General features: G+C 34.3%; 2 protein-coding genes across 2 annotated transcripts in view; both read right to left on the reverse strand.

Moving 5' to 3' along the window:
• Window positions 1-27,724, reverse strand: part of LOC141338187 (arf-GAP with coiled-coil, ANK repeat and PH domain-containing protein 2-like) — a 35,986-nt gene extending 8,262 nt beyond the window's left edge. The window contains exons 1-2 of the mRNA XM_073843740.1: window positions 27,437-27,724; window positions 8,669-8,726 (exon numbers count right to left, since the gene is read on the reverse strand). Coding sequence (XP_073699841.1) covers window positions 8,669-8,726; window positions 27,437-27,489 — 111 coding nt within the window. The 5' untranslated portion in view covers window positions 27,490-27,724. The remainder of the gene's footprint in view (window positions 1-8,668; window positions 8,727-27,436) is intronic.
• Window positions 27,725-30,670: 2,946 nt separating this feature from the next.
• Window positions 30,671-56,388, reverse strand: LOC141339001 (protein phosphatase inhibitor 2-like). The gene is made up of 6 exons (XM_073844617.1): window positions 56,277-56,388; window positions 50,492-50,599; window positions 47,587-47,670; window positions 42,923-43,026; window positions 38,272-38,442; window positions 30,671-33,868 (listed from the first exon to the last, which is right to left on the reverse strand). Exons 2-6 carry the CDS (start codon window positions 50,572-50,574, stop codon window positions 33,849-33,851), a joined length of 462 nt encoding a protein of 153 aa, XP_073700718.1. The 5' UTR covers window positions 50,575-50,599; window positions 56,277-56,388; the 3' UTR covers window positions 30,671-33,848.
• Between the last annotated feature and the right edge of the window lie 4,787 nt (window positions 56,389-61,175).

Genomic DNA, 61,175 nt, shown 5'->3' on the forward strand with positions numbered 1-61,175 from the left:
ATTAGGAAAGTAAATCAATATCAGCAAATGAAGTAGGCTATATTTGTCTATCATTGTCTCTGAGAGAATGTGCACGTCAGTTACTGAAAGCGCTGTTTTTACTTTCGCTTTAACATATTGCGCAGTTTTTGCTTTGCTTGTGTGATATCCATTGGCTCACCTTCATGTATAAAAATGCAGAATAAAAAGATATATTTACAATATTTTGCGACGTTACCCCAACATAATGCTTTTTCCATCAACGTTTTTCACTCACTGAACCCTGCTGAAAAAAAACAGCTAAAACCAGTCTAGGCTGGTTGGCTGGTATTAGCTGGTTTAAGCTGGAAGTAGCTGGTCTTTTAGCTGTTGGTTTTCCAGCCTGACCAGCTAAGACCAGCCTGACCAGTCCTGGCTAGGCTGGAAAAATGGCCAAAACCCCTCTAAAACCAGCCTGCCGACCAGCTATGACCAGCTAAAACCAGCCAACCAGCCTAGACTGGTTTTAGCTGTTTTTTTTCACTCACTGAAAGCTACATCTGTCTGTGCGCAATGCGCCGATCTCTGCTCTCATCGCTGCACGGAAGATTGCACCCAACCGCTGACCCTGGTGTGCTTGATATAAATTGTGTTATTAGAAATTAGCGTTCGGCATTTATTTAATTATGTCAAAAGCTTTCACTGTCCGCATGAACGCATCTTGCGGTCCGCCCGTTGACGACCCGGGTATAGAGCATCAATCCTTGCAGTGACCGTTTTGCGTGATGGGACAGCATAGTGGAGCTCAACGTAATTCATTAAACGTTTAAAACCTTCACCTTCAACAAAACTAATAGGCAGCAAGTGTTCTGCTGTCATTTCTGCTATTAGCTGCGTCATCTTCTCTGTCTGTCTGATGGTGAAATCTCTTATGCTCGTCTGACTGCTGGTAGTGGCATTGGCGAAATCTGCTTTTTTGTGTTTTTGTGCAAGATGGTAACGCATCGAACTCGTTGTGGAAGTTTTTCAAAGTGTTGCCAGACATCGCTGGGCGCTTTAGGCCCCGATCACACCGAACGCGTCTTTTAGTTCTAAAAACTGAAGGCGCACAGCACTGCCTTTTTTTTGTTGACTTTTAAAAAAGAGCAGTGTGCTGCCGTTGTTTTATGCTGCTAGGCAACGACCAAAACAGCTGTCCTGTCAGTCAAATCAAAGGACTATCCATAGGTTCCATGTGACGTCACTGTAGTTTATCGCCGCCATTTTTGTGTCCGCGCTACCTGTTTCAGTCTATGGTCACAGCAGCCGCAACTACCAGAGGAAGATCAACAAAACTCCCAGACTGTTCACAACAAGTATACAATATGCCCGGGATATGTTGTTCAGTTAGCTGTAAAAACAGTCATCAGAAAAAAAAAACTAACAACAGTTTTATTAGATCTCAGCAGTGCTGGAAGTGGGTCGGTATGCATATAGCGTACCGGTGTCATTCACGCAGGTGCTTTCCAAAGCAGGGTTTTTTTTTTCGGCACAATAAGAGTACTGGAATAATAATTAAATATTGACTAAGATTGTGAATCAGTACATTATAACGAAAATAATGCCTTAAAATGAAAAGAAACATTTTTTTGCGATTACATCATTTTGAACCGATCAACTCGTAAGTCCAAAGATTTAGTAAACAAGAAAGCATTCAAAGAGCAAGTTCAAAACAGTGCTAATGCAGAGAATAGTGACTTACAGTACATCCAGATGCCGTAAATTATTTGTTTTCATTTGTCTTAAGAGCAAGAGTGTTTTATAGTTGAAGGTGTTTTAGATTATGCGGTGTTTAGTGAATTATGAAAATTAAATAATAAACGCTAAACTATTGTACTACATAGCGTTCGTCATTGCAACGCCTGCAGTAAAGTATATACATGTAAAAGGGTTCTCAAAAATAATCATATTTGTTTTGCTAAAACTATTTATGTACAATTACTCTAAAAATGATTTGTCATACAAAAATGGCACACAAGTTACACACAAACCATCGTCCCAAGTAAATGGTACCATTGTGAATTGTGACTGGCTGCACAAGTGGTGTAATAAACTAAATTAAACTAAAATGTTATTGCAGCCATATAGCTTGAATGAATAAAAATGCATATTTTAAATAAAGAAATCTCATGCTTTTGGTGCTTGAATTTGTGCTTCAATAATGAGATCCAGTTTTAGGAATACACAAGACGTGAAAGACGTCTTCCCTCAGGTATATTTTATGTTTTCTTGGCTTGCTGGATGTTGCGCTTATGCTCAATAATCTCATTTTTTTGCATTCGCCAAAACTAATTTGCCGACATCTAAGCGCGGACTGTGGGAATTAGTGCCGTCAGCGCGAGTCCCGTTCGCTGTGAAGTAAGTTAGTGACCAGCCGGCAGAGGATTCTTCAAGGTCTTAAAGCCTTCATCGAGCGACTACGTTCACAACAATTTACACTTTTTGTCCTAAACATACAATCAAGTCAAATACACAGTGTGGGAAGTAGTAGTAAAAAGTAATTTCTTATTTCAATTTATTATTAAATCTCATTGAGATGCGCTGTGTCTGTTGTCATATCGGACACAAACATGGCGGCGAGCATAGCGGAAGTGACGTCTTTGGTACCCATGAATAGCGCGAGCGCTCTAAAATCTTTGGTTTCTGCTGTTAAGTAAACTGTCATATTAGCAGAAACCCTACAAAATACAGCTCCGGGTTACCCACGACAGACACCAAAAGTTTCTCCTCCATTTCTTGCAGTCTCAGGACTTTTTAAGCAATGGTAAACTTTCGTCACCACAACAGAAGGCCCGCCTCTCCATTCATTCGATTGGACAATGGAAAAAACGCGAATGACGTCGGGCGTTTTTCCGCTCAGAGTTGCATTTTTTTCAACTTCAGGCGCTCAGAGCGCTTCTGCAAAAACGCGAGCCGCAGCAGGCGGCGAAAACGCAAGGCGCCCGGGGCGCATAAGCAGCGCGCAGAACGCTCACTGCCAACAGAAAACCATTCAAAAAAGTCGCCTCTGGCCCCGATCACACCAAACGCGTCTTTTAGTTCTAAAAACTCAAGGCGCACAGCACTGCCTTTTTTTTGTTGACTTTTAAAAAAGAGCAGTGTGCTGCCGTTGTTTTATGTTGCTAGGCAACGACCAAAACAGCTGTCCTGTCAGTCAAATCAAAGGATTACAGAGGGTTTCAACGGCAACAACATAAACAAACTTTACTGCGCATGCGCGCTTTTGTGGCCCAAACTTAACTTCCGGTAGACATCCAAATAGAATCAATAACAACAGCTAAGTCCTTCTAGAGTAGATTATTTTTTTAATAACAAGCGAAATATGTTGGCTGCGTAAATTAGACTGATTTATTAAAAATGCAAACTCATTCTCTGCCAGCAGGAGGTGCTTTAAGCACGAGAAACGAGGTTTCCCTGGTAATGGCTATAGACAAAGCAGCTCTTAATTTAAAAACGCTGCCTAAGGCCGCGATCACACCGAACGCGTTTTTGCAGTTGGAGGCGCCTCTTTTGAATGGTTTTCTGTTGGCAGTGAGCGTTCTACGCGCTGCTTATGCGCCCCAGGCGCCTCACGTTTTTGCAGGAGCGCTCTGAGCACCTGAAGTTGAAAAAAAAATCAACTCTGAGCGGAAAAACGCCCAACGTCATTCGCGTTCTTTTCCATTGTCCAATCGAATGAATGGAGAGGCGGGCCTTCTGTTGTGGTGACGGAATTTTACCGTTGCTTAAAAAGTCCGGAGACTGCAAGAAATAGAGGAGAAACCTTTGCTGTCTATCGTGGGTAACCCGGAGCTGTATTATTTAGGGTTTCTGCTAATATGACAGTTTACTAAACAGTAAACAGATTTTAGAGCGCTCGCGCAATAATCCTTTGATTTGACTGACAAGACAGCTGTTTTGGTCGTTGCTTAGCAACATAAAGAAACCGCAGCACACTGCTCTTTTATTAAAAGTCACCAAAAAAGGCAGTGCTGTGCGCCTCGCGTTTTTAGAACTAAAAGACGCGTTCGGTGTGATCGGGGCCTTATGCAGGATGAAATGAAAATGACATTTTCTAAAGACAGTCTTTCTTCAGAAATACAGTGATATAAAAACACCCACGCCTCGGTTTGATTTTTAAACGTGCATTACGTTTATTCAACGAAGTCTATTGGAAAATCAGTCGGTTTTTATATCGCCACAAATAAATAAATGTTTGGGAAACACATACCACAGCACAATAACCTGAGACCAACTTCATTACTCATTATTAGCTGCGTTTGTAGCCCGCGACACGAACCAGACAGATAAACAAACACAGACTGGAAGTTAACTTAGGTCCAGGCACGTGCGCCCGATGAAACCGTCTATAGCGCGAGCGCTCTAAAATCTTTGGTTTCTGCTGTTAAGTAAACTGTCATTTTAGCAGAAACCCTAAAAAATACAGCTCCGGGTTACCCACGACAGACACCAAAAGTTTCTCCTCCATTTCTTGCAGTCTCCGGACTTTTTAAGCAATGGTAAACTTTCGTCACCACAACAGAAGGCCCGCCTCTCCATTCATTCGATTGGACAATGGAAAAAACGCAAATGACGTCGGGCGTTTTTCCGCTCAGAGTTGATTTTTTTTTTTCAACTTCAGGCGCTCAGAGCACTCCTGCAAAAACGCGAGGCGCCTGGGGCGCATAAGCAGCGCGTAGAACGCTCACTGCCAACAGAAAACCATTCAAAAAAGGCGCCTCTCACAGCAAAAACGCGTTCGGTGTGATCGCGGTCTTAGAAGCCATCTTCGCTCTGTGCTCCGGTCTTGTCTCTAGACCGCAACTTCTCACAGCCATAACCAATAAAATTTCAGACTACCGCCCAAATACCAGCATAATCAGAAAGAATGAAAGTAGTTTAATTAAAAAAAAATAAATAAATGCATTTTTGGAGCCAATCGATCGTCATTTTCATGCTCGATCGTCGCTGATGGGTTAGTGATGGGAAGTTCAGATCATTTTACCGACTCGGATCTTTGAGTCTCGTTCAGCAAAATGAACAAATCTTTTTTCGAGTCATTTCGTTCATTTTACCGAAATTTGTAAAACAAAAAGTTTGGAGCGAAAAAGGTAAAAATCAATACAAAACAAATAATTTACAGTTTAATTAAGTTAATTTAGAAAAAAAAAAAAAAAAACGTTTGGAGCATTTTTCGTTCGTTAAATATAAGTTTTTGATTTTTAAAGTAACGACCAAGCGGCCGGCGGCAGACAATGAGTTGATGTTTGATCAATTTTGCCTTCTCAGATAATCACGACTTGCCTAAGATAAATATAGATGTAGGCCTAAAAGAGTTAAAGTATAAAACAACGTTCATTTCAACGTTAAAATAATATAAATGTGCGGTATTAGGCACAAATGCAAACCTTTGTGTAGAGAGCCGCTTTGCAGGACAAGTAGGCGCCAGCGCAATCACTTGCATTTTTGCAGTGGAAACAATTTAAAATATTCCGTCATTTTTGCTCATAAAGGTAAGAGTAAATAACAACAATACAGTATCACAATATCAACAAAACGTTGCAAACGGTGCCTGAATCATTGAAAACAAACATGATCCCCTTTCTGTCATCTCAATATTAGCGCTTCTCAGCAAAACTCAGCGCATACATAACTCACAGACAAGATACATAGAAAGCTTTAAATTATTACTTAACGAAATAGAACAAATCAAAAACAAAAGCTCTTTCATTATGTAGTCTGTAAAGATTAATTTCTCTCTAAAGGCGCGTCCAAAGAGGAAATGGCGATCGGCAACTTCATCCTTGCTAGACACTGACTCAGAAATCGCAAGCGTTTTAGCCTTTATTTTACATTAATTTCCAACAGGCGGTGAATATAAACGCTTTTTTATTAGTTTAATGTTGAAATTAACATTGTTTTCTACCTGAACTCTTTTAGGCCTATAGATTTATTGTAGGCAAGTCGTGACGATTTGAGAAGGCAAAACTGATCAAACACAAACTATGATCAACTTACTGTCTGCCGCTAGCTGCTTGGTCGTTACTTAAAAAAAAAAAAACTAAATCTTATATTGAACGAACAAAAACATGCTCTAAATGTTTGTCTAAATTAACTTAAAAAAAACGAAACGAAACAATCATTTTGCCATTACATGCACGATGTCTGAGTTTTGAGCTCTGCCTTGCCGTGACTGTGAGCGAGTGAGACGAGTAGCCACTCCCTCCCTACGCATCTACCAATCAGTAGCTAGTTTGTAAGCGAGCAGAGAGTGCTCTGATCATTTGACTTAAAATTTTTATGAAATTCTGAATTTTGCATGCCTTCACGTTTGGGGGGGGGGGGGGGCAGTCACAGCATTTAGGGGTGCATTGCCCCACCTTGCCCATGCCTATGTGACAGCCCCATACGCTTTACCTATGCTGCCTGAGCCGGAAACAGAATTGATTAGTTCATCTCTCCAGTCTTTGGGTTTGCGCATGCGCGACTGAACACAAAACTAAATCAAAAAACAAAAACAAAAACAAAAAAGAAAAAAATAAACAAAACAAAACATAACCAAACAAAATACAAAAATCAAGACAAAACTAAATCAAAAAACAAAAACAAAACAAAAAATAAAAGAAAAAAATTAACAAAACAAAAACAAAATACAAAAACCAAACAAAATAAAACAAAATACAAAAATCAAGACAATACTAAATCAAAAAACAAAAACAAAAAAGAAAAGAAAAAAAATTAACAAAACAAAACCAAACAAAATACAAAAACCAAACAAAATAAAACAAAACACAAAAATCAAGACAAAACTAAATCAAAAAACAAAAACAAAAACAAAAAAGAAAAGAAAAAAATAAACAAAACAAAATACAAAAATCAAGACAAAACTAAATCAAAAAACAAAACAAAAAATAAAAGAAAAAAAATTAACAAAACAAAACAAAATACAAAAACCAAACAAAATAAAACAAAACACAAAAATCAAGACAAAACTAAATCAAAAAACAAAAACAAAAAAGAAAAGAAAAAAATAAACAGAACCAAACAGAATACAAAATTCAAGACAAAACTAAATCAAAAAACAAAAACAAAACAAAAAAGAAAAGAAAAAAAATTAACAAAACAAAACCAAAAAAAATAAAACAAAACACAAAAATCAAGAAAAAACTAAATCAAAAAACAAAAACAAAAAAAGAAAAAAATAAACAAAACAAAATACAAAAATCAAGACAAAACTAAATCAAAAAACAAAAACAAAACAGAAAAAAATTAACAAAACAAAACCAAACAAAATACAAAAACCAAACAAAATAAAACAAAACACAAAAATCAAGAAAAAACTAAATCAAAAAACAAAAACAAAAAAGAAAAGAAAAAAATAAACAAAACAAAACATAACCAAACAAAATACAAAAATCAAGACAAAACTAAATCAAAAAACAAAAACAAAACAAAAAAGAAAAAAATTAACAAAACAAAACCAAACAAAATACAAAAACACAAAAATCAAGAAAAAACTAAATCAAAAAACAAAAACAAAAAAGAAAAGAAAAAAATAAACAAAACAAAACATAACCAAACAAAACACAAAAATCAAGACAAAACTAAATCAAAAAACAAAAACAAAACAAAAAAGAAAAAAATTAACAAAACAAAACCAAACAAAATACAAAAACCAAACAAAACAAAAAACACAAAAATCAAGAAAAAAACTAAATCAAAAAACAAAAACGAAAAGAAAAAAATAAACAAAACATAACCAAACAAAATACAAAAATCAAGACAAAACTAAATCAAAAAACAAAAACACAACAAAAAATAAAATAAAAAAATTAACAAAACAAAACCAAACAAAATACAAAAATCAGGACCAAAAAAACCCAAAACAGAACCAATAACAAAAAAAGAAAATAATTCTGATTGCTTTTGTTACTATAAAAGCAAAGCAACAATTACAACCATGCTTTATCAAATCTCTATAACTTTATAATCTTGTTTTTGTTCCTGTATATAATTAGTTGACGTTATAGATGTTTAAATCTACAAAACAGGATTTATTAAGTCACAGTGTCATCTGTTTCCAGGTTTGCTGACGGCTGACGTTGCAGATGCTCAATTATGACGCTGTGCACATTTACAACTGTGTGTGGATTCATAAGAAAAGCAGCAGCAGCTCCTCCTCAAGGAGGCTCTCATATCCTTCCTTAGCGGTCGAGAGGAGGAAGTGAGCGGTCTGAGTCACTCGGACAAACGGCGCTGGGTGGGTCTGCAATCTGACCCAACAATGAGGCGCTCCGTCGCTCACTCTCACAATCACAATCTCTGCTGCTGCTTTTACTGCACTCCACAGGAAACCGCTCAAATCAAACTCTGGTGTTGCTGCTTCTTTCCAAACTAGTATTGGCATTTCCAGATAGTCCTAACATATCTTCAAATGGTGCTGGATTAACATGATCATCAGGTTTTGTTCAGCTTGAACGCTGCTCAAAAATGTTATGATGCTAATAAAATGTGTAATAAAAAGCAGATGTTGTTTACTGCACTGCTTTTCAACAGCTGAACTCATTAAAGAAATTTGTATTCTTTTTTTTTCTATTTTTAAATATTTAATTCAAATAAGGAATTACACACAATATAAAAAAAAAATAATAAATAATATACATTTCTCTTATACAATATAATCCAAACGTACCTTGTCTAGTTTGGACTCGAGCTCACAGACGTCTCCCTCCACCTCTTCAATGGTCGCCCTGTTGAAGACAGAGCAAGATTTCAGTCAATTACAGATTGCATTTTGCAGAGCTAATCTAGTTGAAAGAAACCTTGACGATTACATGCAAACTTCGGGGAATAAACTGAAATGCTAAAAGCATAGAATGTAAACCAGAGAGTGGTTCATTTCCTTGAAAGTGAAAGTAAAAACTCAGATTCTGTTGATTAGCCAAAACACTTCAATGCAATAAGACCACAGCAAAACTGTGAGAAGACATGATCCGTGAGGTTTAACTCTCTTCCACAGCTGTTTTTCTCCTCACATTTCCATGTGACTTCATTGCTGGGATGTTTTACTCAATCCAAATTCCTCAATAAGCATGAGAAAAACAGAAAAACATCTCAAACACACTCCAATGCACCGCTGAGAGTCTGGATGCAGATCTACACTAGAAGACAACGACTCAATCCTCTCAGGAACGTGTGCTAATATTGATTAACCCAAATGACCTCAGGAGGAAGAGAAACACAGGTTTATGAATACGCTTTGATGAACTTTCAGAACTCGTCTCAGAAATCCCTTTTTAACCATTATTAAGTTGGCTTGAGAAAGCCAGAAATCCCATAGACTTACATTGAGGGAATGTTCAACTGATCAACACTATTCAAACTCCAACTGACAAAATTCAAATTTCAACTGTCAGAATCCCTTCAGACTCAATCAAACTGACCTTCTATCAACTATTTCTAATCCATTTAGACTCATTCAAACTCATCTAATCTTTCTAATCTACTTAAATGATGCTAACAATATGCTAATGATGCTAGAATCATGCTAATAATTTGCTAATCGTGCTAGCAACAAGCTAGTAACTTGTTAATCATGTTAGAATCAAGCTAGCTACTTGCTAGTAGCATGCTAATAATGTTCGAATCATGCTAGTAACTTGATAATCATGTTAGGAACACACTAACAACTTGCTAGTTAGAACATGATAGTAACTTGCTAATCATCCTAGCAACATGTTAGAATCATGCTAGTCACTTTCTAGTCATTCTAGTAACTTGCTAGTAGCACGCTTAAATAGCGTTAGTAACTCGCTAATCATGTTACAAAACATACTAGTAACTTGCTCACCATGCTAGAATATTGCTAGTAACTTGCTAATCATGCTAGAATCCTGCTACTAACTTGTTAATCGTGTTAGCAACATGCTAATAATTTGCTAATAATGCTAAAATCTCGCTAATCATGCTAGAATCTTGCTATTAACTTGCTAATAATGCCAGAATCTCGCTAATTATGCTAGAATCTTGCTATTAACTTGCTAATAATGCTAGAATCTCGCCAATTATGCTACAATCTTGCTATTAACTTGCTAATAATGCTAGAATCTCGCCAATTATGCTACAATCTTGCTATTAACTTGCTAATAATGCTAGAATCTCGCCAATTATGCTACAATCTTGCTATTAACTTGCTAATAATGCTAGAATCTCGCCGATTATGCTACAATCTTGCTATTAACTTGCTAATAATGCTAGAATCTCGCCAATTATGCTACAATCTTGCTATTAACTTGCTAATAATGCTAGAATCTCACCAATTATGCTACAATCTTGCTATTAACTTGCTAATAATGCTAGAATCTCGCCAATTATGCTAGAATCTTGCTATTAACTTGCTAAAAATGCTAGAATCTTGCTAGTAACTTGCTAATCATGTTAGAATCTTGGTACTAACTTGCTAATAATGCTAGAATCTCACTAATTATGCTAGAATCTTGCTATTAACTTGCTAAAAATGCTAGAATCTTGCTATTAACTTGCTAATAATGCTAGAATCTTGCTAGTAACTTGCTAATAATGCTAGAATCTCACTAATTATGCTAGAATTTTGCTATTAACTTGCTAAAAATGTTAGATTCTTGCTAGTAACTTGCTAATCATGTTAGAATCTTGGTACTAACTTGCTAATAATGCTAGAATCTCGCTAATTATGCTAGAATCTTGCTATTAACTTGCTAATCATGTTAGAATCTTGGTACTAACTTGCTAATAATGCTAGAATCTCGCTAATTATGCTAGAATCTTGCTATTAACTTGCTAATCATGTTAGAATCTTGGTACTAACTTGCTAATAATGCTAGAATCTCACTAATTATGCTAGAATCTTGCTATTAACTTGCTAAAAATGCTAGAATCTTGCTATTAACTTGCTAAAAATGCTAGAATCTTGCTAGTAACTTGCTAATAATGCTAGAATCTCACTAATTATGCTAGAATTTTGCTATTAACTTGCTAAAAATGTTAGATTCTTGCTAGTAACTTGCTAATCATGTTAGAATCTTGGTACTAACTTGCTAATAATGCTAGAATCTCACTAATTATGCTAGAATCTTGCTATTAACTTGCTAAAAATGCTAGAATCTTGCTAGTAACTTGCTAATCATGTTAGAATCTTGGTACTAACTTGCTAATAATGCTAGAATCTCACTAATTATGCTAGAATCTTGCTATTAACTTGCTAAAAATGCTAGAATCTTGCTATTAACTTGCTAAAAATGCTAGAATCTTGCTAGTAACTTGCTAATAATGCTAGAATCTCACTAATTATGCTAGAATTTTGCTATTAACTTGCTAAAAATGTTAGATTCTTGCTAGTAACTTGCTAATCATGCTAGAATCTTGCTAGTAACTTGCTAATAATGCTAGAATCTCACTAATTATGCTAGAATCTTGCTATTAACTTGCTAAAAATGCTAGAATCTTGCTAGTAACTTGCTAATCATGTTAGAATCTTGGTACTAACTTGCTAATAATGCTAGAATCTCACTAATTATGCTAAAATCTTGCTATTAACTTGCTAAAAATGCTAGAATCTTGCTATTAACTTGCTAATAATGCTAGAATCTTGCTAGTAACTTGCTAATAATGCTAGAATCTCACTAATTATGCTAGAATGTTGCTATTAACTTGCTAAAAATGTTAGATTCTTGCTAGTAACTTGCTAATCATGTTAGAATCTTGGTACTAACTTGCTAATAATGCTAGAATCTCGCTAATTATGCTAGAATCTTGCTATTAACTTGCTAATCATGTTAGAATCTTGGTACTAACTTGCTAATAATGCTAGAATCTCGCTAATTATGCTAGAATCTTGCTATTAACTTGCTAATCATGTTAGAATCTTGGTACTAACTTGCTAATAATGCTAGAATCTCACTAATTATGCTAGAATCTTGCTATTAACTTGCTAAAAATGCTAGAATCTTGCTATTAACTTGCTAAAAATGCTAGAATCTTGCTAGTAACTTGCTAATAATGCTAGAATCTCACTAATTATGCTAGAATTTTGCTATTAACTTGCTAAAAATGTTAGATTCTTGCTAGTAACTTGCTAATCATGTTAGAATCTTGGTACTAACTTGCTAATAATGCTAGAATCTCGCTAATTATGCTAGAATCTTGCTATTAACTTGCTAATAATGCTAGAAGCTTGCTAGTAACTTGATAATCGTGTTAGCAACATGCTAGTAACTTGCTAAAAATGCTAGAATCTTGCTAGTAACTTGCTAATAATGCTAGAATCTCACTAATTATGCTAGAATCTTGCTATTAACTTGCTAATAATGCTAGAATCTTGCTATTAACTTGCTAATAATGCTAGAATCTTGCTATTAACTTGCTAATAATGCTAGAATCTTGCTAGTAACTTGCTAATCATGCTGGAATCTTGGTACTAACTTGCTAATAATGCTAGAATCTTGCTAGTAACTTGCTAATAATGCTAGAATCTTGCTAGTAACTTGCTAATCATGCTGGAATCTTGGTACTAACTTGCTAATAATGCTAGAATCTCGCTAATTATGCTAGAATCTTGGTATTAACTTGCTAATAATGCTAGAATCTCGCTAATTATGCTAGAATATTGCTATTAACTTGCTAATAACGCTAGAATCTTGCTATTAACTTGATAATAGTGTTAGCAACTTGCTAATCACGTTGGAATCTTGCTAGTAACTTGATAATTGTGTTAGCAACATGCTAGTAACTTTCTAATTATGGTAGAATTTCACTAATCATGCTAGAATCTTGTTGTTCATGCTAGAATGTTGCTAGTAGCTTTCCTAATCATGTTAGCAACATGCTAGTAACATGCTAATCATGTTATCAACATGATAGTAACTTGCCAATCATGCTAACAACCTATAAAAATACAGCCTATAAAAATACAAGCAACAAGCTAATAACGTTAAAACGTGCTAACATGTTACATAATGTAAGCAATGTGTTCAATAATGCTAGCAACATCAACTTTCCTACTTTTACAACTGCTTCAAACTTTCAAACTAGGCTTTCTCAAGCCAACTTAAAGTTTGTTCTCATCTAGTTTTAAAGTGTTCTCTTCCTGTAACTCCGCTGTTGTCCGTCAGTGTTATCTCGTTCTGATACAAAGGTTAGAGTTAATCAGTTGTGTGATTCTGAAGCACATCTTCCTGAGCAAATGTCTGCTCCTTAATTTGGTCCAGGAGATTTTCCCAAAACAGCTCTGGCTGGAGCCGGCGGTTGTGAAAGTGCTGACGGCAGTGAAGCGGGCTGCTGCTAATGAAATCTAGGCCATTGCCTCATAGACTGAGAGCTGGAGCAGATCCAGAGAGCGTGTGAGTCATGAGAGGAGGAACTACACACTCAATAGCACACGCTAACACAGCACACATCTGCCTCCAGCAACATTAACTACCTGTGCACATGTAATCCTATACCAACAAACCCTAAACAAAGAGGAATTACGAGCATCGAGAACTTCTGAAGAGAAATTTTAAAGGTGCGGCATGTAATATTGACAGATAAGGGTTGAAAACGGGTACTGCAGAAATTAATTCAGTCTCAAACTGAACTAAAGAAGCATACTTTACATTTCCAAAGCAAGGGATACGAACAGGAATTAGAAGTGAAGAAGAGGTAGAAAATAATAGTTTTAAATCATAATCTGATCACTGTCTTTGCACAACTGATTTTCACCAAACAAGATTTTATTTTTTACAAATATTACAAATTATTATTTTATAAATATAATTCTGTCTTTGGGTCATACCGCATGACATTTTAAAACATGAATTAACCTTGCTTTGTCATTAAATAAATCTCATTTAATTATCAAATTAATTAATTAATTGATTTATTTTAATATTTTTCAGAATATTTAGTAGTTTTGATGATATCGGAAGCAAATCTAAACTCATACAACTTTAAAAAAGTGAATTAAATAAATCTCATTTATTTATTTATTCATTTATTTGAATGAATTAATTTTTTTTTAAAAATCCAGATTTTTAATAGTTTTGAATGATATTGGAAGCAAATTTGAACTCGATCAACTTCCTTTTTAGATTTTTAATACTTTTCAATTATATTTCAAGCAAATTTAAACAAACTTCTTTTTTTAAGATTATAATAGTTTTGAAATAACATTGGAAGCACATTTAAACTCAAACAACTTCATTTTTTAGATTTTGAATAGTTTTGAATAATACTGGAAGCAAATTTAAACTCAAACACTTAACTTTTCTTAGAATTTTAATAATTTTAATTATATTGAAAGCTATTTAAACTCAAACATCTTCCTTTTTTTTTAGAATTTTATAGTTTTGAATGGAAGCAAATGTAAACTCAACCAACTTCCTTTTTAATATTGTTTAATACTTTTGAATGATGTTGGAAGTCAATGTAAATTCAACTTTTTCAGATTTTTAATACTTTTGACTGAAATTGGAAGAAAAATGACCTTTTTTACCATTTGTAATAAATCTGAATGATATTGAAAGAAAATTTTAACTCAAATTTACTTCTTTTAGAATTTGAATAGTTTTGAAAGATATTGGAAGCAAATCTAAAATCGAACGACTTACTTTTTCATTTTTTTTTAAGTTTTGAATGATATTGGAAGCAAATTAAAACTCAAAAACCTACTTTAAAAAAATGTCTAATAGTTTTAAATGATATTGGAAGCTAATTTAAACTCAAACAACTTCCTTTTTTCAGATTTTTAATACTTTGGACTGATATTGGAAGAAAAATTAAACGAGTTACTTTTTACAATTTGTAATACATTTGAATGATATTGAAAGCAAATTTTAACCCAATTTACATTTTTTAAAATGTTTCTAATAGTTTTTAATTATATTGGAAGCAAATAAAAAAAATATAAAATTCAAGTCGTTTTTAATGATACTGGAAGCTTTTTAAACTCAAACATGTTCTTTTTTTTAGAATTGTATAGTTTTGAATGATATTGGAAGCCAATTTGAATTTGCAAGAAAATTAACTCAAACAAGTGTAATACTTGCAAATTTAAACTCAACTTCTTTTTTTCTAATTTGTAATACTTTTAAAAGATATTGTAAGCAAATTGAACCCCAACCCAATTTGTAATAATTTTGAATGATATTGAAAGCTAATTTTAATTTAAACAACTTCCTTTTTCAGATTTTTAATACTTTTGGCTGATATTGGTAGAATTAAACTCAACTTACTTTTTTACAATTTGTAATAATTTTGAATGTTATTGAAAGCAAATTTTAACTCAAAAATATTGACATTTTTAAAAATATTTTTAATAGTTTTGAATAGGGATGCTCATATTGACCGTTTAACCGTTAACCGACAGTAAGAATTTTAACCGATTATTACTATCAGTTAAACGGTTTAAAAGGTTTTTTTTCTATTCTTCTTTTTTTTTTTTTTTTTTTTTTTTTACGTTTGCTGCATGGTGAAAGAAATAATGCTATTTGTAAGTTATCTGTTTACTCACGTGTCGACACGTGCAGTGTGGCTGTACAGACATATTTCGCTTCACCTTTACTTAGTAAACTGATGTAGTATATGCAACTCAATGGCAAGAGGCGATATTGGATTATTAGAGAGTGAATCCATGAGTGAATGTATTCAAATTCTGAATTAATTATAGTCTAGAAAGTGCGCAACAGGCGCTCCCGTTACAATCACTGGAAAGCTGTCACTCATCCTAGAGTAGTTCATCGCAATCTCATAAAGTTATTAAAAAGTAATAAAATAACCTTTACACTGCACAAGTAATCTCTTATTTATATAATGCCAACACTTTCTTTGTTTTAATAAGAGAGTTCGCGAAAGTGTAGAAATCAGTAAAACTGAAACCGGCACTTTGGTTGGTGAGTGGATTGTAACATAGCCTCCTCTGATTGGCCACTGATCATCAAATCAACATACATGTGTGTGATTGGCTATTGCTGAACGCTGTAAAACACGCGCTTCTCCACACGCATATGACAGTGGATGGAAGTCCCGAACCGCAAATTGAAAGGGTTTTTGTGATGGTGTTTTTTTTGCGGATCTAGGAGTTAACAGGCAGCGGTCCTGCCTATCCGTACAGCATGTGGACATGTTAAAAACTAGGCACACTGAGGTATTGGCTGGCCTGCTATATATTTTTATGCCCGACGAGAAGAATAAGACCGGTACAGTTCTTCAAAGCGCATAAAAGGATTCAGTGTGTTTTAGTTTTGTCATCTTAATTAGGTAGTTATTTAATTTATACATATTTAGTGTAGGCCTATTTATATTATTATTATTTTTTCATTCAGTTTTTCTCTGTTCTCAGAACCGCTGCTGATGCGTGATAATTTAAGTATATGTCAAAACAGTTTTTGTTGTTGCTCTGTATGCTGCTGTTTGCACGTTAAAATAAAACATTTGCTTGTATTTTTAATGTATCACCACAGATACTCGTGCATTCTATTTTTATTTTAAACTAATTTATTATTCAAATTTTATCAGTTAACGGTTAATGTTCGGATAACGAGCAGCGGTTGTCGGTCAGGGAAATTAACCGAAATGAGCATCCCTAGTTTTGAATGATATTGGAAGCAAATTTAATCTCAAACAACTTACGTTTTTAGATTTTTCAAAGTTTTGAATGATATTGGAAGCAAATGTAACGTCAACCAATTTCTTTTTTTGGATTTGGAATACTTTTAAATTATATTGGAAGCTAATTTAAATTTGAACAACTTCCCTTTTTCAGCTTTTAAATCATTTTGAATAATATTGCAATAATATTTAAACTTGAACAACTTACGGTTTTAGATTTGCAATACTTTTGAATGCTATTGGAAGCAAATTTAAAACTCAGCGTCCTTTTTTTAGATTTTTAATAGTTTTTCAATGATTTTGGAAGCGAATCTTAATTCAACTTTTTCAGATTTTTAATGCTTTTGACTGATATTGAAAGAAAAAAAAATACTTTTTACAATTCATAATAATTTAGAATGACATTGAAAACACATTTAACTCAAACAATTTACATTTTTAATACATTTCTAATTATATTGAAAGCAAATTTAAATAAAGGTTTTTTTAATAATTTTGAAAGATATTGGAAGCTAATTTAAACTCAAAAACCTACACTTTAAAAATCTGTAATAGTTTTGAACGATATTGGAAGCAAATATAAACTCAAACTTACATTTTAAAAATGTCTAATAGTTTTTAATTATATTGTAAGCAAATTTAAACTCAAACAACTTATTTTTTTAAACAGTTTTAATGATATTGGAAGCTAATTTAAATGAAAAAAAAAGTTTTTTTAATAATTTTGAAAGATGTCGGAAGCAAATTTAAACTCAAAACAACTTTAAAAAGAAGAATGGTTAGTTGTTCATGGAAACAATGGTCTTAAAACAGGCTTAACCTTCTTTCTGATTTTGGAGTGGCACACATATAACCCCGACGTGTTTATGATCGCTATCATGGGACTCACCCAAACTGAATGAAAACACCGTTTGGTGTTGGATAAGCTCATCAGTGATGTAACCAGCATCAAAGAACAAGAGCCAACACAGACGACTAAACATCTGAGAAGCAAAAAACCACATCAGTCCTCTACTTGTCAACGTTGATCATAAAAAGCAGCACTATTCCTAAAGAGTGGAAAGGGATTTGTTGATCCAGCTGGATTGAATGGAGGAATCACACCCACCTTCCTCAAAGATTTCAAGAATGAAAACGCAACCAGCTTTCTACCAGGAGGTAGACGTAACGAAAGATCCCACGATGAGTCTTCAGCTGGCTCGGCGCCAGTCTCTGAGGATCATGGGAAATGAGGGTGAGGTGAGATCAGTAGCAGTGCATGTATGAAAGGAACTGACGCTCGGTTCGGCCTCTCTGTTGTGAATCTCTTCCTGCGATTGTTGGGAAACAATCTGGGATGAAAGAGAGGGGGAGGGGAGTTCCCAATGAGCTAAACCTCAGATTTTTAGAAAACCAATAACACCACGTAACGAGATGACATGCAGGGAATTTTGTGGGCGAATCCTTGCCAACTATTTAAGAAAAAACCCTACAAAATCCCAATTTAACTCCAAAAACCACCGGCCATTCAGAAGCCACCACAACACCAACAAAACTATTGAGGCCCGGACAAGTGTCAAAGGTAAAGACGAAAAGTATCATTTTCAATTAATAAATAAATAAATCCCAAAAAAAGTATATTTAATTAAACTGAATAATAAAAAAAAAAAAAAAAAAAAACTAAAAGCTTATTGCTACAATGTTCCGTTTGTTAAATGAAAACTACAGTTGTGGCCAAAAGTTTTGAGAACGACACAAATATTAGTTTTCACAAAGTTTGCTGCTCAACTGCTTTTAGATCTTTGTTTCAGTTGTTTCTGTGATGTACTGAAATATAATTACAAGCACTTCATACGTTTCAATCGACAATTACATGACATTTATGCAAAGAGTCGGTATTTGCAGTGTTGGCCCTTCTTTTTCAGGACCTCTGCAATTGGACTGGGCATGCTCTCAATCAACTTCTGGGCCAAATCCTGACTGATAGCAACCCATTCTTTCATAATCACTTCTTGGAGTTTGTCAGAATTAGTGGGTTTTTGTTTGTCCACCCGCCTCTTGAGGATTGACCACAAGTTCTCAATGGGATTAAGATCTGGGGAGTTTCCAGGCCATGGACCCAAAATTTCAACATTTTGGTCCCCTTATGGCACGGTGCTCCATCGTGCTGGAAAATGCATTGTTCTTCACCAAACTGTTGTTGGATTGTTGGAAGAAGTTGCTGTTGGAGGGTGTTTTGGTGCCATTCTTTATTCATGGCTGTGTTTTTGGGCTAAATTGTGAGTGAGCCCACTCCCTTGGATGAGAAGCAACCCCACACATGAATGGTCTCAGGATGCTTTACTGTTGGCATGACACAGGACTGATGGTAGCACTCACCTTTTTTTCTCCGGACAAGCCTTTTTCCAGATGCCCCAAACAATCGGAAAGAGGCTTCATCGGAGAATATGACTTTGCCCCAGTCCTCAGCAGTCCATTCGCCATACTTTTTGCAGAAGATCAATCTGTCCCTGATGTTTTTTTTTTTTTGGAGGGATTGGCTTCTTTGCTGCCCTTCTTGACACCAGGCCATCTTCCAAAAGTCTTGGCCTCACTGTGCGTCAGATGCGCTCACACCTGCCTGCTGCCATTCCTGAGCAAGCTCTGCACTGGTGCCACTCCGATCCCGCAGCTGAATCCTCTTTAGGAGACCATCCTGACGCTTGCTGGACTTTCTTGGACGCCCTGAAGCCTTCTTAACAAGAACTGAACCTCTTTCCTTGAAGTTCTTGATGATCCTATAAATTGTTGGTTTAGGTGCAATATTAGTAACCACAATATCCTTGCCTGTGAAGCCATTTTTATGCAACGCAATGATGGCTGCACGCGTTTCTTTGTAGTTCACCATGGTTAACAATGGAGGAACAATGATTTCAAGCATCACCCTCCTTTTAACATGTCAAGTCTGCCATTCTAACCCAATCAGCCTGACATAATGATCTCCAGCCTTGTGCTCATCAACATTCTCACCTGAGTTAACAAGACGATTACTGAAATGATCTCAGCAGGTCCTTTAATGACAGCAATGAAATGCAGTGGAAAGTTTTTTTGGGATTAAGTTCATTTTCATGGCAACGAAGGACTATGCAATTCATCTGATCCCTCTTCATAACATTCTGGAGTATATGCAAATTGCTCACGACTGTATGCAAATTGGCCACGACTGTAGATTAATTGATTCTTGGGATTTAAAAAACAATATTGTTTTGTAAAGATGAGAATCAATTAAAATCATGCCACACTAAACAACGGCAAAAAGGCATTTATTGTTTGAATATTGCAACGAAATAGACTTAATATAGAATTCTGAGGTTTCGTTTCATATCAAATGTAACAAATCACAAAGCTTTTCGCTACAATGTTCTGTTCGTTAACTGAAAATAGGCTAGACTAATCAATTCTTGGGATTTAAGAATCAATGTAATGTCGAATATCAATACTTCCGGAATCGCAATAACTCTGAACGATACTGGAAGCTAATTTAAACTCAAAAACTTACATTAAAAAAAAATTCTAATAGTTTTTAATTCAATTGGAAGCAAATTTAAACTCAAACAACTTGCTTTTTAAAAACAACTGTAATGTTATTAAAAGCAAATTTAAATAAAAATAAAATAAAAAAATTAAATTAAAAAAATGTTTAAAAAAAGTTTTCACACTAAACAATGGCAAAAAGGCATTTATTGTTTGAATATTGCAACGAAATAGACTTAATATAGAATTCTGAGGTTTCGTTTCATATCAAATGTAACAAATCACAAAGCTTTTCGCTACAATGTTCTGTTCATTAATTGAAAACAGGCCAGACTAATCAATTCTTGGGATTTAAGAATCAATATAATATCGAATATCAATACTTGTGGAATTGCATTTCTTAAAAATCGCAATAAATATCGTAAAGGCATCTAAGTATCGGTATAATATCGGATTCAAATCAAAACAGTTCACCCTGAAGTCTTTATGATACTCTGGTCACTAGATACGTAGTATTTTGTAGGGGTCAACCGATTATTAGCCTTGCTAATCATCGGCACTGATAATACGTTTTTTATAGTTATCATATCGGTTATTTTCAAAACCGATTTGCTGACAAAATTATTTAAAAGCATTTAAAGATTTTGTCAGAGCCCTTGTTATTCCTAATTTTGAAATTCATTTTCATTTTTACACCAGATATCGGTTCAAAATATCGGTTATCGGTCTACTTGATCTGTAATAATCGGTATCAGCCCTGAAAAACACATATTGGGCGACTCCTAGTATTGTGCCCACATTATCCACCATCAAGTGAAAATATGCGTATGAAAACATCTAGAAACACCACAAATCATTGCTGGGTCATTCTGTGCCAAATCAACCAAATTTCAAAAACTTCACATTTTTTTATTTTGCTAATACTTTTTTCTGAGGAAAGATAGATATGTATAGCGATGAAAGCCAAAATATTAAATGTCATGGATGAATATTTACTGGGTAATCCACTATTTTGTAGAGGGAGGTCAAAATGCCAATTCAGAGCCAAGTTACAGGGGGTTAAAAATGAATTATAGATGGCAGCATCATTATCTTATTTGTACACAGAGATTGGTAGTTATATTAGTAAGATCTATTGACTTTAGCAATACTTGTTGCATTACATGCCAATGGTGACCATTCAAAAATGGGGAAAAAGCACTTTTTTCCAAGTTTTTCTCCAAATTTTGCATGTATGTAACTCAAGAAGTATTAAAGATATCCTAATGCCCTTTTAGATATTGGGTCTTAACAAACTGTCCTTTTGCCATCTTTATTTCTAACACTCTATGAGATTCGGTTCCAGAGATATTAGAACTTCAATATGGCTCCAGGGGTGAATCATTAAAATGTACACATTTTCAGTGGTCGAAAACCAAATGTGGGTTAGTTTAAAAAATACAATACTTCTTTTGTTTTAAAGAGAAATGTCTGAAGAACAAATAATGTTAAAACTGGAGATGTATCTCCTTTCTTTCTGTCATGGATGAATATTTACTGAGTAATCCAGTATTTTGTAGAGGGAGGTCAAAATGCCAATTTTCTCCTTAGGTTCAGAGTCAAGTTGCAGGGGGTTAAAAATGACTTTAGAAAGTTGGCAGCATCATTATCTTATTTTTACACAGAGATTAGTAGTTATATTAGTAAAATCCGTTGACTTTAGCAATCCTTGTTGCATTTTGTGTCAATGGTGACCATTCAAAAATGGGGAAACAGCACTTTTCAAGTTTTTCTCCGAAGTTTGCGTGCCTGTAACTCAAAAAGTATTAAAGATATCTTAATGCCCTTTTAGATATTGGGTCTTAACAAACTTTCCTTTTGGCATCTTTATTTTTAATGCCCTATAAGATTTGTTTCCAGAGATATTGAAACTTCAATATGGCTCCAGGTGTAAATCATTAAAATGTACACATTTTCAGTGGTCGAAAACCAAATGTGGGTCAGTTAAAAAAAAAAAAAAATAGTTGTTAATAGTTCTAGTTGTTAATAAACTTCACTTTAGGAATCTTAATTTTCAAGGCCCTACATCATTCAGTCCCTGAGATATGACACCTCAATGAGGCTCTATAACCAAATTGTTGAATGTTAGCCATTTTCAGTGGTCGAAAACCAAATGTCGGTCACTTTGTATTCAGCTGATACTTATTTTATTGAAAGAAAAATGTCTGAACTTCAAATAATGTTGAAATTAGAACTATCTTGTTTCCCTTCTATCAAAACAATTGCATAAAACATAGCTGTCTGAGAGCTAAAAGTGCACTGAAATGGACAAGTTGACGTACATTACCTTGCTTTCTGTTATCTATTCATAATATTCTATATTTGAATCAGTTTCAGGGATATTTGGGAGATAGGGAAGTGTGGTTGCTTTCACAAACACATTGCAGTCACATCAGTAAACCAAGATTTGCCTTACCTGAATTAATTACTTTTATTATTTGCATAATTGCATTTTAAACAGTAATGACCAGAATCTAAAAACATATTTAATACTGCTTGAGTTACAAGCACACAAATTTTGGAAAAAGACTTAAGCAAAACAGGTATGTTCAATGCAATTGTTTTAATAGAGCGAAACAACATACAATTCTAATTTGACAATTATTTATTCTTCAGACATTCTTCTTTAAATAAAGCAAGTATCAGCTGTACACAAAGTGACCAACATTTGGTTTGCAATCATTGAAAATGGATAATATTCAACAATCTGGACATGGAGCCTCATTGAGATCCCCATATCTCAAAGAGTGAATGATCTAGGGCCTTGAAAATTAATATTCCAAAAGAAATGACAGAAAGAAACTAGACACATCTCTATTTTTAACATTATTTGTTCTTCAGACATTCCTCTTTAAAACAAAAGAAGTATTGTATTTTTTCAACTGACCCACATTTGGTTTTTGACCACTGAAAATGTGTACATTTTAACGATTTACTTCTGGAGCCATATTTACATTTCAATATCTCTGGAATCGAATCTCACAGAGCATCAAAAATAAAGACGCCAAACGAAAAGCGTGTTAAGACCCAATATCTAAAAGGGCATTAAGATATCTTTAATACTTCTTGAGCTCTAGGCACACAAACTTTGGAGAAAGAATATTTATAGCACCAAGACTGGTATGTTCAATGCAGTTGCCTTGACAGAAAGAAACGAGATACATCTCTAGTTTTATCATTATTTGTTCTTCAGACATTCCTCTTTAAAACAAAAGAAGTATTGTATTTTTTCAACTGACCCACATTTGGTTTTTGACCACTGAAAATGTGTACATTTTAACGATTTACTTCTGGAGCCATATTTACATTCCAATATCTCTGGAATCGAATCTCATAGAGCATTAAAAATAAAGATGCCAAAAGAAAAGCTTGTTAAGACCCAATGTCTAAAAGGGCATTAAGATACCATCAATACTTCTTGAGTTACAGGCACACAAACTTTGGAGAAAAACTTGGAAAAAAGTGCCGTTTCCCATTTTTGAATGGTCACCATTGGCACAAAAATGCAACAAAGATTGCTGAAGTCAACAGATTTGACTAACTAATCTAAAAAAATATTAGCAAAATCGAAAATATGTGCCAGGGAACTTTTTGAAATTTGGTTGATTTTACATGGAAAGACCCTATTGTATTTTTTTTTTTTTTAAACCGACCCACATTTGGTTTTCGACCACTTAAAAAGTGTACATTTTAATGATTTACTCCTGGAGCCATTTTAAAGTTCCAATATCCCTGGAATCGACTCTCATAGAGCATTAAAAATAAAGATGACAAAAGGAAAGTTTGTCAAGACCCAACATCTAAAAGGGCATTAAGATATCTTTAATACTTCTTGAGTTACAGGCATGCAAACGTTGGAGAAAAATTTGAAAAAGTGCCGTTTCCCCATTTTCGAATGGTCACCATTGACACACAATGCAACAAAGATTGCTAAAGTCAACTGATCTTACTAATATAACTGCTAATCTCTGTGTAGAAATAAGATAATGGTGCTGCCATCTTTCTAAAGTCATTTTAACCCCCCTGTAACTTGACTCTAAATCTTGGCATTTTAACCTCCCTCTACAAAATAGTGGATTACTCAGTAAACATTCATCCAAGACATTGAATATTTTGGCTTTCATCACCATCCATGTCTATCTTTCTTCAAAATAAATATTAGCAAAATCATTCATAAATTCAGTGGTTTAGAGAAGCACTACACAATGTGTTCATTCAGTCCAAGCTGAACAGAGAAGTGAAATGCTGAAGTGAAGTGCATTTGCTAAAAACAAAACACCACCTCTCTGATCAAAGCGGATATAAAATCGCAAACAGCAAATTTAAACCCGGCACTCAGCACATAAATGGAAACAGACGTCAAGAGGGCCGTTTTTATCTATCGCCCTCGCAACGCCAAGTTAAACACAGAAACTGGAAAAATGAAAATGAGCAGCAGTGGAAAAATCTGCCTGCGGAGGAACTGTAGCCTGTAAAATAATGACTTCTATGCTGAAAGATGACCTTCGGATCACAGATAGGTGAAGAAAACAGTTAGATATTCACTTTTTCACCAATACAATTGTGCAGTCAGTCTTATAATAATTCAAATAACTCATAACTTTGGCAACTTTGGAAACACAAACTTTCCACAAGCAAGCATATTTTCTTCTGAAGATGTAAACATCAGCGGTTAATGAACTTATTATTCACTTTGCGTAAGAAAAGGCGTGATTCAGTGCAACCGTCCAGCGGTTTCACATCCTCTCAGCTGAACCCATAGGCGTCTCTTTGACTGAACAAAAGTGAGGAAATTAAAACGTCCTTTTCCATGTTTTCCATGAACATCTGCTCCTTATTTCTGAGAGGATGTTGTTATGAGAGAGGAGTGGGAGATGAAGGGGCAGAAGGCATAAATAATTCTTCAGCACTTCCACAGAGACTCACTCGAGCTACACTAGACGTAAAGACGCTTGCTAAGTAGTAATTAGTCATTTAGACAAGTTCACTTAATGCAAGTTTATCCTTTTCAAAAGTTTTTGAACAGTAAGACTTTTAATGTTTGTTTAAGAATTATCTTCTGCTCACCAAACCTGCATTTATTTGGTCTGAAGTACAGCAAAAACAGTACAATTTTGAAACATTTTTATTGTAATTTTGTATTGTAAAATGTCATTTATTTACATTTTAAAATATTGCCAAATAAAAAGCAGTTATTTTAAAACGTTCAAATATTTCAAAATTCAGCTTTGAATAAATTACATTTTAAAATATTTCCAAATAGAAAGCAGTTATTTAAAAAAAAAAAAAAGTAAAATTATTTCAAAATTCAGTTTTGAAATCGCAGGAATAAATTACATTTTAAAATATTTTCAAATAGAAAGCAGTTATTTCAAAAAGTAAACATATTTCAAAATTCAGCTTTAAAATTAAAGGAATAAATTACATTTTAAAATATTTCCAAATAGAAAGCAGTTATTTAAAAAAAAAAAAAAAAAAAAAAAAAAAAAGTAAAATTATTTCAAAATTCAGCTTTGAAATCACAGGAATAAATAACATTTTTAAATATTTTCAAATTGAAAGCAGTTATTTTTAAAAGTAAAAATATTTCAAAGTTCAGCTTTGAAATCGCAGGAATAAATTACATTTTAAAATATTTCCAAATAGAAAGCAGTTATTAAAAAAAAAAAAAAAAAAAAAAAAAAAAAAGTAAAATTATTTCAAAATTCAGCTTTGAAATCACAGGAATAAATAACATTTTTAAATATTTTCAAATTGAAAGCAGTTATTTTTAAAAGTAAAAATATTTCACAGTTCAGCTTTGAAATCGCAGGAATAAATTACATTTTAAAATATTTTCAAATAGAAAGCAGTTATTTTAAAAAGTAAAAATATTTCAAAATTCATTTTTGAAACCACAGGAATAAATTACATTTTTTAAAAATTCCAAATAGAAAGCAGTTATTTCAAAAAGTAAACATATTTCAAAATTCAGCTTTAAAATTAAAGGAATAAATTACATTTTAAAATATTTCCAAATAGAAAGCAGTTATTAAAAAAAAAAAAAAAAAAAGTAAAATTATTTCAAAATTCAGCTTTGAAATCACAGGAATAAATAACATTTTTAAATATTTTCAAATAGAAAGCAGTTATTTTAAAAAGTAAAAATATTTCAAAATTCAGCTTTGAAATCACAGGAATAAATAACATTTTAAAATATTTTCAAATAGAAAACAGTTATTTTAAAAAGTAAAAATATTTCAAAATTCATTTTTGAAATCAAAGGAATAAATTACATTTTAAAATATTTCCAAATAGAAAGCAGTTATTTAAAAAAAAAAAAAAAAAAAGTAAAATTATTTCAAAATTCAGCTTTGAAATCACAGGAATAAATAACATTTTTAAATATTTTCAAATAGAAAGCAGTTATTTTAAAAAGTAAAAATATTTCAAAATTCAGCTTTGAAATCACAGGAATAAATAACATTTTTAAATATTTTCAAATAGAAAGCAGTTATTTTAAAAAGTAAAAATATTTCAAAATTCAGCTTTGAAATCACAGGAATAAATTACATTTTAAAATATTTTCAAATAGAAAACAGTTATTTTAAAAAGTAAAAATATTTCAGAATCCAGCTTTGAATAAATTACATTTTAAAATATTTTCAAATAGAAAGCAGTTATTTTAAATGATATATTTAAACATTTCCATAAATATTTAAATATTTTTACTGTTTTTGCTGTACTTTGGTGAGCAGAAAACAAGCAAAAACCTTTGACTGGAACAAATTAAGAGTGAATTAATAATTTTTATCAGTTTTATTTTTGTTTTGGCTGAACTGTCCCTTTAAAATGTCTTACTCAAGGGCTCAATCCTGGAAAGTTATTAAACTTTGTGTCAATATTTCAGTCAGCAGTCCACTTTTCTACTCAGATGCAAGAGAAATTAAAAAAAAAACTCACAAAACTACATATGTGTCGATAAATCAAGTGTACATGCACTTATAAACTCATATAGTAGGTATTTTATATAAAATAATCGCATTATGAAAATATGTAAACATCAAGCTATGATGAGGATGATTTGCATTGCAATCTAATATCATCAAGTACTTTTTGCAAAGGTTGTCATTCATATAAATAATAAAAAATCATAATAGATTAGATAAAGACCAACCCGAACCATTAAAACAATGCAATGTATGATTAAAATAACACCAAATGAGCATCTAAATTAATACGTTGTGTTATATTTTATCATTTAAATCTAAAATGCACAGCACTTTTAACTCCAAAAACCATCTCGAAGTTGAAACGTCTTTCCCACCTGAATCTGGGAGAATCCTTGAGACATTCCTCGAAATCCACAGTAATCTTCATGTTGACTTGACCAGGTTTATGAACACAGATTAAGAGCTAACAGGCTAGCATTAGCTCCTGTAAAAACACACAAACAGCTCAAACTTTCTGGTCAAATCACTCCAGGATCCCGGATAAACTCCACATATGAGCGCTGAAGTGTGATCTGCTGGTGTCAGTCGGACATGAAGCTGTGGAAATGATTGTTTTATAAGGTGTAGTTCCTCCAGCATTAACGAGTAACTGTTAGACTGATCTGATGAGAGGAGCACTGTGGGCTGTGTCTCAAAACGTAGTGTGTTGTCTATCTAGACAGCAGTTTTGGCCATGAGTTTCGTCCTGAAGGAAAGAAATGAAATAGTTTAGTAGAATGAAAACTCGCATGCAACCGTTCGTTATCTAATGGGCGGGGTCAACTGGTAAATTTCGGCTGTCAATCAACGTTTACTGGTATCGGATTGGCTGACGTGTTTTTTGCAAGGCGGCCCTTGTCAAAAAATCCTAAAGGATTCCAATAAGAATTTTGGAGGAATTTCTATCATATTGGAAATGTTCCTATAGGAATTCGATAGAAATAGTCTTAGGATTCCTTTAAAATTCTTAAAATGTGCTTTAAACCCTGGTGAAAAACAGCTAAAACCAGCATAGGCTGGTCAACCAGGCTTTTCAGGCTGGTTTTAGCTGGTCAGGCTGGGAAACCATCAGCTAAAACCAGCCTGAAAAGCCTGGGAGACCAGCTAAAACCAGCTCCTTCCATCTTAAACCAGCCAGGCTGGGAATGTTGCCAAAACCCCTCTAAAACCAGCCTGCTGACCAGCTAAAACCAGCCAACCAACCTAGGCTGGTTTTCGCTTGTATTTTCACCAGGGTAATGGAATCCTTTAGCTGGTCATAGCTGGTCGCCAAGCTGGTTTTAGAGGGGTTTTGGCCACTTTCCCAGCCTGGCCAGGCTTTTCAGGCTGGTTTTAGCTGGTCAGGCTGGGAAACCATCAGCTAAATCCAGCCTGAAAAGCCTGGGAGACCAGCTAAAACCAGCTCCTTCCATCTTAAACCAGCCAGGCTGAGAATGTTGCCAAAATCCCTCTAAAACCAGCCTGCTGACCAGCTAAAACCAGCCAACCAACCTAGGCTGGTTTTCGCTTGTATTTTCACCAGGGTAATGGAATCCCTTAGCTGGTCATAGCTGGTCGCCAAGCTGGTTTTAGAGGGGCCAGGATGGTCAGGCTGGTCTTAGCTGGTCAGCCTTACCAGTCTGGGAGACCAGCTAAAACCAGCTACTTCCAACTTAAACCAGCTAAGACCAGCCTATGTTGGTTTTAGCTGTTTTTTTTTTTTTTCAGCAGGAAAAATAAAACAGGATCCCATTAAAACCTGTAGAAATGATCCTACAGGATATTTATGTCTTGTCAAAACCCCTCTAAAACCAGCCTGCTGACCAGCTAAAACCCGCCAACCAACCTAGGCTATTTTAGCTGTTTTTTTCACCATGGTAATGGAATCCTTTAGCTGGTCATATCTGGTCGCCAAGCTGGTTTTAGAGGGGTTTGGTCAGGCTGGTCTTAGCTGGTCATGCTGGGAAACCACCAGCTAAAACCAGCCTAACCAGCCTGGGAGACCAGCTAAAACCAGCGACTTAAAGCTTAAACCAGCTACTTACAGCTTAAACCAACTAAGACCAGCCTATGTTTTTGATATTTATGTCTTGTCCTATAAGAAAATCCTATAAGACCATTCCTACGCTGCTGAAAAAAAAAAAAAAAACTAAAACCAGCCTAGGCTGGTTTAGCTGTTTTTTTGTTTGTTTGTTTTTTCACCAGGGTAATGGCATCCTTTAGGAACGGTTCCAAAATATGATAGAATTTTTTTACAGCATCTTTATTTTTACCTAATAAGAATCATTTTATTATCATTATCCAGGTTTTATTTAGTTGAATAGTTGAATTCAATGCAAGTGTATTTAAATAGACGTTCTACAGACACATGGCACATGTTACTTTTCTCACCGCTGGCTAAGATAGACCAATCACATTCGTTTGAGATTTTTGCGTCAGATTTTGCTTTAGAGATTGTGAACGCATCTCAGTTTTAAATATCATTCATTGACTGTCGCGCATTTAAATGATTATACGTTTTAGTGTACAAACGTCTTCGTTAGGACCAAATCTGTCTTGTAATGTTGAATAGGACTCAATGGCTCAATCCCTCGTTTGAGCCGCCAAACGCCCTCTGGAGGAAAACCAACTTCGTGTCTCGTAGAAACGGTGACATTTGCCGTCCTTGTGATTTGAGACACGGCCAGAAACAGGCCAATGAGTCCAGTCTTCACTTCCCCTCCTTCCAAAGTCCTTTTTGACACCCTACACCACAAATTACACAATTTCGGTGCTGCATCAAAGATTGCGTCAGATTAGCTCGATATCATAAATATGTGCTTGGGAAGTTTAAGCAAATATCGTGGATTTGGTTTCGGGAAACTATCAAGGATCTCCAAAATCCACGTTTGAAGAAAAGGTTCACTCCCACTTTTATTCCACAATGAAACTGGAGCAGTTTTGCTCTTTATAAGCATTCATGTAAGGTTACATCGACCACGCAAATATCTATTTTTGTACTATCACGTGCATTTTTAAAGCTTAGAAAGTTCTTTCCAATGAACTTTACTTTATGGATCAAGTTTGGGTTCGTTGCATGTATGTATGATATTTTATTTTTGTGAAATGCTTCCATCTAGTGGTTGATTTCTGACTTTGCTTGAGGCAAATCATGTGCTTCAGACGAAACTCTTCATTCTTCAGAGATGTTGCTGTACATTGACTGATAGTATTAAAATCTACCTTCTCAAAAACACTGTTTTCTGCCAAAGCTACTCTAATTACTGGATTGTTTAAACTTTAAAGCTCTGCCAATGTAAAGACCACTTACCACAAGAAATAGCGTTAACTATAAAGGTAATAGCTGTATGTGACCTTGAATCACAAAACCAGTCATAAGTAGCACAGGTATATTTTGTAGCAATAGCCAAACATACATATTGGTCATATCGATTTTTTTGTATGCTAAAAATCGTTAGGATATTAAGATCGTGTTCCATGAAGATATTTTGTAAATTTCCTACCGTAAATATACCAAAACTTCATTTTTGATTAGTAATATGCATTCAAAGCAAATTAAAAAAAAAAAAAAAGCAAATTCAAAGAACAAGTTCATACCAACATTTTAATGACTGACAAATATGCACATTTTCGTTTGAAGAACATGCACATCTATTCAGGAAAAGAACCCAAAAAAAAAAAACTTGGGGAGGAATAAAATGGACAGAAATGGTCAAAATACTCAAAACCCATGAAAAAAATCAGTTCAACATAACGATAAAATCAAAGCACTTGTGTTTGAGAACGTATAAATGTAGGATTTAAACTATATTTGACATGAGTCGAATATGTGTGCGATCCATGTCAATGACTGACGGGATACCGCAGGACCATACCAGACCTTTCATCTTTCTCATTAAAAATAGGTAACCAATTAAGAAATAAGTGCTTTAATGTTCAATGTGTGCAGCACTGTTTCTGTCTCAACATTTCCTGACATCATTCAGTCGAGGGCCGGCCGTGTGAAACTGAAAACACATCTCAAAAACACACATCTCAAACTAATGATTGTACTTTTTGTGTGGAGAATATAGACAGGAGCCAAAACAGCAATGCTGTGTGGACATTTGGGTGAATTTCACAAAACCTGGCAAGCACTTAATTGAATGTACTTAATTTTTTAGATTAATGAAATAATGTTTTTAAATATCTAATTTCCTTTTTTTTTTTTTTTGTAGTAAGTCAGAATTAATATTTTTGCATTTTAATGAGTCTTTTTTACATTGCAGGATATATTTAGACTTTCTCTCCCCTTTTTGCATTACTGTAACAAGCCTGATTATTTTTATTTAATAAAAAAAGTTTAATTAAAATAATCCTTTTTGTTTTTTTGCAAATGCAAATTTATATCTCTCAATTCTGACTTTTTGGCAAATGCAAGTCTGTATCTCACAACGTCTTGCATCGTACAATTCTTTTTTCTTACTATTCCAATTTTACATTTTTTTTCAATTCTGACTTTCTTGCAATTTCCGAGTTTTTTTTCTTGCAAATGCTAGTTTGTATCTTACAATTCTGGCTTTTTTCTTGCAATTCCAAGTTTATTTTTCAATTTTGACTTTCTCGCAAATTAAAGTCTGTATCTCACAATTCCGACTTTTGTCATGCAATTCAGTTTGTATCTCCCAATTCTGACTTTCTCAAAATTTTGAGTTTCTTTCTTGCAAATTTTTTTTTCTCACAAATGCAAGTTTGTATCTTACAATTCTGACTTTTTTCGTACAATTCCAAATTTATATTTTTTCAATTCTGACTTTCTCACAATTCCGAGTTATCTTGCGAATTAAAGTCTGTATCTCACAATTCCGACTTTTGTCTTGCAATTCAATTTATCTCTCAATTCTGACTTTCTCGCAATTTCCGAGGTTTTTTTTCTTGCAAGCGCAAGTTTGCATCTTACAATTATGACTTTTTTTCTTACAATAAAAGTTAAGATTTTTCAATTCTGACTTTCTCGCAATTCCGAGTTTTTTCTTGCAAATGCAAGTTTGCATCTTACAATTCTGACTTTTTTCTCACAATTCTAAGTTTATTTTTCAATTCTGACTTTCTTGCAATTCTGAGTTTTCTCGCAAACTGAAGTCTGTATCTCACAATTCCAACTTTTGTCTTGCAATTCAGTTTGTATCTCCCAATTCTGACTTTCTCGAAATTGAGTTTCTGTCTTGCAAGTGCTAGTTTGCATCTTACACTTCTGACTTTTTTCGTACAATTCCAAGTTTATATATTTTTAATTCTGACCTTCATGCAAATCCAAGTTTATATCTTACAATTTTGACTTTTTTTCTTGCAAGTGCAAATTTGCATCTTACAATTCTGACCTTTTTCTTACAATTTATATTTTTTATTCTGACTTCCTTGCAATTCCGAGTTTATATCTCTTAATTCTTACTTTTTTCTTACAATTCTAACTTTTGTTTTAAACTCCTGAAATAAAGTTCAGACTTTTTTTTTCTCGCAACTGCAAGTTCATATCATACAATTTGCCCTTTTTTCGGAATTTATTTTTTTCTTGGAAATGCAAGTTTGTATCTTACAATTCTGACATTCCGAGTATATCTCTCAATTCTAACCTTTTTCTCGCAATTCTAACTTTTCTTTTATTAGAATTGTGAGATATAAACTCGCAACTGTGAGTTATAAATTCCTGAAATAAAGTTCTGACTGTTTTTCTCGCAACTGCAAGTTGCATCTTACAATTCTGACTTTTTTCTTGCAATTCCAAGTTTATATTTGTCAATTCTAACTTTATCTGAATTTTGAGATACAAACTCACAACTGTGAGTTACAAAGTCCTGAAATAAAGTTTATATATATATATTATATATATTTAGAAGCCAAATATGACCTAGACAAGTTCTTGCCAGATTTTGCATCATTCACCCATTTAGCTTTTTATTTTTTTTTTTACAACCTACATATATATTGTGTGAGTATTCATGACTATAATTTGATAAATACACCAAAACAACAATTGCAATTTTAGAGGTCAAATTGCTTGGTCAATATATCAAAATTATTTTATCTTTTATTTAGTACTGCAGGATAACTATATTCTTCAGAAATCATATAATGGCATTTGGAAAAAAAAAAGGCAATCAAAACAAACAAAGCTCGATAAGGATGCCAAGTCGAAAACCGTCAGAACTGTTCAGCATCTAATAAAGCTTTTGCAGTTTCGGAAAAGCAACAGAGACAACCAAAGGGTTCAGTCTACTGATCAGTAGTTTTCTATCTAGTTCAGTAATACTCACCTGTTAATCATAGACAGGGCAGATACTATTAGTGCCAATGTAATTAAACATGGTTTTCAGAAGCCATGCATACAGTAGAGCTCGGTGTGTGTGGAAGCCCAAGACCACATCAGTCCCCCTTTAACCAGTGCATGCTAAACCACCTGCCTGTTCAGATTATTAAACGTCGATAACGGCCGAGTTGGGAAACCAGAGAAAGCGTACGGTTCATTGTGGACGTCGATGAGTCGTGACGGGGTGTAGGACACAAGCACACTTTCTCAGCGGCCTCCCACGCTCTCGCCACAGGAAGAGGGTGGAGTCCAGGCCTGGAACGCTTTGATAACAGTCTCGTTTCTTAGTGTGATGACAATAAACGTTTGGCAAATAAGGGAGCTGGATGATGATATGCGTGGCATTGCGGTGTTGAAGGAAAACACGGGGTGGAGGGGAATCCTGGAGCTGAACCGGTGACGAAGCTGCGCCTTCCAGACGTTCACGGGACAAGGAATCCATCTGTAATAGATGGAGAAGCTACAGTTTATTTTATTATATCAAATATATTTAGATTTATTGTTTGTTTTTTAATTATTTTAAATGCATTTCTTTTTTATTTCTACAGAAAAAGCAGGGGAAAACATATCTAAGGAAGCCTGTTTCCACCATTTATAAAACAACAACAATTGTGACTTTGCCCAATACAAACTCACAATTCCGACTTTGAGTTATAAAGTCAGAATTGCGAGATATAAACTTCTGACTTTAACGCAAAGGTTTTTTTCTCGCAAAATGCGCGTTTGTATCTCATAATTCTGACTTTCTCGCAATTCCGAGTTTATTTTTTAATTCTGACATTTTTCTCGCAAATGCAAGTTTGTATCTCTCTCAATTCTTTTTTTCTCACAGTTCCGAGTTTCTCACAAATCTGACAATTCCAATATTTTTTTTCTTGCAAATGCGAGATTGTATCTCACAAATCTGACTTTTCTCCTCTCAATTCCAAGTTTATCTTACAATTCTGACTTTCTCGCAATTCAGTTGTTTCCTTGCAAATGCAAGTTTGTATCTTTAAATTCTGACTTTTTCCTTGAAATTCTGAGTTTATAGCTCTCAATTATGACTCTCGCAAATCCAAGTTTTTTTTCTTGCAAATCCAAGTTTGTATCTCACAATTCTGACTCTCTCGCAATTCTGAGTTTTTTCTTGAAAATGCAAGTATCTTAAATTCTGACTTTTTCCTAGAAATTCTGAGTTTATAGCTCTTTATTCTCACTCTCGCAATTCAGCTTTTTCCTTGAAAATCCAAGTTTGTATCTCACAACTCTAAATTTTTTGTCACAATTCTGAGTTTATCTCACAATTCTGACTTTCTCGCAATTCAGTTTTTTCCTTGCAAATGCAAGTTTGTATCTCACAATTCTGACTTTTTTCTTGAAATTCCGAGTTTATAGCTCTCAATTATGACTCTCGCAATTCCGAGTTTTTTCTTCTTGCAAATCCAAGTTTGTATCTCACAACTCTGAATGTGTCACAATTCTGACTTTCTCGCAATTCTGAGTTTATAGTTCTGAATTATGACTCTCGCAATTCCGAGTTTTTTCTTCTTGCAAATCCAAGTTTGTATCTCACAACTCTAATTTTTTTGTCACAATTCTGAGTTTATCTCACAATTCTGACTCTCGCAGTTCTGAGTTTTTTTCTTGAAAATGCGAGTTTGTATCTCACAATTCTGACTTTTTTCCTCACATTTTATTCTCACTCTCGCAATTCAGCTTTTTCCTTGAAAAAACAAGTTTGTATCTTTAAATTCTGACTTTTTCCTTGAAATTCTGAGTTTACAGTTCTTAATTATGACTCTCGCAATTCTGAGTTTTTCTTCTTGCAAATCCAAGTTTGTATCTCACAACTCTAATTTTTTTGTCACAATTCTGAGTTTATCTCACAATTCTGACTTTCTCGCAATTCAGTTGTTTCCTTGCAAATGCAAGTTTGTATCTTTAAATTCTGACTTTTTCCTTGAAATTCTGAGTTTATAGCTCTCAATTATGACTCTCGCAAATCCAAGTTTTTTTTCTTGCAAATCCAAGTTTGTATCTCACAATTCTGACTCTCTCGCAATTCTGAGTTTTTTCTTGAAAATGCAAGTATCTTAAATTCTGACTTTTTCCTAGAAATTCTGAGTTTATAGCTCTTTATTCTCACTCTCGCAATTCAGCTTTTTCCTTGAAAATCCAAGTTTGTATCTCACAACTCTAAATTTTTTGTCACAATTCTGAGTTTATCTCACAATTCTGACTTTCTCGCAATTCAGTTTTTTCCTTGCAAATGCAAGTTTGTATCTCACAATTCTGACTTTTTTCTTGAAATTCCGAGTTTATAGCTCTCAATTATGACTCTCGCAATTCCGAGTTTTTTCTTCTTGCAAATCCAAGTTTGTATCTCACAACTCTGAATGTGTCACAATTCTGACTTTCTCGCAATTCTGAGTTTATAGTTCTGAATTATGACTCTCGCAATTCCGAGTTTTTTCTTCTTGCAAATCCAAGTTTGTATCTCACAACTCTAATTTTTTTGTCACAATTCTGAGTTTATCTCACAATTCTGACTCTCGCAGTTCTGAGTTTTTTTCTTGAAAATGCGAGTTTGTATCTCACAATTCTGACTTTTTTCCTCACATTTTATTCTCACTCTCGCAATTCAGCTTTTTCCTTGAAAAAACAAGTTTGTATCTTTAAATTCTGACTTTTTCCTTGAAATTCTGAGTTTACAGTTCTTAATTATGACTCTCGCAATTCTGAGTTTTTCTTCTTGCAAATCCAAGTTTGTATCTCACAACTCTAAATTTTTTGTCACAATTCTGAGTTTATCTCACAATTCTGACTTTCTCGCAATTCAGTTTTTTCCTTGCAAATGCAAGTTTGTATCTCACAATTCTGACTTTTTTCTTGAAATTCCGAGTTTATAGCTCTCAATTATGACTCTCGCAATTCCGAGTTTTTTCTTCTTGCAAATCCAAGTTTGTATCTCACAACTCTGAATGTGTCACAATTCTGACTTTCTCGCAATTCTGAGTTTATAGTTCTGAATTATGACTCTCACAATTCCGAGTTTTTTCTTCTTGCAAATCCAAGTTTGTATCTCACAACTCTAATTTTTTTGTCACAATTCTGAGTTTATCTCACAATTCTGACTCTCGCAGTTCTGAGTTTTTTTCTTGAAAATGCGAGTTTGTATCTCACAATTCTGACTTTTTTCCTCACATTTTATTCTCACTCTCGCAATTCAGCTTTTTCCTTGAAAAAACAAGTTTGTATCTTTAAATTCTGACTTTTTCCTTGAAATTCTGAGTTTACAGTTCTTAATTATGACTCTCGCAATTCCGAGTTTTTTTTCTTGCAAATCCAAGTTTGTATCTCACAATTCTGAATTTGTCACAATTCTGAGTTTATCTCACAATTCTGACTCTCGCAGTTCTGAGTTTTTTTCTTGAAAATGTGAGTTTATATCTCACAATTCTGACTTTTTTCCTCACAACTCCGAGTTTATATCTCTCCTTTCTTAATTTCTCACTCTCGCAATTCAGTTTTTTCCTTGCAAATGCAAGTTGTATCTTTAAATTGTGACTTTTTCCTTGAAATTCCGAGTTTATAGCTCTCAATTCTGACTTTCTTGCAATTCCAAGTTTCTTGCAAATGCAATTTTGTATCTTACAATTTTGACTTTCTCGCAATTCCGTTTTTTTTTCTTGCAAATGTGAGTTTGTATCTCACAACTCTTTTTTTCTTGAAATTCCAAGTTTCTTACAATTCTGACTTGTTCTCGTATTTCCATGTTTATCTTTCAATTCTGACTTTTTTGTTTTTCATAATTCCGAGCTTATATCTCGCAATTCTGACTTTTTCCTCACAATTCTAAACTCGCAATTGTGAGTTATAAAGTCCAGTTATGAGGGGGGGAAATGCAACTTGTATGTTCACAGAATTGCGAGTTTATATTTTACAGTTCTGACTTAACAACTTGCAAATGTGTGTTTTAAAGTGAGAATTACAAGATATAAACATACAACGTATTATATAAAGCATTTATGTGGAAAAAAAGGCACAATTGCAAATTTATATCACAAATCTGAAGTCAGAATTGCATGATGTAAATTTGCAATTGCAAGAAAAATGTCAGAATTGTGAAAAAGTCACAATTACTCTTTTCATCTTTTATTCAGTGGTGGAAACAGGCTTCCATACGGATCACATGAAGAAGTCACATAAATAAATCTCTATTATTAAATTTACTTAAATTATTCAAAGACTATAAACGCACTGAAAAATACATTTTAGTGATAAATTAATTGGTCACAACAGCCTAATATTCACTAAAGATGATACATGAAGAAAAATGCAATTTTGGAACATATTTTCACAACAAGGTTCAATAGACAGCTTGATTGAAAAAAAATATTATTTTATGCCAATATAAGGGTTAATAAAGAGTTTCCAGGGTTAATATGTTGGGTTAAGAGTTTATCACTAACCCCCCAAAAAAGCAATAGCAGTAGTCATGCTTGACTTATCCATCTGCACTAACAAGCAAAGTCTCTGCTCTATTCTGAAGTGTTTTGTCCTAAACTGATCTTGGGAGAGCATCTGGAAACCCTTCCAGCATCTCAAGGGACCTCTAGTGGTCAACAGACCATGCTTGAAGACTCTTCCTCCAACAAAGCAAAACAAAATCTTCACACACAAAAGGCAATCGAAGCATCATAGTTCACTCAGAGCATGTGAACGTTTCAGTTTATGTGCAGATTTTCAACACCACAATTACTCTTGTTGGGACTTTCCATTTTAAGCAACTGTTCAAACTACATGTACAGTAGGTCAACGCAGGTCAATAGTGTTTTTCATTACACTGCTAAGTTCATTTACCATCTTGTGGGGGGTCGACGGTGATGTCCTCGGTCTCTGTGTCATCCTTCATCTCTTCATCCTCATCTTCATCCTCTGCCAGCTCACTGGCGATGAGTTGTCGGGCTAGCTTAATGTTCATGCCTTCATTATAATGCATCTTCCTCATCATCTGGAACTGCTGCTTTCTGGCTGAGGAAAGACAAAACATACAGCTCTAAACCCCAGAACCCACTGATTCACCGTCCATTAAGGGAAACGCAAAAAGATGAAGACAAATCTTTGTTCTAGGTTAACAAAAAGCTGGTGGAAAGTGGTAACACATCAAAGTGGTGTACATCAAACTGAATGCTGCATGCGCAGTTTTATTTTTCACATTAGCATATATGCTTACAACACCGATATCAAAATTTCACTGAGTCACTTGTTTCTGTTTTTTTCTCTAGCAGTGAACACTGGATAAACAAAGAGATTCAAATCTTTAGTTTTAGGAAATAAATAATTAGAGCTGCCACATCTGTAATTAAAACAATAATTTGATTTTTTTTTGTGTGTGTGTTTTGTGCGTTGACAGTGATATTTGTTCTGATATTGGCCAACGTTTACCTCAATAACTGCTTGAGAAACAGGATGCAAAGTTCTCTTCACTGAGAAACTCATGGCAAGCTGTACTTGTTATTGTTTTACTCATATATTTGTTATAAATTGTACATATCTGATTATATACAGTGCCTTGCAAAAGTATTCATACCCCTTTTTGTTTTGTTGCCGCATTATGTTAAACTGCTGTAAATTAGTTTTTCCCCACATCAGTTTACACTCCGTACACCATAATAATGACAAAGCAAAAACCAGATGTGCAAATTTTACAAATGTATTAAACATAAAACACTGAAATAAGTACATTGCATAAGTATTCATACCCTTAACGCAGTACATAGTTGAAGCACCTTTACAGCCTCGAGTCTTTTTGGGTCTGATGTGACAAGCTTTGCTCATCTGCATTTGGCAATTATCTGCCATTCTTTGCCTCACCTTTTCACCTCTCAAGCTCTGTCAGCTTGGATGGGGGCTGGCAGACATTTTCTCGAGTCCTAGTTGTTCCAGTAGTCTTCCATTATGGAGAATGCTTCTGTCAACCTTCAATGCAGCAGATTTCTTCCCTAGATCATTGCCTTAACGCAAGTCTGTCACTGAGCTCTACAGGCAGTTATCTTGGTTTTTGCTCTGATATGCATTTTCAGCTGTTAGACCTTTTCTGAGAGGTGTGTGCCTTTCTAAATCAGACTCATTCAAATGAATCTGCCACAGTTTAACTCCACTCGAAGTGTAGTAACATCTAGAAGCAATATGAAGGCTAAATTTCGAGTGTCCCAGAAAAGGGTATGAATACTTATGCAACGCGATCTTTTCAGTTTTTTATTTTTAATAAATTTGCAAAGTTGTTACAAACCTGTTTTGTGCTTTGTCATTATGGTGTATGAGACGTAGATTGATGTGGAAAAAAAAGTAATTTAAAGCAGTTTAACATAATGCTGCAACAAAACGTGAAAAAAATGAGGGGGTATGAACACTTTTGCAAGGCACTGTATGTCCAATATTTAATGTTCCAAATAAATGAGAGCATTCAATAAAATTCATTTCCACTAGGGCTGCACGATAATTAGGCAGAAGTTCTTCTTATTATCTTATTTATCATAATAAAGTATATTTATAATGCAATGCCTGTATCACAGCTTAGAATACTATAAAAAATATGCAATATTCTGTGTAAGAGAAGCCACATCCTCTCACAGAAGGATCTACTTCAAACACTCGACTAACGTTATGAAGTGAGTTTGGAGTAAAAACATGTTATTAAATGTGGTATTTTCACGTGCTTTCAGAAGTAGCAGCATTTACTACACAAAACCGTAGTACACTGAGAAGCTATGCAAACAGCTGTCATTATTGTGAAACGTTTTCTTTCTATTTCCATATTGCGTGATTAAATCGTCTGCAATAATGAAAGCGATATAGAGTAGCTTGTCAGTGACCTACGCTGCCCTCCAAAGGCAAAGCGCAGTAACTACACATTTGGTCAAAATTGAGTTAAGGCTTTAAAAGGACTTTGTGACAACTGTTTTGTCTTGTGGCAAAGTCTCCTGGTTCAATTATGTCCCATTTCAGAGAAACGAGAGTGTCAACATGTTTGACTAGCTGGCGTAAAAACTTTAAAGGAACACTCCACTTTTTTTTGGAAATAGGCTCATTCTCCAACTTCCATTTTGAAATCCATTCAGCCTGTTCTGGCGATATCACTTTTAGCATAGCTTAGCATAGATCATTGAATCCTATTAGACCAATAGAATCGCATTCAAAAATGACCAACGAGTTTCCATATTTGTCCTATTAAAAACTTGAGTCTTCTGCAGTTATATCGTGTACTAATACCGGCGAGAAAATGTAAAGATGTGATTTTCTAGGCCGATAAGATTAGGAACTACACTCCCATTCCGGCGTAATAGTCAAGGAAGTTTGCTGCCGTAACATGACCCAAGCAGGCGGAGTAATATCACGCAGCACATGTGCAAATGCTAATCCAGCTGGGAACTAATTTCAGGCGCTGCGTGATATTACTACGCCTGCTGCATCCATATTACGGCAGCAAACTTCCTTGACTATTACGCCGGAATGGGAGTGTAGTTCCTAATCTTATCCGCCTAGAAAATCGCATCTTTACATTTTCTCGCTGGTATTAGTACACGATATAACTGCAGAAGAGTCAAGTTTTAAATAGGACAAATATCGAAACACGTTGGTCATTTTTGAACGTGATGCTATTGATCTAATAGGATTCAATGATCTATGCTAAGCTATGCTAAAAGTGATATCGCCAGAACAGGAGAACGGCTGAATGGATTTCAAAACGGTAAAAATCAACTTAACTCGGGGGGAGTTGGAGAATGAGCCTATTTCCAAAATAAGTGGAGTGTTCCTTTAAAGGCATTTTTCTCAGTTTCAGTGTTGGCGTAGTTACTGCACTTTGCCTTTGGAGGGCAGTACGGCTCTGTGTAGTAAATACTGCTCCATCTGAAAGCATGTGCTGGAGATTTACTACCGATTACACAAACGGTTTTACTGACAAAATGCGCATGACAATCGCCTTCGATTAATCGTACAGCCCTGATTTCCACTGTGGTATCAAAACTATTGGTACCAGTTTCACTTGTATTAATATACAGTCGTGGACAAAAGTTTTGAGAATTACATAAATATTGGAAATTGGAAAAGTTGCTGCTTAAGTTTTTATAATAGCAATTTGCATATACTCCAGAATGTTATATAGAGTGATCAGATGAATTGCATAGCCCTTCTTTGCCATGAAAATTAACTTAATCCCGAAAAAAACTTTCCACTGCATTGTTAAGAAGGCTTCAGGGCGTCCAAGAGAGTCCAGCAAGCGCCAGGATGGTCTCCTAAAGAGGATTGAGCTGCGGGATCGGAGTGGCACCAGTGCAGAGCTTGCTCAGGAATGGCAGCAGGCAGGTGTGAGCGCATCTGAACACACAGTGAGGCCAAGACTTTTGGAAGATGGCCTGGTGTCAAGAAGGGCAGCAAAGAAGCCACTTCTCTCAAAAAAAAAAAAACCATCAGGGACAGATTGATCTTCTGCAAAAAGTATGGCGAATGGACTGCTGAGGACTGGGGCAAAGTCATATTCTCCGATGAAGCCTCTTTCCGATTGTTTGGGGCATCTGGAAAAAGGCTTGTCCGGAGAAGAAAAGGTGAGCGCTACCATCAGTCCTGTGTCATGCCAACAGTAAAGCATCCTGAGACCATTCATGTGTGGGGTTGCTTCTCATCCAAGGGAGTGGGCTCACTCACAATTTTGCCCAAAAACACAGCCATGAATAAAGAATGGTACCAAAACACCCTCCAACAGCAACTTCTTCCAACAATCCAACAACAGTTTGGAGAAGAACAATGCATTTTCCAGCACGATGGAGCACCGTGCCATAAGGCACTAAGTGGCTCGGGGACCAAAACGTTGAAATTTTGGGTCCATGGCCTGGAAACTCCCCAGATCTTAATCCCATTGAGAACTTGTGGTCAATCCTCAAGAGGCGGGTGGACAAACAAAAACCCACTAATTCTGACAAACTCCAAGAAGTGATTATGAAAGAATGGGTTGCTATCAGTCAGGATTTGGCCCAGAAGTTGATTGAGAGCATGCCCAGTCGAATTGCAGAGGTCCTGAACAAGAAGGGCCAACACTGCAAATACTGACTCTTTGCATAAATGTCATGTAATTGTCAATAAAAGCCTTTGAAACGTATGAAGTGCTTGTAATTATATTTCAGTACATCACAGAAACAACTGAAACAAAGATCTAAAAGCAGTTGAGCAGCAAACTTTGTGAAAACTAATATTTGTGTCATTCTCAAAACTTTTGGCCACGACTGTATATGCTTATAAACCTTTACTAGACAAACCCTGCATGTAACACTACATAAGACTGTGCATTAAAAAGAATTGAGAAAAACAGACAAAAGAGAGAGAGAACGAGTTGCGGAGCAGTGTGTGTTTGAGCCGCCGGCTGACGGTGCGGTGAGCTGTGCAAATGTGTAATCAGTGTGAGAGGAAACAGAGGTGAATCTGGGGCCATGAGAGACAGAGACACGTGTCTCACCTTGATCCTCCGGACTCAACTCCTCCTCCTCTTCCTCACTGCTCTCCTCCTCTGGCTCTTCCATGAAGCGAGATTCTGCGCCTTCCGCCGCCGCCGCCGCCAGCCTGAGACAGACAGGTGAGAACGAGAAGCCATCATTCAATATTTTGAATTAGTTTTTGTAATAAAAATTTATATTTTATTATTTCCCGTTTCGTTTACATACACCTTGCAGAATTTGCAAAATGTTAATTATTTTAGCAAAATAATTGGGATCATACAAAATGCATGTTATTGTTTATTTAGTACTGACCTGAATAAGATATTTCACATAAAAGATGTTCACATATAGTCCACAAGAGAATAACTGAATTTATAAAAAGTACATCCCCTATGATTCTTAATACTGCATTGTTTCCTGAATGATCCACAGCTGTGTTTTTTAGTTTAGTGATAGTTTTTCATGAGTCCAGATAAAACCTTCAGGTCCCACAAATTCTTTGGTTTTTAGGCATTTTTGTGCATTTAAACCCTTTTCAGCAATAACTGTTTCATTTTGAGATCCATCTTTTGACACTGAGGACAACTGAGGGACTCATATGCAACTATTACAGAAGGTTCAAACGCTCACTGATCATGGTAAATTTAAACTTATGTTATCTTCCGGGAAACATGCAAGTATCTTCTGTAGCTTCCGAAGGGCAGTACTAAATTAAATTTATGCAAAATAAGAAAGATTACCACATCTCCATTCTGTTCAAAATATTTCAATGGATGTTTTTTCTTTCTAAAGCATCAGTGAGTGTTTGAACCTTCTGTAATAGTTGCATATGAGTCCCTCAGTTGTCCTCAGTGTGAAAAGATGGATCTCAAAATCATACAGTCATTGTTGGAAAGGATTCAAATGCACAAAAATGCTAGAAAAAAAAGAAGGATTTTTTTAGAAGAACGCTCTTATTTTGCTAAAATAATTAACATTTTGTAGATTCTGTAAACTTTTGTCCTCATCTGTATACCATTACATTACATAATCATAATTTGTATGCATTTTCTGATGATTTATGCTGCCACAGGCTTATGCAACAAGCTTAATTCCCCATCATTTCCTGTGGCGGCACAATAATGGTAAAAGCATCAATTACACACCTAATGTGCATCACTATAGCTAAAAACCTTCCTGTCTTCGTCATGAAATGAAAAACCAATAAATATGTAATTGCCCAAAACATCCATTTAACTCTGACCAAAATTTGATGCAATCATACTGTATTCATATCGACTTCTTATAAATAGAAACTACAGAGTAAGACTCGACGGAAGCTGAAGTTCCTTATAAGGGAAAAAAATAATAAGCTCTTCAATTAATTTGACTTTCTCATTATAATAATAGCTAATGTTAATAAAATATAACTTAGTTTAGCTTATTAAGGAAGTTTTTCACAAAACCTGGTTGTCTCTGTAGTTAATGTGAGAAGGCTGGAGAAGTAACCGGACACAAACACACACACAAATAATGGCCCCAGTGAATGCTGGGTAGGAGAACATAAACCACACGTGCCTGAGGGAAAGACAAGATAGAGTGGTGAAAGAAAGACACAGTAGGAGGAGGACGATGACAAAAGAGAGCAGAGATAGAGATGAAGAAAGAAAGTAAAGGCGAGCGGGATTAAGGCAGAGTAGTGGCACTACTATTAGGTTCAGGATGCTCTTCCTAGATGCTAACATCAGCTACAGATTCAGTTACAGGCCTGCGGCAGACAAACCACTCACTCACATCCATCTCAGAGCTTTTAAAGACACGGATCTAGACTTAAACACCCAAATCCTGCATTAAAACGGACCTATTCATTCAAAGACTCAAGTGCCTTTCTCTCAGGGCAAGAAAATCTATGAACATTCTGGTGAGAATTTATGTCCACTTACAACATACTTTTAACATCTAGTAGCTGGAATAGTTCACCCAATATTGGATAAAAATTCAAAACCAAGCAGTGATAGAGTAAATGGCATTGGTGCACACAGTTTGTTTGCAAAACTAGTGACTTAATAGCCCCTTTCACACAGTAACACCAGGAAATTGCCATAAATGGCAACGACTATCCATCATTTTATCAGTAAAGAGCCATTCACACATCACTATCAAAATACTGGTAAATTCTGTTACATTAACTAGAAATGATCTCTTAATGGCTGTGTCTTCCGGTGTTGTGTTTGTAAATATGGAGGGGTATACAAGGTTAACCCTTTATCGGGAGAAGAACCATATTTGGTAACTTAATCGAACATTTTCAATGGCGTTTGCATGCTTTTCTCCCAGCCAATCAACGGATGTAAGTCTACGTCTCAGATGGCATCTGACCAATCGGAAGATGTCCGGGGCGTTTCAAACTTCAGCGTGCTTCCGCAGGTAGAAAAATGCTGATTTACGCTCCTACCACAATTGTAAGTCAATGAAACTCACACATTGCATGGTTGAATAGTTGTGTTATACGTTGATATAGACATTGTTTGCACAGGATTTCTAGAAATTAGTGAAAGCTGTGGTATAAAAATGGTGATCATATTCGATCATACAGTATGTCCATTTTTAGACTTACGCCCTGTTCAGGTAAGAGTAAGTAAGTGATAGTATGCCTGTTTTTAGTCCACTGAATATTGCACAAGCTTGTATAACATTATACAGTAATCCATTGTGAAACTTAAACCATTTATTGAAATGATCAAGAAATAAACAGTGAAAATGTGTAATTTTGGTCAGTTTTAGTACCTATAGTTTTTTATTATAATAAAATGGCATATGTTGGCGTTTATTTTTTACTGAGGGCCTCATTACTGCTAAAAGAAGTGGTACCACCAGAATGTATAGTGCTATTTTTGTTTTACTTAACTATATATTTACAATACTGTATATGTCATTATAATGTAGAACAATTGTACTCAATAGTGCATTGGACGTTGACACAGGTTTGTATAACATTATACAGTGATCCAGTGGGAAGGATAAGACATTTATTGAAGTTACTACTAATTACTACTAAGCCATTTCATATTATAGTAGCATAGATTGGTGTTTATTATTTCAGCTAAAATAAGTGGTGCCACCAGTACTTTGTGCTATTTTTTTTCCACACTTCTCATTATATATTTACAATTTAAGTGAATAAAGTTCAGTAGATCTTCACTTTTCATTTGCAGCTGTCTATTCAACAATTCTATGGATAGAGGTTGGTTTTTGTTGTGCCAGCTGACCCCATCAAGGGTTCTGATGAGGAAAACAAAGATTTTTAATTTCCTAAATAAATATTCAGTTAAGTTTTTGTATATATATATATATACAGTAGTCAACATTCGAAGTGGATCAAAACCTTTCATCAAATTTGTCCTAAAACCAAAAAGAATACCCGTTCTTATCTTAGGACAACTTTTGATTAACTTTTTTGATCCACTTCGAATGTTGACTACTGTATATACACACACACACAAATTACCATAGACCGGCAAGGAACCATATATGGTAACTTACTTTACCTTAATTTTCAACATAAAAAATATACAATTTTTTTTTTAAGACACAAAAGTTCAAAAGTCTTGTAATAACCTCCAATAACACTCTGAGGTTGAATTTCCAAGTATTTCAATGAGTGCTCTATAAAGGGTTAATTTTTGTCTCAAACGTTCACATTCAAGCAGCCATTTCGGCCCAGAGACGGCGTATTAGACAACTTCAAAAAAGAAGCTACATTGAAATTGCATTTTGGACCTTCAATCCATTGAATCCATTGAAGTCCACTGTATAGAGAAAAATCCTGGGAAGTTTTCCTCAAAAACCTTAATTTCTTCTTGACTAAAGAAAGAAACATGAACATCTTGGATGACATGGGGCTGAGTAAATTATCAGGACATTTTTATTCTCTAATAAATCCTTTACGTTTTTAAATGTGTTGTGAAATATATCCAACTAGGTTGTAAAATTACGCAAAGCGCTCAGATGTTCACACTATGCAAAACCCTTATTAAATCAAAGTTTTTGTCAGCTATGGGTTACTGGCTGTAGATCAATATACGTGCCACTATGAGCCAGTTTGCTGACATGCTTTTCTGAGGCTTTTTTTGGAAACACTGAAATGACAGTGCATTTGAGTCGAACTCCAAACAGAAACAGTCAGACAGAAGATGTTGGGCAGACACTGTTGTAAAAGCAGTTGATTTGCCTGTAGGCCGTGACGTGACATCTGTTCGGACTTCTGGTTATTCATGTATCGTTAACTAGATTGAACTAACAAAGCGGCAGAAAACCAAAAATTATAGAAACACTCTGTTCTCGCAGCTGTTGTATCTTAATGGGCTTCTCCCTTTATCAGAGAATGCTGTGAATCCACCAAAGTCAAAGTGGACTTGACTGAGGAAAAACGTGAAGGATTGTGACAGTGTAGATCCATCATGTTACCAAAACTTGATGTATTTCTGCTTGCCTTTCAAATTAACTCATTGAATCCAAGAGATGCATGCTTTAAGCTGTTTTGAAACACTACAGCCTGACAAAACAGTGAATATAAACATTTAGTTATTATTTCAAGTAAGCCGAGATCATTGGGGAGTCATATAAATGTTGGTAGCTAGCATTTTAAGAAATCCTTTCACTACACTTTCATTCTTATCAGAGATGACAATCATGCATCACTTACTTTTTAGCGAGGTCATCTCCGGGTAAGTCTGTGTTCCCGTCCGAATCGCTGAGCGCCCCCTCATCCTCGTCATCGCCAACCATCCTAAGAAGGACAGGAGATTTTTGGCCGATAGCCCAAAGGGAGAACGACAGCATGACCTTTTCCGCAAATTACCCGGTCGTATTGAGTTGCACCCTCAGTGCTGCTCTTGTATTTTGCAGACAGGGCAGTAACATATCCAGAGAGTAGAGCAATGCTTTGAACCACCCATATTTACAATAAAAAGAGCCTCAGCAAGAGATCAAATCTTTAAACAATTACTCTTTTTCAAACTGTAGCAGTCTAATCTATTGTTTATGGTCCACATCAGTGCATTGCTACTATAAACTAGACTCACGTATGCACCTTTTTTAACCCTCTGGGGTCTGAGGGTACCCTGGAAATCCAGAGGTCTCGCGAGAGTACAATTTGAATTGTCTCTGCAAGACACTCTGGCATCGAGCAATGATGCATGTTACTGCAATACGTAAGCAGTTCTGGGAACCAATCAAATCGGTGTATCTGATGTAGGCGGGCCAGAGGCGAGCTAAGCTGATGACGACAGCGCTGCGACGTCCGAAATCATTAGTAAACATTGAAAGGGATCTACAGATGAAAAGCAGTTGTTTGAAACGGCTTTGGCCGCTACAATGACCGAGTTAGATTTGGCTTTTCATTTAAAAGAGCTCGAATCGTTCCTTTGCAAGAAGGACGTTTTTGCTGTTTTGCCGACTGGATACGGCAAGAGTTTAATTTATCAGTTAGCTCCGCTGGTAGTTAAGTGTATGGGGCGACCACGAAGAGGAACAGATCCGAAGCGGGCAGTGCCAGATAGCATTCTGCAGTCTCGAGTCCTGGCTGTTAAAAAAAGAAGTGGCGATATATGTTATCGAACAAGGTCTACCGGGACAACCTGATCGGGATTGTGGTGGATGAGGTCCATCTCATTTACAAATGGTAAGAGTCACTTGGTAAACTTACTGTAACGAAAAACTGAACTATTCAATAGTAACACAGTAGCCTAACTTGAACAGGACGATATGTCTCGCTGCTGAATGAAACTCTAGTGTCCATCCACATATTAGTTGATATAATGAATAGTTTGATCGGACCTAATTGTTTTATGAGGTTGATTCGGCTGTCGTAATTAATAGTTATTAATCTTGTCACATTGTTTATGTTATAACATTGAAATCCACTCTTATATGTTCACCGTCGCTCTGGATACGTCACACCGTGTTTTGTTGTGATTGGTCTGGAGTTATCCAATTGCGTACAGCAATAGTTTCAAATGCATGCTTGGTGCCGCCCCTCGAGTTAGATCCTTTTCATTGCTCGATGCCAGACCCTTAATCTTAATAGATTAGGGTCTGGATTTTTCCAGGCTAGTCTGAGGGTGTTTTGGGGCCCTGGAGAAGTTTTGACATGCCTTGACATTTGTGCTTTTTTCAGTATCTTAAAAACATATAAATGGCCTAAATCTGATTACATTGTAATCAGCACATATTGGGCTACAATAATATGTCAGCAAAACAAGAATGTACATGTACATACGTTTATGCGTGCTTAGTGAAAAACTAAATTTTTGAAGTCACTGAAATAAGGTCATGAAACACATACAAAATATTTGTTCACAAGACTTTTGAGAACTGGATGTGGTAGGCTAGAGTTTTTTTCTACCAAATGATGTGAAAATCATTTAGTTCACTTGTTTACACAAAACAGTATATAGATTTATATTTTTGAAGACACTTTTTGTTTAGAACGACTGTATGCGAGGAGGCGTGAATGATCATGAATAATGCTGTGATTTACACCTGAGAAGACAAAGACCTGCATAATGAGCTGCATAATGAGCTATTCAGTCAGATGTTTGACTGAGGGAACTAAGAAAAGAATGAAGGAGGGACTACTTAAAATAAATTTGCAGTTTATTTTATTTGCCTAAATTACTGTTTTGTTCATTTAATCACTCCTTCACTTAATCCAATTTGCTCTTACAAGCACATTTTCATTTTATTATTAGATTTAAAAGGGTAGCAGCAGCTTCACTCCTGAATCCACACAGTAGCACAATTGTGACCTCGGACCACAAAACCAGTCATAGGGGCAATCGTTTTTATTATTATTGCATTGTATACATCATCTAAAAGCTGAATAATTAGCATTTCCATTGATATATGGTTTGTTTGGATATGACAATATTTGGCCGAGATACAACTATTTGAAAAACTGGAATCTGAGGGTGCAAAAAAAAAAAAAAAAAAAAACATTGAGAAAATCGCCTTTAAATTGTCCAAATGAAGTTTTTAGCTATGCATATTACTAACCAAATGCTGCCATTGTTTAATTTTTTTATACTTTGTTTTAATGGTTCATTTTTTTTATCAAAAAGTCTAATTAATTTTACAGTTTTATTTTTAACAAATTACTTTCCATTACTTCTCTGGATTCCGTTTTAATGGTTCCATTAAATTTTATTAAATCAAAAGCATCTCCAATTAATTAATTTCATTAAAAGAAAAAAAATGCTCTTTAGTAAAAATTAGTATTTTTTGTGGGAAATTAGCCGTTTAGATTAATCAATAAATTAGTTGATAGATTAATCAATTTAAAAAAAATAGTTGTTAGAAGCAGACCTACTTGAAAAATTATTTGAAAGTAGATTTTTTTTTCCTAAATTACAATTTTGTTCATTTTCTTATTAGATTTAAAAGGGTGGCAGTAGCTTCACTCCTGAATCCACACAGTAGCACAATAGCATTGTGTGTGTGTGTGTGTGTGTGTGTGTGTGTGTGTGTGTGTGTGTGTGTGTGCGTGTGCGTGTGCGCGTGTGTGCGTGTGTGTGTGTGTGTGTGTGTGTGCGTGCGTGTGCGTTGCTTACCTGTGGTATGGTGTGCTGGGCTCGTCTATCTTCATCAGCCCATAGTCCTTATCCGCCGGGTGATATGTGGCCAAAATGTTCATTTCATCCCATTTTTGTGACTTCTTCCTATAAGAATGGGTAGAAACGCAGAGCTTAACATACAATTATAGATAAAGCTATTAGCCCTGATGCACATATTCCCTCTGAGATCTGCTAACATTAAACGAAGGACTCTGCCCCACTTTGAAACTTTATGGAGTACTTTGGAAACGGCGGACACAAAAAATAGCACCAAGTGGCATACATTGCCAAATATACCAGACCTTTAGTGACATAAATGATAAGACTAGCAGACATGGCCGCCTTTCATGTCTGAAGTCAATGTTTTCCAATGCATTCAATGCTATAATCATGTTACAGCACTACACTGAGTGCAGTTTTGTAATGCAAAGCACAAAGTACAAATAATTTCAACTGGCTGCCTTTCTAAGCATAACTACGCACAACTATATGGCCAATACGGGCATGAAAAGTCAAAGTGGGATGGAAGTTTACTTAAGAGAAGGAAGGTTGTTCATTTTGTTAAGAATTAAAAACAAAACATTTTTCTTTGAAACAAGTACTGATAATTTGTTAATTAAAATTAAAATTAAATTAAATGGAAACAATGTCGACTTTATGTTAACTTTAAGAGAAAATCTATACAAATCTTACACATTTCAGTAATATTATCAATTACTCTACCAGCGTTGTTGCTCTTAATTAAAACAAGTACTTTTTTTTGGTAATTTAAATAAAATATAAATAAAAAAAGCTGGAGTATTAAAATTACTGAAATAAAAATAAGTACGTAACTGAAATATTTGAATAAAAATCAAATAAAAATGACAAAAGAACAAAATAATTAAAAAGTTTAAAAAACTATAAATATTAATTAACACTAAAATAATTAATAAATAATACTAAAATAAAACTAGTAACGGCACTCTTGGTACCAAATTCTCTCTAGAAATTATCAATTGTTTACTGGTCTATTTAACGATAATTACTTTGTTTTTTTTTAATAAAATATAGATATTAGCTAAAAAAATTTAAACGAAAATTATTTTCCTTGGCAACTTACTGAAATAAAATAGCTGAAATACTAAAATTACTCAAACAAAAACTTAAAAAATAAGAGCTATAAACTTAAACACTTAAATAAAAGTGAAATTTCAGTAAGTCGCCAAAGAAAATAATTTTCATGTTTAAGTACTTTACAGCACTTCTTTTCAGTTTTTGTTTTAGTAATTTTAGTATTACAGATTAAATTTATTTTATTTCAGTAAGTTGCAGAGTTGCAAATAATTAATTTTAAGCTGAAATACTAAAATAAATAAAAAAAAATGAAGAAATAAGAGCTATAAATGGAAATACTTAAAAATAAATAAAAATGACAAAAGAACATCAAATTACTGAAAAAGCAAACAAAAACAAATGAAAATTTGACAAAAACTGAAAGTATAAAAATAGCTAAAAATATTAATAAATACTAAAACAATAAATAAGTAATACTAAAGTAACACTAGTAACGTTTTTTAACATCAAATTACCAAATTCCCTCTAGAAACGATATTTTTTACTGGTCCATTCAATGATAATTACTTCTTTTATTATTTAGTAATTACACTCTTGGTACTAAATTCCCTCTAGAACTGATTCATTTTATAATGGTTCAATTAACGAGAATTACTTTTTTTATTTATTTATTTAAATACAAATATTTGAAACAAACCTTAAATGAAAATTAGTTTCCTTGGCAACTCACTGAAATAAAATAAGTTCAAGCTGAAATACTAAAATTACTAAAACAAAACCTGAAAAAATAAGAGCTATAAATTGAAATACTTAAAAATAAATAAAAATGACAAAAGAACATAAAAATACTAAAAAATGTAACAAAGAAAAATAAAAATAAAAACTGACAAAACTGAAAGTATAAAAATAACTAAATGGCTAACTAAAAATATTAATAAATGCTAAAATAATTAATAAGAAATAGTAAAATAACACTAGTAATTACACTCTTGGTACTAAATTCCCTCTAGAACTGATTCATTTTATAATGGTTCAATTAACGATAATTACTTCTTTTTTTATTTAAAATATAAACATTAGTTAAAAAAACCTGAATGAAAACTATTTTCCTTGGCAACTTACTGAAACAAAATAAGTTGAAGCTGAAATACTAAAATTACTAAAACAAAACCTGAAAAAAAATAAGAGCTATAAACTGAAATACTTCAAAATAAATAAAAATGACAAAAGAACATAAAATTACTAAAAAATAAAAAAAATAAAAAAATAAAAAATTGACAAAACTGAAAGTATAAAAATAACTAAACGGCTAACTAAAAATATTAATAAATGCTAAAATAATTAATAAGTAATACTAAAACGACACTAGTAACGTTACTTTGTTTTCTTGGAAACTCACTAAAATAAAATAATTTTAAGTTGAAATTCTAAAACTACTAAAACAAAACAGAAAAAATTAGAGCTACAAACTGAAATACTTATAAAAATGCTAAAATAATAAGTACCCTGTCTTCCCCCTTTGGAACACTAGTGCCAAATTCCCTCTAGAAATCCAATTTTTTTACTGGTCCATTTAACAATAATTAATTATTATTATTTAAATAAAATACAAATATGCGATAAAAACTAAAATGAAAATTAATTTCATTGGCAACTTACTAAAAAACTGAAACACAAACCACACTCTTGGTACCAAATTCCCATTTTTTTTTACTGCTCTATAGACAAAATTGCATAATCTTTGTATTTGAGCATATGGACCATCAATAAGTCAAAGTGTTAGACGCAATCAATCGGACTAACCTCTGAAATTCTATAGAAGCGTAAATAAATCAATGTCGTTCGTAGTCTGAATCAGTTTTTTGTCTGTTCTATAGTCTGATGAAAATCCGGCGAGTGCATTTGGTGACATGAACGCAGTAGACTGGAGCACTAATGCTCCTGCAGTAGCAGTCAAATGTGCCAATCCACATGGAAGAAGAACAGTTACACAACCAGCGTTTGGATGAGGTGCTGCGTTACGAAGCAAGTGTGGAAATCCACTTAAACCCGATTTAAAGACGTTTTTTAACGATAGCATTTCAAAGAACTGTTGTTTGGACAAGCAGATTATTTTTAGCTCTCTTTTGGGGAGGTGCTGGATGCAATCAGTCCAAGATTTACCATCCGTCATCGACAGAAAGACGAACATAAAGCAGAGCCGAGGACTAGTGGAGTAATGCTAATCTCTTCAGAATGGATGTTCATGTTCCCTGCCTAAATAATCAAGAGATTAGTTTCATTCATGTTAGAGGCGGAGGCCTCCTCGATGCCGAACAGCGGTTTATTCTGGATCACGTGAGAGCGTACGGTGCACTGTTGCATGTAGTAGAGGTCAAGGTTTTGCTCAACGGGCCGTAGGTTGAGCTCATAATACAATACAATAGTGTTCTGCAGAAACTTATATCTCAAACACGGTTTTATCACCAAGGGACAACAACAGTCCTGAAAAAACAACAGTTCAGGCAAAAATAAGATCTACAAGCTGGTACAGGATATCCCCCCTGAAGTAACAAAAAGTTGCCAAAGAAACATGGCTATCCTGCTACTGCAGGTGTTTGAGAAACAAAACATTGTTAGGAAAAGAATGCACTCATATATCAGGGCTCTACGCTTTTCTTTTTAGGAGCACTTCAAAATTTAAGGAGCACCTTCTAATCAATAATCAAAAATCTGATTAAAAAAAAATAGCTTTCCCATTATTAGGTGATATTTGACACTTTAAAGTGTTTTACATGGGAATTTTGCATTTTTTTAACTTTATTTGAAAATGTCACCTTTAATGTCCAATTATATATATATTAGGGCCGGGACTTTAACGCGTTAATTTAGATTAATTAATTACACAAAAATAACGCGTTAATTTTTTTTAACGCATTTTAATCGCACTTAATTTTGCACCGCGGAACGTTTCTCACTGGATGAGTTTCAGCGGACCGATTATACTGGAGCACCAACTAGCGTTCAGACAAAGGAATGCGCATATCACCGCAGCACATCGAGCCTCATGTATCACCTCAATGCTTTTACAGAAGGTCTACCTACTTATAGGGTACCTGAATTTCTGAAATGTAGGCTAATATATTTCTAAATATCCCAGTGTTTCCCCTACCATTATCTTAGGGGGGCGCGTTTACAATGTCTCCTCCAAGAAAACACGGACTGGATCGCGGACTCCATTCATAAAAACCGAATATTCTATAGCGCGGAATGCCACGTAAATTCGCCGATTTTTGGATTGATTAATCAAAAGTTGGCCTGTCACTTAATTCAAATCACGATATGGACTAGTGTCTGTCAAAACTGAAATGCAAAAAGACCGTTTTAATATGAATCCTGCACTGTTTGCCTCTGTATGTTAGAATGGCAGAGACGCGTTTTTTTTTTTACTGCACGCGTGACGCTCCCGTTAATTTTTGGCATTTGCATCTCAAATGAACAGATAGACTCAATCTCCAAAGCTACTGTCAGTGTCACTTTTACCGTTTCATTTGAGAAAACTAGCATCATATCATACTTTACACACAGAAACTTCACGGCAACCTGTCAAAATAAAAGTACGGTTTAACATGAAACAGAACAATATTCCTATTTAAATAATTGACAAAAAACAATGATAAAAAATAAATAAAACAACATGATTAACCTCTTAATTGTAGAAAAAAATACTACGATTATTATTTAAATGTTAAATTATTATTATTTATTGATTTTAACAGCAAACCTCTGTTTGTTTGCCAAAAATTAAAAAGGCTTATTTTTCATTTGATTAAAAATAAATAAATGTTTATGCTTTCATTTGATTATGAGAAAAATTAAAACACAAGAATTTCTTAAAAAAAAAAAAAAATAGCAAAAGATTGTAAAGCCCTATTGTTCAAAATGTTAAAATAGAGAGTTTTGGATTTATTTTTTCACTGAAATAAATGTTTTCGTTATTACAGAAAGTAGGGTAAAGTACCGAGAAAAAAAAAGAATGGAAACCTAGGGGAAACACTGTATCTCCTATTGCTACACTTAATGGCAATATTGCACTGGTCTGTTGGACTTGGTTGAACAAAAATAAACAATATTTTGTTGCTTAAGTTTATGTATTCAGTCATTATTCAATGGTATACTAAATATCCATATGAAAAAACTTACTTCTCACTGTTCTCAGGTCAAATATTTATATGCGATTAAAATGCGATTAATTTCGATTAATTAATTACAAAGCCTCTAATTAATTAGATTAATTTTTTTAATCGAGTCCCGGCCCTAATATATATATATATATATATATATATGGGTCATTGACGTATAAGGATTTTCAACAAGCAAATTTTAAAATGCAAACACTAATAATAAAAAAAAATACCTAAATAGAGACCTAGTAGCATACTTAAAGTATGATGTAAAGTTCAGTTGAAGAAAACCTACGAGTATACTTGCAGTAGAAATCTACTAAACTGGTAGTTTACTGAGACTATACTTCAAAGTGCACTAAAAATGCATAAAACAGTATTTAAGTTCACTTTTAGTAGTTTGCAGTACAAACTGAATTAAATTAAATTCTTATTGTCAATTAAATTACACACAAATTAAGCTAGAGCTGGTATTACTTTGAGTTAACTGACTGAGCAGACATCATCTATTAAATAACTGCCACCTGAAATTAGAAACTTGATTATTAAATTTTGATTTGTACCTCACTGCACACTGTTCATTCCGTAGATGTGAACTGATATCTCAAATCATGCTTCTTGTTGAGGAGATGGCTGCGGTCTATTTGCCTGTTGCGTGATAAAACTGAAAAATCCCACAGACTTGCAATGAAGGAGGGAGCCGTGCCATTTCTGAGACCAAAATATCAGAGACTTGGGGCTTTGCCAGTAAACAAAATGCCCTAGCAACCGTATAACACACCACAAGCACTTCGAACACCTTAACAAATGCCCTGGCAACCACCCACACTCCAGCATTGTGGAGAAGACTTTGCACGAGCAAACACCATTCACAGTTTGTTCACGAGAAGTAAAACTCTAGCTTTTTATGTACAAAGTGGTTTTATGGAGTTCAATCAAATATTTATAAGAAACCGCTTGAGATTTCAAACCAAACTGACCAAAAGTAATAAAGCAACATTTTGGAAGAACCAACAGTTTACTATCAAACATGGCTCTACAGTGAGACCATTTCGGTGCTAATAAGTTAAAAATGTATTTATTAAATTAAAAACTAACCAAAATTAATAATAATTTGCTTATAATTTCCACACAGGAGAGACTTGGTGTTGTGGTTTTGGCATCGGCTATTGGCCAAAATTATTTTAAGAATATCGGACATCGCCAAAAACCCAGTATTGTGCGTCCCAAATGACAATGGTCACTGTTTGGCCAATATGCTGGCCAATTTTTGCCATTTTTTAATGGTCAGCATCAGCCAAGATTTCCCATTTAGCCGATTTTTCAGAAGTGAGACTTTTATTTTGACAGCGACGTGACACTCTTTTCCCTACATTAGTTTACGGCCTCAGTTGAACAGTTCTGTCTCATAACTTAGGGGCCAGGCTCGAAGGGCTCTTGTCCCTACTGTATCGGTGTTTTCTTATTATTTTCATCCAATGGGAGTCTATGGCAGCCCTATGAACGGAACATAGGAAAATTATGAAATTTGGCACACTTGTAGTGATGGCCATGAATAGTGAGCTGACCAAATTTAGGGTCTCTCGAACCAACTCTATAGCGCCACCATTAGTTCGAAAATGTACATTTAAATGGAAATAACTCCTGAACCACCAATTCTAGAAAAATGAAACGTAGTACAGCTGTTTCATCTCTTCTTACTAATCAAAATCAATGGCTTATGTTAAGACTCCACCCATTACAGTAGGGGCCCTTTTGAAATCTATAGTTTTTCTGCTACTCTTCCTTGAAAGTTGATCCAATTCTTCCCAAAATTGGCTCAGATGATCTTTGGACTGAGCTGCACAGACGTGACTGAACAGATTTTTATTCATTTTTATAGATTTTTTATGCATCTTTGTTCAAAAGTTATGTTGTGAACCCAAAAATGGTTCATAGGCTGCATCTCGGCCAAACTTTGAACAATCAAAACAAAACTTGGTACACTTCATCAACACCATGAATTGAGGGTACATGCCAATTTTGGGAACAGCGCCACCTATGGGTTGCGAGATACCAAAAATGAACATTGGAAAGCATTGCCCAAATGATGTTGTTTTAATATCTTTTTTTGTCAGCCATTAAGTAATTGAAAAACAACTTTTTTTTGCTACTTCTCCCACTTATGTCGTCCAATTTTGTCCAAAATCTGGTCATATGATCTTTGGACCGAGCCGAAAATCGTCCAAAACTTAGTACACTTCAACACCACGAATTGAGGGTCCATGCCAAATTTAAGAACAGCAACACCTATGGGCCGTGAGATACCAAAAATTAAATTTTTTGCTTATAACTTTGGAAAGCATTGTCCAAATTATGTTTTAATATCTTTTCATTGCCTGATTTATGCCCGTTCTGATAATGTCTCATTTTGTCATTTTCCATCAGTGTGTCTGTCGGCCATTTTTAAGTAATTGAAACTGTTTTTCGCTACTCCTCCCAGAATTGTCGTCCAATTATGTCCAAAATCTGGCCATATGATCTTTGGACCGAGCCGCACAGAAATGACTGAACAGAAATACCTCTCCAAAGTTGCCCGTGCCTGTGTTTGCTGATTTCTGCTACGTAGCTTAGCGTGCTAATATGTTAGCATGCTAACCGTCTACCATTCATTCTAAAGTGGCGTTAGAATCTACTTTATTATTAAGTTAGTTTAGCATGCGAATCTGTCTAAAATGCTACGCACTCTGCTAAGCCACTGGCTCTGAAGCCTGAAGCCTGTCATGTTGCGGGTTCGAGTCCGGTGTGGTGCAACTTTGTAATGTTGTGCTGTTTTGATTCGTTTATTATCCAGATCAGCATTGTGCAAATCTGTATTGCTCCTGGATTAGAAATAAATATTTTTATCCTTGCTGCGTTCATTTTCATTTGAACTTCTGCTCTTTCTAAGTTCATTCTCACCGATAATTCTGAACTTTCATCCAATTTCTGCTGTTTTTGTTCTTGTTCTTCCTGCTTTTTTCAATCAAAAATTATAATTTACCACTTCAATATCAATATTTTACAAAACAGATATTGTTTGTTGTGGGAAAACAGAAATAGTAGTTTCAGTTATCGAGTAGTTAGGTGCATAATTGATTAGATATTTAAACAAAGTCTAATTTAGCGTCACTGCAGGCAGATCAGCCGTTTCATAGGACAGGAATTCAGTAATAAGCGTCATTCTTTCAGTGTGTCCTATTTTCCTCAGAGTGGGATCCAGAGCTGGATTCAAGAACAATGTCTTCTGGCGAGAGAGGAAGAGGAGGCAGAGGAAGCCGGCAAGCCAAAGAGAACACCTACATACATCGACAAACACAAGCGCTCCAGAACGGGGTTTAGGACTTTCTTTATTGATGTTCTTGAAAATCCCTGCTCATTTGGGTCCACCTAAAGCACAAATCAATTCATGTGCCGAATATTGATAATAGCCAGACAGCTCAGTTAACAAGGAAACGGGATCGCCTTTATTTCGGTCGCATCCTTGACATGAGACAACTCCTCTGACCTCCAGGAGAGAAAGCGCTTCAGCAAAGACATCCGTGACTCCTGCGAGTGTCTCTGGACGAGTGAATGTCAAAACGAATGAGATCAGTTTTTATACGTGCCGCCCCTCAGGCAGAAAAATCACTCTTATAATTGTACGAATCTACAGTGACAGCTGTGTTTCATGATCGCCGGACTGACAGGACAAGTGTTGTTATTCCACCTTTATGTTGACATGTTTTGGTTTGACTTGAACTTGGCAGAATTTTCCCATTTCATAGGGCCCTCATATAAATGTGTGTTTTAGTTTCTCTCACTCTGCAGCGAATCTTTTAAATTTAACTGTATTCAAAAAAAAAAGGACAGGAATGAAAAATACAAGAAAAATAAGTATACAGGTTTTTTTAAGTATACTTGTTTTTTTGTCAATGTTTTTTTTTTTCAAGTAACATTTTTTTTAAATGTTTCAATTGTAGTTTAAGTTTTGTATGTATTTTTCTGTACTACAGCAACTAAATATATATTTCAGTTTTCATTTTTGTTATTTTAAGTTACATTTTAGAAATGTGCTAAAATAAGTTTATTTTATTTTAGTTAACGTTTATTTCAAGTATCTATTTTTTATGGTTTTAGTTTCAGTTTTAATTAACCGTTTAGAACAAATTTTTTTAAGTGTGATATTTCAGTGAAATTGTAGAAATGTTGCTGAAATAAAATGTTTATTTTATTTTATATTAGTTCATGCTTATTTCAAGTTAAAACATGTTTTTTAATGGTTTCAATTTTAGTTTCTGTTTTAATTAACGGTTTAGAAAATTAAGTTTTCAGTTGTGATTTATTTCAAGTTACAATTTAAAAATGTTGCTGAAATATAGATTTTTTTAGTTATTGTTTATTTCAAGTTACAAAACTGTGTTTTTTATGGTTTCAATTTTAGTTTTACTTTTAATGAACTGTTTAAAACTTTTGAAGATTTTTAAGTCAAATTAAATTATGGGAATGTTGCTGAAAATGTGTTCTATTTTTGTTTGTTTATTTCAAGTAACAAAAAAATGTTTTATGCTTTCAATTTTAGTTTTAATGAACCATTTTGATGAACTGTTTAGAATATTAATATTTTTGTAGTGTGATATAATCATGAATATTAAATATGTATGTAAAAAAATCTCTCTGTTTCAGTTGTATTTTTTTAAGTTAAATACATTTTTAGAATTATTTTTAGTTAATGTTTATTTCAAGTAACAAAAAATGTTTTTTATGCTTTAAATTTTTGTTTCAGTTTTAATTAAGTGTTTAGAATATCAATATTTTACAGTACAGTATTATTTTTGCTGTAGTACAGTTTAATATATTTTTTAGACTTTTTATTTCAGTTGTAATTTATTTTAAGATAAATTAAATTATGAAACTGTTGCTGTTATTTTAGTTTGTTTATTTCAAGTAACAAAAAAGTTTTTTATGGTTTCAATTTTAGTTCGAGTTTTAATTAACTGTTTAGAAAACAGTTTTGTAGTGTGATGTACTACTGTACAACAGCAATTAAATATTAAATCTTAGAAATGCTGCTGAAATAAGTTTTTTATTCCAAGTAACAAAAAATGTTTTTATGTTTTCAATTTTAGTTTAATTTTAATGACATTTAGAAAATGGATAATTCTATAGTGTGATATAATCATGAATATTAAATATGAAAAAAATAGTTTTTTTTATTTTATTTAATGTTTATTTCAAGTAACATGTTGTAAAAATGTTTTAATGGTTTCGATTTTAGTTTCAGTTTTAATGAACTAATCATGAATATTAAATATTTACGTTAAAAAAAATCATCACTGTACATTTTACTGTACTACAGCAATGAAATGTATAGATATATAGATATTAGAGTTTTTTTTTATTTCCGTTGTAATTTATTTTAAGTTAAATTGAATTATGGAAATGTTGCTGAAATAAAACGTCTT

Source organism: Garra rufa, chromosome 7, assembly GCF_049309525.1.
Source record: "Garra rufa chromosome 7, GarRuf1.0, whole genome shotgun sequence".
In the NCBI taxonomy this organism is placed as follows: Eukaryota; Metazoa; Chordata; class Actinopteri; order Cypriniformes; family Cyprinidae; genus Garra; species Garra rufa.

Coding starts and splice junctions, on each gene's coding strand:
- LOC141339001 (XM_073844617.1), bottom strand. CDS start 50,574: ATGAACATTTTGGCCACATATCACCCGGCGGATAAGGACTATGGGCTG. Junction 43,027..47,586: donor GGAGATGACCTCGCTAAAAA/GTAAGTGATGCA, acceptor TGTCTGTCTCAG/GCTGGCGGCGGCGGCGGCGG. Junction 33,869..38,271: donor CGTCGACCCCCCACAAGATG/GTAAATGAACTT, acceptor CATCTATTACAG/ATGGATTCCTTGTCCCGTGA.